Source organism: Vipera berus (genome assembly GCF_964194415.1).
Source record: "Vipera berus genome assembly, chromosome: 2".
In the NCBI taxonomy this organism is placed as follows: domain Eukaryota; kingdom Metazoa; phylum Chordata; class Lepidosauria; order Squamata; family Viperidae; genus Vipera; species Vipera berus.
Genome location: NC_138203.1, coordinates 72,760,006 through 72,832,094, shown reverse-complemented (window position 1 = coordinate 72,832,094; position 72,089 = coordinate 72,760,006). Strand labels below are relative to the sequence as shown.

The window sequence follows — 72,089 nt, the reverse complement described above, 5'->3', positions numbered from 1 at the left end:
TCCAGAAGGTGCTTTTTCACGAGATAACTGGACTTTCTTGGTTTTCTTTGAAGACGTTTCGCTTCTCATCCAAGAAGCGGACAAGAAAGTCCAGTTGCCATGTGATACAGCACTTTTGGGTCACAAGTAACTTTTTTGGGTGTCATTGTAACTTTGAATGGTCACTAAATGAACTGCTGTAAGTTGAGAACTACCTGTACATGCTTATTTTGCTTAATAGTCAACCCAGGGCCGAGCCAGTCTTTAGCCTATGATAAATTGTCTGACATACCTTCACAAAAGTAAAAACCCACAATTCACTGCATATATCTCCTGTAATCCTTTCTGAATGATCTACTGCAGGGGTGTCAAACTCAATTTCATTGAGGGCCGCATCAGCATTGCAGTTGCCCTCAGGGGGCCGGGTGGGTGTGGCCTACTGGGTGGGCATGGCTGGAGTGCATGTGGCCTACTGGGTGGGGGTGGCCAGCTCTACATCGTTCGCATCAAGGGTGCCTATGGGGGCCTGGGCAGGAGTGGGACAGATCTGAGGGTCTCTGGCAGAAGGAGGGTCTCTGGGCCAGGGCCAAGGCAGTGGGGGCCGTTCCCTCACTGTTTCCAGGATGGCTTCACGGGCCGCATGAAACCACTTCGCGGGCCGGATCTGGCCCCCGGGCCTTGTGTTTGACATGTCTGATCTACTGCTTTCCCGGTGAGACTAAACTCTGTTTTTATTGTGTCAAACCGTCGCAGCTACTTGGCCTTTAGGAATCTTGCTGAACATCCTCCCACAGAGGTGATTTGCATGTAGATTTAGGGGGAAATGCAAATAGGGAAAAATCCTTTTAAAAAAAATAAATCTTTGGGATGGTTGCTACGATTGATAACTGAGTATGACTTTTCAGATGCAAAGCCAGGGGGATTTTGCTTGTTGGGTGCACCCGAGAGAAATGTGATTAGTCTGAGGCTCCAATGGAAATTGGCTCACGGGAATTGGATGTAAATGGCAGAGAAATAGCTTTGAAAATAAACAACCAGATGAAAGGGAGAGGCAGTATTGACAATAGCCAGCGGTCACCGAACAGCATTTTTCACTCATGTGATTTCCTGGAGAGCATAGGAAAATAGCTCTGCCCTGTTGTTCTTGTTGTGATTTCATCGTCTTTCATGTTAGGTACAGTTGGGGTAGAAGAATGGATCATCAAGAAAAATGCTGCTCTGAATTATACATGTGATTATATTTGTACGTAGTCTGGGCTGGGAGCTTCTCTCTGTTCCTCAATGCTACGTGCAGGGAAATGCAAGAACAAGGGTGGCCCAATGCCAGTCAGACTAGCTGTTCCAAAGCAGGCTTGAATTGCGCCTTGCAGCAGATCAAAGGCCATTCCTTTTCGAGGAAAGAGGCTCCTCTTTATCCTCTTCCTTTTTCAGGAATTTGGGGAAATTTTAATTTTGATTAGGGATCGTTATCTATGGAGATTCTCAATCATCCAGGTCACGGTTGTCCCAGAGGTGATTTTTCCAAAAGACAGCTGGACATTCTTGGAATTTTGTGGGTTTTTTTTCCTTTGAAAACATTTCGCTTCTCATCCAAGAAGCTTCTTGGATGAGAAGTGAAACATTTTCAAAGGAAAAACCAAGAAAGTCCAGTTACCTTTTGGAAAAAGCACCTTTGAGATTAGAGATAGTCCTCAGCAGTGCTTTTTTTGTAAAAGAAAAAGGTGCCGGAACTCACACATGTCATACAACCCGCCTTGCCTACCCTACAAGGTTCCATCCAAAAAAGGTGCCGGAACTCCATTCTGAGTGTTCTATGAGAAAAAAAGCCCTGGTCCTCGGTGCTACCACAGTTGGTTTAGATTTCTTTATCTGTCTCTCAAGCCTACAGGTTCCTTACCCTCCCATTCTGGGACTGCCCAACTGGAGGTGTTTCCATATCTTTATCTTCCCCTGGCATGAAACTGAAATCCAAGAAGCTCAGGAACCATCAACCAGAATGACGACCATACTCTGAGAAAAGGACCCTGATGCCCTTTAGCCACCTTGCTAATAGCTGACGTAGAGGAACACAATGTAAACATTTCACTTCAGCCCCACTTCTCCTTTGAGAACTAATTTGAACATCCATTTTTCTTCACCTTCAGCTAATGTGAATTGGTAAAGAAAAAAAAAAGCGTGATCATTTTTCTGCACAATATTTTGTTCCTTCTCCTCTCAACCAGCCAGGCACATGTATTGCCCTGTTCACCGCCCTGAGTCCTTCGGGAGAAGGGCGGTATACAAATAAAATTAATAATAATAATAATAATAATAATAATAATAATAATAATAATAATAATAATAATAATAATAATAATAATAATAATAATAATAATAAGTCAGCTGGAATAAAAAAATCTGTGCAATTATTCCTCCATATGTATTTCTGCTCCTTCTGTGCATTGTCCATGGAAGGGAGGTGATACCATGGATGTTGTGACATCATCATTTTAATGACATACGCTATACAATTGGCATCTTCCACATCACAACTGAGCCATTATGTAATTGGAATCATTGATATGATGATTCCACGTCATCATGGCTTATGTCATGGCTTATGGGACCTGTCATGGCTTCCACTTGATGTCTATGAAGCTGTATGGACTTGCATTATAGCAAGGCTGGGAAGCCCGGGGTTTCCAGTTGCTGCTGAAATACCACTGCATAATAATTGGATTTGCTGCAAGTTGTAATTTAGTAGCATGTGGAGACTCACAGGTTCCCTACCTCTGTGTTACAGAGAATGAATCTGTCTGATACTACAGCAATGTTTCTCAACCTTGGTAACCTGAAGATGAGCGGAATTCAACTCTCAAAATTGGCTGGCTGGAACATTCTGGAAGTTGAAGTCCACCCATTTTCAAGTGGCCAAGGTTGAGAAACACTGTACTAGAGGAACATGTGAAAGGAATCATAACATGTATTCAGTTACCTAACATGTCACAACTAGTGTTATCAGGCCTCATTTAAATGAAGCTCAACACAATTGCGTGTTGCGGTCAGGGAAGAATCTTGTCTTCAGCTGCTACACCAGGCAATCTATCAAGATTACTGGAGGAAGAATTGCTTTTATATACCACTCATGTGGAGAATAAGTTATGTTGTAGAGGTATTATTTAACATCACCAGCAAAGTATTGCCATAGAATGGAGCAAAACATATTCATTTTCAGGATTTATTCATGACGATACTTTGTTTTCTGTTAGGTTGGTACCTTAATTCTGGGTGATATTGCTAAGCCAATTATGGTTGATCACAAGCATGTACTCAGCCCACATTCATCTGAGCAAAACATTAACAATAGTGCATACTTGGACTGTTGTCTTCTACCTTGAAAGGGAAAACATTAGTGGAGATATTTTCCAGATGTGTTTTAGCGTGCTATGTATTCCTAAATTGGCTTGACAACTTCTGGAATAGATGCTAAGCCACTCCAAATTTATAATCAGCTTGGATGCATCTGTTTATGGAACCATTTCCTGTTGGACAATATTAGTGTTCCTGAACTTTCTTAAATGGTAGCCTTATTTTTCAATTCAAGGGGTAAATCAAGATAACATAAGGCATTTTTTTTCCTCACTGGAAGCAAATGTAGAAAGCTATATATACCCCAATGAGAACCTATCACATGCGATGCATGCATATTGCACCACATGGAGCCAACATGGGTTTTGTTCCATTCTACGGCAATACTTTGCTGGTGATCTTAAATAATACCTCTACAACATAACTTATTCTCCACATGAGTGGTATATAAAAAGCCAACATTGGATATACGGGAGAATATCCACACACCCAACTCTTGACCTTAAGATGGTAATTCCAGTTTCCATTTTTTATTTAGCCTGGCGACTTAGCAAATAACAGCTGAGAGAAAAGACCATGGAGAAATTTGCAGGACACACCTTTGTCCAGGTGTTGTTTATCCAAGACACTAAATTTATAGGGAATACAATAAATTTTCACCCACCACTACTGGCAGCTTCTATTGTATTTCAGCAATAGGTCTACAAATTATAAATTCCATATCATATTACAATCCAGTGACCCAGCCAGCTTTTCCATTTTGTTATTTTTGGCCATCGTTACTAGCTTAATAAAAAATAAAAAAGAGAACTCATCTCGTGCTCTGGTCTATTGTCAGTTGTTTCAGGAACCTCTTGAAGAACCTCTGTGTCTGTCAGCTGTGATCACCTCTGGCATCTGCCTGTCTCTTGATTTTTCAAAAGGCAGCTTCAACTCTACATGTTTTGTGGGCATCAATCTCACTTATTCTTGGTACATTATTAGGCGAAGCCATCTTTACGGTCTCCATAAATAAGTACTAGCTTTGCTGTCAGTTGGCATATAGAAACCTCTGATTATTATTTTTTTTAAAAAGCATACAGAAACCCCTGCAAAGTTCACCTTTTTCATGCAGTAGCCATGAGGGCTGCAAGAAGACCACCCGTGTGGAACACTGCCACAAAAAAGACATCCAGTTCAAGCCAAGCCTCGCTGATTACAGGCTGATCTACTGAAACAGATGTACTAAAGCTTAAAGTGGGAAGTGGGGTGGCGTGTCTGTGTTTACATCTCCTCTAAAACCAAGGACTCAGAACAGATGTTCAAAATCTGGGCACATCCTGCTCCTTTCATAACAAGCAGCTTTTCTAAATAAAGAGCAAGAAGGGAAGGTCAGGTCACAAAGAGCACAGCAAGTACTTACAGCAGCCCACCACCAGGCCTGAGGAATGCTGGTGAAGTTTGTGCTGACGACATCATGCTCCACAGTGTAGACCATGGCTGAGAAGGCAGAGATGCCCAGGACGATGAAGAGCAGGAGACAACCTACTTGCTGGTAACACTGGCGTAGAGTGAAGCCAAAGGCTCGGAGCCCTGTGGAATGGCGGGCTAGCTTCAGGATGCGAAAAATGCGCATCAGCCGCATGATGCGTAGCACTTGCCCTACTTTGCCCACTCGCCCCACTTTCTCAATGTCATGTTCATGGTGAGACCCATGCCCGCCTGTCTGGGTCTCATTGATAAAAAGCTCTATCAACAGCTGAAGATAGAGGGGCAAGATAGCAATGAGGTCCACAGCATTGAGAGCGCTACTAGCAAAGCGGTGTAAGTCAGGGGTAGAGAGCAGCCGCAGTACGTACTCCAGAGTGAAGAAGGCCACGCAGAAGGTCTCCACATGTTCCAACACTGGCCGTACCTCTCCAGTGGCTTTGTCCTTCTGCTGCATCTCCTCGACTGTGTTGAGAGCAAGGGCCACCACAGATATGAGAACAAAGAAACTGGAGGCAACCCCCATCGCTTTGGCCATGGTGGAAGAGAAGGGCTTCTCCATGAGATTCCAAAGGTGCCACCGTTGCGTGGCGTAGCGCATGTGGCAGAAGAGAGCCTCGCTTTCCTGGACAGCTGCCTGAGCACGGAGCTCCTCCTGCACTTTCAGTTGGTCATTCAGCTCATCACATCTCTCTTCAAAGCAGATACGGCAGCAGCGGGGTGTGTATTTGAGACGGACCCCCCAGTAGCTCAACTCTTCCAAAAAGCTGTGGGGGCACAGCTCGTTTTGTACCTGTAACACCCCGGAAGCGTAGAAGTTGTAGACCAGTTGGAAAACTGCAGGGTCCCGGTCAAAGAAATATTCATCCCCCTGAGCCGCATAGTCATCACAGAGGCCTAGCTGGCAATGGCGATCGGTGGAAGTAACCAAGCGACCGAGGCGCGTGGTGGGATAGGTGGCCACTGCTTGGTATGTGAGATGGTAGGTTCGGCCACCAACATTAATGTTGAGCACCGAGGAGGAAACTAATGTTCTAGAAGCAAAAGCGGGGTCAAATGCAAATATTGAAAGGCGTCTCTTCTGCTCTTCCTCCTCCTCTTCCTCGCCCAAGTACTTCTCAGTTTCCTGGGACAACTGCAATTGATAGGCAGAAGTCGCTTGGGTGTCTATGCGCTCGGCTGCCTTGCATTCTGCAGAAGACACCAGTGGAGTTTCGGGCGCTTTTCCATCCGAGATGGAAAGTTGCTTCTTTTGACTGAAATTTCTCATGGGTGAAACTCTCTAGCCCACCACCCAGGTTTTCAGATGTGTTTCTTGCCACGGCTGTCTTGCTCTGCTTCTTCCTGCTCAAAGCACTCGCGACTAGAGCAGCCAGCCTCACATTTCACTCCAGTCACTCTTCACTCCAGTTGTTGCTAAAACTCAGGATGGGATGCAGGCATGGAAAAGTGGGGCGGGGAAGGAGACGCTGCTGTTGATCACTTTAATCTTGCTGACAGGGAAGAACTGAGTAGTTACAGAAGGGGATTTAAAGGCTATTATCCTATTTTAGCTTCGGCTCCCTTTATCTGTGACGTGAAGGTCTGCAGAGCCAATAATCTTTGGATAATAATTTTTCAAAATGTAATCATATCAAAATCAATATATCACTATTGGGATCTTCTCAGTATGTTTCCAGAATGGAGGAGAGCCTAGGGTTCCTCACATGGCCCAATGCTAATCCCTCCTTTCAGATGTTCTTCTTGCCCTCCGTTGCCCCTGCCCCTCCTGAAAGTGTGATCCATCCATGCTTGCACAGCTGTTCTATTGGCTGGAGCAGATTTTACAGGGAGCCAAGCTAATGCCAATTTTTGTTAATGCTCCAAATAGTCAGTTCAGTGGTAGTGCAGGGATTCAGGCTCACTTAGAGAAGAGTTTCTCAAACTTGGCTAGTTTAAGATGGATGGAGAATTCGGGGAGTTGAAGTTCACCCATCCTAAAGTTGCCAAGTTTGAGAAACCCTGATCCAGAACACAAAAATAACTGTGCCCCATATACCTTAGCACTGGACACAGAGAAAGGGACGCTGGATGCTGTTTTGGTCTGTAAATCTGCCTGGTCAGACCTCAAAAGCTAGAAGTCAAGCTTTCAGTACCCGATTCAATGCAGCAGACTGATTTCTCTGCATAGCTTTTTGCTTATTGCTTTGATTAACAAGGGAAGAACGTGTTAGACAAAACACAATGTTATATGCATGCCAACTTAATTTGTACAATTACTAAACGAGTTCCTTTGGGAACAGAATACTGTATGGAACAGTTTATTGTAGTAAGTAAGATGACCCTGCCATTGGCCTATGACCCCAATTGTTGTCATCTGGTGATCGTTGATGTATTTGCTCAGACAAAATTCAGCTGTCAGAGCAAAATATGTTTCTCACCCCAGTTGCAGTAGACTAATCTTTAATAAAGCAATGCTTTTCACGAATGTTGATGCACCTGCCTTTAGACTTGTAACCACAAACATATTACAGTCCGTTAGTGTTTCAATGCCAGCAAATTGTATCAGTAAAGGAGAAATACCTGTAGCTCTCCAGATGTTAAGTGACTCACCACTGGCCACACCAACTAGCTTGGTAGCAATTGTAGTTCGCCCATACCTAGAACGTCACAAATTCTCCACCTTTGCTTTAAAGCCTCAAGATAGGAATCTTTCTGCTTTTGCTTTTATTTTAAGTAGAGATCCCAGAGACTGAACATCACATACATATGGCATATGGCCATGTGTTTTGCTTTGTCCTTCCTCAAAGAGAAGAAGGCATTTTGTAATAAACTCTTTGTGAATATCATTCTGCTGCTCATGGGGCTTTGTAAGACTGATGTGTGAAAGTGTGTTTTAAGACCCATTGATTTCACTGGCATGTTCTCTAGATAAAGCCCCATATTTGTATATCACATGCAGGTTCTTCTCTTTCCCTCTTCCCCACCCCCACCCCATGCATTTCCACAGCTGCTTGACGGGTATTAGGTTGTCCAACAGCTTAAATCTGACTTACGGGCTGGCGTGAATGTCAAATATGTATTGGCACAAACTCCTGAATACTTGCCATGAATAAACAACAGGGAACTTGATAAGATTTTGATCACCTGACTTTTTGTTTAGTTCCTTTTCCCCCCGTTATGCAGGCTTTGAATTCTGGCTTTCAATTAATTTGTGGAATTTTTCTTTCCTAATCAGATGAAAACTGGGATAATCTTTGCTTTTGGCATGGAGTTGGGATTGGAAGGGGGATTAGTAAATGGATAGCTTCCTTTTGCCATGTTTCTGATGTCTCTGTAATAATTATAATGTATATAGATAAGCAATAGCTGGATAAAGGGGCTAATGCACAATTGCTGATGTTGGGAATAAGGTATTCCAGATGCAACATAATAGGCACAGACAGATGTGCTTTAAGGAGATGGAAATAGGCCATGGATCTTAACAAGCTTTTCAAGGCTCTGAACATCATGAAATGTGGTGTCTCTGTCCTGCAGTTGGTGCCAGAGATTGGCTGCAAATCATATCATTGCCAGTTCCAGGTGACTGCCACTTCACCTGTCATTGTAAAATGACATCAGTGAATGGTGGAAAAGCGTTCTATATTATTTTTTGTGTGTAACTTACAAAATATTAAGGGTGGGGGAAGCTTCTCTGGGGTCTTTTAGGCCAGATAATAGTTTTTTAAAAAATCATGGAGGTATAAAAAGAACAATAGGGATTCAAGAAATCAATCAACCATTTAATGAAATGAATTGATTAAAAAAATATGTCACAATACATACAATTTTGGAACGGGGTATGATTTGCTCTGGTTAGGCCACCTCCCCTTTTGGTCCCACCCATTTTGGTAGGGTAATTCTCAGCAGGTCACACACCACCATCCACAAAACTCTGTCCAAACAAAGTCTACCTATGCTGGCTTAAAATGAACGAAAATCCAGTACAGGTAGCCCTCGACTTACAATAGTTCATTTAGTGACCATTCAAAGTTACGGCACAGAAAAAAGTGACTTATGACTTTTTTTCACAGTTACGATCTTTGCAGGTTGTAACATCTCCATGATCCTGTGATCAAAATTCGGATGCTTGGCAACTGGCTCATATTTATGACCGTTGCTGTGTCCCAAAGTCATGTGATCATCTCTTGCAAGTCCATGGGGAAGCCAGGCTCAATTAACAGTCGGGTTACTAACTTGTCAACTGCAGTGATTCACTTAACAACTGTGGCAAAAAAGTCATACAACTGTCTCACTGAACAACAGAAATTTTGGTCGTAAGTCGAGGACTACATGTACCACTGGAGTAATTTGGCAATAACAATAGATTTGTTATTTTGGCAAGAGTTTAACAAAACCTTTCAGTGCAGCCAAAAAAAAATATTTAAAAATGGAATACAATGGTGACCATATCAGTTTCACCCTTATGAGAGGAGAAAAGATTTGCAGAAATTAGTCCTTTACTTGCTATGCAAAGCCCAGTCCTGAAGAGGAAGGCTGCCCATTTCTCCAGACACAATGCCACTTAATTACCTCTGTAATAATTTCCCTCCATTATTTTCAAATATTCTATTTTGAAACGGTGCAGGTATTTCTGTAGACGTAACCAGCCAATGCCCTGTGAAGGATGTTTGTGTCTTAAATGAACCTTGTCAGGAAGCCTGTAATCTATCATTCACTGCATGAGAGGTCCCCAAGAATGGTGGCTGTCTGCATGATGACGCAAAAAAATGGCCAACGAATCAGAAGAAAGAGCCAACGACCCCTTGGGAGAAAGCAAGGAAGAAATTTGTGGTTCTTTCTAAATTAAGGCGGAGAGTTAATGGGACATTCCAGGGTTGCCAGTCAGCTGAAAATTACAGAATGTTGTTATCAGGGGAGGATTAACTACTAAATCCACAAATGCCAATAAAGGTTTCTGAATGTACATTTCTGGGTTTAAAATAGGATCATTTGAAAATGTCAGGTAAATGCAAACATGGAGATGCAGAAAGACCAACTGAGTAAGAACTTAATTTTTAAAAGTCAAGTCAGGAAAGTGCATATATCTGCGTAATAGACAGGTTGAAGACAGTTCTTTATTTGAGGTCCAGAAAACTTGGGGTGGTTGTATCGAATAAACAATAAGGACTCTGGGTTCACATTTTGATCGAGATACAGGATCAGCCAAGATCAGCTTAAAAGTCCAGGTCTTGAGTCTTAAATTACATCACTTCCAATGGCAAAAAAAATCCCCAAGTGGCTTACAATTCTAATAATCAGAATATTTTCATTCATTCACTCATTCATGCATGCATTTGCATTTATACCCTCTCGGGAGAAGGTATTAGGTTCAGATGAAATCCACAAAACCCACACCAAGTTCCATGGTTGAATCTGGACCTGCATTTGGATCTCCCTAATCCAGTAACTAATATATGTCACCAAAGCATAAGACAAATATTATGATATGAAGCAGACCAACCTTAGAAAAGCTTTAAAAAGCCCCCCCAAAAGTCATATATTTTTTTATTCCTGATGATGAAAGAAAACAATGCTCTCTTTAATTTCAGGCTATTTTTTAAAAAAATAAGTGTTTTATTCGTTTATTAGTTTCAAAGCAATTCTGTGTAGTATGGTACTTATGACTAATATTCAGACCAATATAGATATTATCAGCTTTGTGGTCACAGATTTCCTAAGAAAACAACATACAGATATGTCATTAGAAGATTTGGGCAACAGAGAAAAATGTGCTGGTTTCTTGCTCTCTCATGAATATCATACCACGGAAAAAGACTTCTTAACATTTCTACATGGGGTGTATGAATCAGTGGGGTAGGGTCTAGAGACTGAAATAAGATGTATCAAAGATGCTTTGGTATCAAGCTACATACAGTTTCTAGGCAAGTGAACACTGTGAATGGCACTTGGAAGCCTCTTGGTAACCAACATAGAGTCTACCTTGATTTTACAAAAAAAGGAGATAATTAGCACCTTAACCTTTTTATTATTGTAGAAGCATATCAAAATTTCATGGGACTAGAACTATTTTTCATTTCTTTAATAGATATAATGATGATGATGTTATCCATTCATTCGATTCTATGGGCCAGGTCTCTCCACATCTTCCAATCTTGCACTCCTTCTTTGAAATTGTTCTACGCTCTGGTTGGTGTCAGTTTTGATGGTGTCCAGCCAGCATGTTCACTGATGGTCTGGTTTCCTTTTACTGCTAACTCTTCCAAACATAATTGCTTTCTGTAGTGAATTCCCTCGCATGACATGAGCAAAATAAGTGAGACGTAGTTTCGCGATTTTCCCTTCTAGTGACATGTCTGATTTAATAGATAATTGGATAGGAATAACTGTAGAAGGGGGATGCCAAAAAGGAGAATAAAAATAGTTGAGGTGGCAATCATGACAAGACAATCGAAACTTCAGCCACTTTTAATATGTAGCATGACATATAGAGTATTTATGCCACCTTTTGACCGATATCAGAAAGTTAAGCAGGTTTGGATGTGGTTAGGAGACTATTGAGAACTATAACAGGGTTGTGGGCTAATCCTGGACCAAACAAGCTAAAGGGACATGCCTGTGAAATCACCAAGTATAATGCTCAATCTGAAGTTTTTGCTGTTGTGTCCCAGCCTATGTGAGTCCTTGTTAACTCACAAGGACAAACCCCTGTTTTAACAAATAGGCTGGAAATGCAGGAAAAACAAACCCCTTTTATTATTATTTACAGACCTGCAAAATGTCCCAAAAGCAAACAGAGCACGATCCAAATGGAGAATTGTTCACAGGCAAGGCAAATAGAACATGATTCCATGAAACTTGAGTCCTTTGCAAGCGGTTGCCTTCAGCAACCAGCACCGCCCACACCTTCCCTTTTTATTATGCAGCCCCAAGGTGTGACTTCTCAATGCCTTTTCCTCCTCCCTTGGAGCCGCCCCATTGCCTTCCTCTGTCCTGCTCTTGTTGCCTGTGTTTGTGATTGTGTATGATGTCTTCCAGCTGTGAGTCCTCAGAGTCTGACTCAGCTTCCCAGCACAGCTGGGTCTCAGCCTGAGCACGAGTGGAGGGGCCAGGCTCTTCATCAGATTGTAAGTCCTGGAGCTCATCAGAACCCTCCTCCACCTCTGATGGCTCTCTAGACCCCTCCTCCTCCTCCTCTGATTCCCCGGACTCAGCTGCCAGGTCCACTGGCTGGCACGGAATCACAACATTTGCTTCATGAAAAGACGCGTCTGACTTTTTCCCTGATGGGCTTCAAAGCAAATGCTTTGTGCAGTTATTTCATGTGCTTCTACCTCAGCTTTCTTTCAGTAGTTGAAGATACAAAACATTTTCCTCTCCTCTTCATCACAACCCTTAGAGAAGAGTGGGCAACTATGGCAACTATGTGACCTGTGGACTTCATGATGTCATGCTGGCTTGGGAATTCAGGCTAGCTTAAACACTATCAAATAGGCCAAGGTCATCTAGGTAGGCCTGCAGAATAGTGAAATTTCAAGCTTGCTAGTCAAACAAATTAACTACTACCCCATGTTGGCCTTGGATTAACTCTTTTCCAATTCAAGCTTTAATCAACCAATGCACCAAAGACTTGATATGCAGGGGATGTTCTACACTTCATCTTCCCTTTTATTAACATGTGGGTGTCTGTGTGATACCTGAATAAGCAGAAAGAGTAAAGCATTCTATCGGGGTATAAACAACCTTAATTCTTAACAGAACTGCAAGCTATATTTTGAAGCTGAGCTTGTTGCTTCAGTGTAAGGAAAATAAGGTGTCTAAAGAGAGATATCAGGCAGCTGTGGGTCGATAGAAAATATGCTGGCCAAATTCCATTAAGGTAGGAATATTGGTATGAAGGGACAGGGTTCCAGGAGAAAAGAAGCCAGCATCACTTCAGAAGGCAAGAAAGAAAAGTGAATGCATGCGAGATAAAGATGGGCTGATTGGAAATACCTCCCTAGTATTAAAGAATAGGAAGATGGTACAGGTAGTCCTTGACTTACAACCACAGTTGAGCTCCAAATTTTGGTCATTAGTCACTTTTTTAGTGCCATCAAATTGCCATTAAATGAATGGTTGTAAGCCATGGACTACCTGTAAATAAGAATAGAATAGAATAGAATAGAATAGAATAGAATAGAATAGAATAGAATAGAATAGAATAGAATAGAATAGAATAGAATAGAATAGAATAGAGAATGGGAATGGGAACAGGAACAGGAACAGGAACAGGAACAGGAATAGGAACAGGAATAGAGTTAGAAGGGACCTTGTAGGTCTTGTAGTCCAGCCCCCTGCTCAAGCAGGAGAACCTATACCATTTCAGACAAGTGACTGTCTAGTCTTTTCTTAAAAATCTCTAGTGACAGAACTTTTGGAGGCAAGCTGTTTCACTGGTCAATTGTCCTCACTGTTAGGAAGTTTCTCCTTAATTCTAGGTTGCTTCTCTCTTTGGTCAGTTTCTAACCATTGTTTAGAAATATAGAATAACAGAGCTAGAAGTGATTTTGGATGTCTTCTAGTCCAGGGCTTTTCAACCTTTTCACCCATTGTACCACTTTTAGGATATGGCAACATCCGAGTACCACCAGTCACCTAGCAAGGTGTCAAAAACTTGATGGCCCCCCCCAAAAAGGAAAAAAGTGATGAAGTACAGGTAGTCCTTGACTTACAACAGTTCGCTTAGTGTCTGTTTGAAGTTACAATGGCACTGAAAAAAGTGCCCCCCAAGCCACAGCCGAGCAAGACACCTGCCTGCCCCCCTGGTGGTGCTCTTCCTCCTGTCTGAGTTTTTCATTGTTGTGAGCATTTCTGTTGAGGATTGGCAGCAGGGGTGGGGTGGGGTGTGTTTGGTTTTTATTCCCCCTGTCTGCTGGGTGGTTGCAGCAGGTTTTGGTCACTTCACATGACCCCGGGACACTGCAACCATCATAAATATGGATCAGTTGCCAAGCATCTGAATGTAAATCACAAGACCCTGGAGATGCTGCAACATTCCAGCTAATCGGTGCTTCTTCAGGGCTCAGCAGAAGCACTGGGATCAGTGCCGAGCTCCAGCTGGAGCCTGGCGCTGATCCTGATGCTTCCACTGAGCCCTGACAGCCCCAAAGAAGCACTAATCCTGACGCTTCCACTGAGCCCTGACAGCCCTGCAGCTCCAGCCGTCTCTCACTCAGGCTTGTGCGGTGCTGCCACTGGTTCAGCTCATTCCCCTCCCACACTACCACTTTTCTAGGATGGTCGCGTACCACCTGCCAGATGCCAATGTACCACAGGTGGTACCCGTACCACTGGTTGAAAAGCCCTGTTCTAGTCCAACCCCCTGCTCAAGCAGAAGACCCTGTAGCTTTGGAAAAGCTGGTGGGAGAGTATTGTATAACTGCGTTCCCACAGCTGTAGGCAAAAAGAAATGGTTTGAATTAGGCAGTTTTCCTGTGCTTGGAATTGGCAAGCTCTCTTAGAGAGATATGAAGTGGAAAAGCAGAAGTGGAAAACTTATCCAGGGAAATGTCCTCAAGAAGACAAGCACAATTAAGACAGAAAGGCAACGGTACACCAATGGCAAAACGGAAGGTGAAAGATTGCATGAAACAATATCAAGAGTTGCTCCTAAAATTTACACATAAGAATCAGAAGCTGTACTGATCAATGGGGAGTCCAATAAGTGTACAACAGACTGTGTGGTTCAATTTTCACATGATAGGTCCTGGCCCTTGGTGCTATAAACTCTTGACTGTATTTCACCAAGTAGGTTGGTTAGCAAAGCTAATGAGCATAATTTACCCTGCAACCCTATACGCACTTACCTAGTAGTAAGTTATTAATAATCATACATCCTTGGCCTAAGACACCTCCTTATAAAGTTAGAAAGGCATTCATTGAAGTCCTCTTTTTGGCTCAGTTATAGCTTCAGGAATCCTTCTAAAAACTCTAAAAATGTATAAGCAATGTTTGGTGGCCAGCACATTCAACCAGAATGGAGTCATCCTCTGAGATAATTAGCTCAAAACACTTTTCTGCAGCACTGTTCATATTCAATTTATTAGGAAACTTTTGATCACCATACCAGTCCCCCGTCCCCCAGACAGATCAAATCATCTGATAAGTTTCAAAACAACTGAGCCCCAAACGCACAGAAGCACATCTACAAAGGCTTTCCGTCTGAGAGGGTGCAAGAAAAGACAGCAAATTTTTGCTGGCAAAAATAATTTGATTCAAAGCTCTCCTGGTTAAGAATGGCTTAAGGGCTGCAATTCTGTGCTCATTTACGTCAACTTCCCTCCGTCCAGTGCGCTCCCACAGAGAGGGCCTCCTCAGGGTGCCGCCGATCAAAGAATGCCGATTGGTGGCCCCCAGGGGGAGAGCGTTCTCTGTGGGTGCGCCAGACCTTTGGAACCGCTTACCGGTCGAGCTCCGGATGGCCCCCAACCTTCGCTCCTTCCGGCGCAATCTCAAAACCTTCTTTTTCGAACAAACTGGCCTGGTCTGACGGGATGGGGTTGGGTTTTTATAAATAGTTTTAATTTTAATATGTATTAATTATTACGGGCATAATGGTTTAATCACTTTTTAATTTTTGTATTCTGTTTTTTATTATGTATTGCCCTGTTCACTGCCCTGAGTCCTTCGGGAGAAGGGCGGTATACAAATTAAATTATTAAATATTAAATTATTATTAAATAAGACCTTCTTAAAATCAATAGAACTTTCTTAAAGTCACATGTATTGATTGAACCATAGTACAGAAATCAATTTGTATGGAAGCTATTTTTTTTATCAACTAAAAATCGATTCTCCTGTCCCTTTACCCTACAATATCCTTGATATCCAGTACAGGAAATACTTTTACAGCAATATTCAATGAGAATAAGCAGGATTTGGGATGTGGGAAGTCCTGGTGATATTCTACAGCAGGGAGACCTACTGTACATTGCTCGTTGCAAGAATTCATGTGGCCTTCAGTTTTATCTCCAAGGTCCTCTGGCAAGGGAACTAGCAAGGATGACTGACCGGAAGAAACGAGTGGCAAAGAGTGAGTACATGAAGACTCCTAGAAAAAGCAAAATGTTCTCCTGATAATAGAATAACAGAGTTAGAAGGCACCATCTAGTCCAATCTCCTGCTCAAGCAGGAGACTGTCATTCCGAACAAATGTCTATATAGTCTCTTCTTAAAAACCTCCAATGATGGAGCACCCATAATGTCTGGAGGCAAGCTGTTCCACTGGTTAATTGTTCTAACAGTCAGGAAATCTCTCCTTAGTTCTAGGTTGGTTCTCTCCTTGATTAGTTTCCATCCGTTGTTTCTTGTCCTTCCTTCAGATGCTTTGGAGAATAGGTTGACCCTCCCCCTTCTTTGTGGCAGCCCCTGAGATATTGGAACACTATCATGTCACCCCTAGTCCTTTTCACTAGACATACCCAATTCCAGCAATCATTCTTCCCAGTGCTTTTTTTGTAAAAGAAAAAGGTGCCGGAACTCACACATGTCATACAACCCGCCTTGCCTATGCTACAAGGTTCCATCCAAAAAAGGTGCCGGAACTCCATTCTGAGCGTTCTATGACAAAAAAGCCCTGGTTCTTCCTATGTTTTAGCCTCCAGTCCCCTAATCATCTTGGTTGCTCTTCTCTGCACTCTTTCTAGAGTCTCAACATCTTTTTTATATTGTGGTGACTAAAACTGGATGTAATATTCCCAGCATGGTCTTACCAAAGGGGGCTGGTATGGTGATCAAATGTTTCCTAATAAATTGAATATGAACAGTGCTGATCTATTGAATAAAATTGGAAAGTCAAGAAAGATTGTCCTTTCCTATCATTATATTTTTTTAATTAATGGTATTTATAGGCCACAGCAATTGTACAGAATGATCTCCAAAATATCTCCAGCCACACTCTACACTTTCATACACTTCAAGAGAGTTTCATAGGTATGCTGGCCAGGCTCTATGTATTAATCTAGAAACTGCCCCTCAACTGATAAACAATTCTGGAGGAATTTGGTAGCACTTTTCCAGTTCACTTAATCAGATCATCTAGTAAAAAGCTTATGCTTTGTAATAAAATGCATTAATTGCAAAAGTTGCCACCAGATTCGTCCTGATAATTTTGCCACTAACATGGCTCCCTTCTTCTGATAACACCCTCATCTGACACTTTCCCTTTTTGTTATTAATCCAAACAACCAGCTTAATTCTCTAAGAAGACATTATCCAGATAGCCTACTAACTCTTCCTTGACCTGACTGATTTCCTAACACAAGTCTCACCTTCAAAACAATGTACCTGGGAAGACATAAAATAACCCTAAGAGAAAATAAATCTACCAGTAGCTTTAACCCTAAGAGAAGCAAGTGATCAAGATATACTGTTACGCTTATCTGAAGTGTCGGGTAAAAATGCAGCATTACTCCATTTCAGAAGGAAGATCCACCTTGTGTTTAGGAGTATTTATGCCTTTGCTAATGAACTGCAAAAAAAAAAGTTGTTATGTGGTGGGTTGCTTCTCTCTCTTAATTTGTTGTGCTGACTGTAAAATTCAATTACATTAACAGTTTGCTGTGTTTCTGAGATCTGAAGTACTCCAGCTAATTAATCACGCTAGAATTATATTGTACACTGTGCAATGAAACACTTAATGTGCTGATGAGACCCAACAGCTTTTTTTCTCACCCAGGTTGACTGAGTAAATGTGGTGAGAGGAATTAATAGGGTGGGGAATTGAAATGTTCCCAATTTTGAGGGGTAGAATGGAAGGTGAGTGGGGAAACTCTACTTCAAAATACGAGTTGCGCTTTAGAATGTTCAAGGCTTTGGAGTTGTAAAACCTTTACAGTGAATCAGTACAGGCCATCTCCAACTTACAACCATTTGCATTATTGTCATAGCTGATTTCTGTTATAGCTGATCCAAAGTTACAATGGCAATGACAAAATGACTTATGACTATTTTTCATACTTAAGACCATTGCAGCAACCCCATGGTTACATGATCAGAATTTGAATGTTTGGCAACTGGCATGTATTTATCATGGCTGCAGTGTCCCGGGATCATATGATCCCCTTTTGCGACCTTCTGACAAGCAAAGTCAATGGAAAAGCCAGATTCCCTTAACAACTGTGTTACGAACTTGACAATTGCAGTGATTCACTAACAACTGTGGCAAAAAAAGATTGTGAAATGGGGGAAAATTCACTTAACAACTGTCTCACTTAGCCAGAGAAATGTTGGGTTCAATTATGGTCATAAGTCAAGGACTACCTGTAAATCAGCATTATTGTCATAGCTGATTTCTGTTATAGCTGATTTTTTTCTTGTTTCCTTCTGCTTGCTTTCTCTTCTTCCTCTTTTACAAATTAACAAATACATTTCAAAATAAATTATTATCATAGCCATATTCTGAGGACACCGCCACAATGTCTTAATCAATGACCAATGGCTTACCAAACATCATTTGAAGAGCAATTCTCTCTGTTTTCCTGGCTCTGTTAATGTTATTTGAGCCCAGTGAATGGCCCAATTTTCAGCACCAGAACCACACCTACTTTGAAGCAAGGCTACCCCCACCACAAGCCCTGCAAGAAAGAATGGAGAGAAAAATCACAAATGAGAATATTTGTGGATTTATACAGACTTGAGGTAAATGAAAGTAGGTCCTGCATCCTCACGATTCATTTTTTTTAGGGGTGGAGGAATATTTTAGAATTTTATACCTTGGGAAATGTTAAATGCTTTCCTTGAATTTCCAACCTAAATCAATGTATGGTGTCATCCCTCTTGTTGTTGTTAGTTGCGAAGTCGTGTCTGACCCATCGCGACCCCATGGACAACATTCCTCCAGGCCTTCCTGTCCTCTACCATCTTCTGGAGTCCATTTAGGCTCACGCCTACTTCTTCAGTGACTCCATCCAGCCACCTCATTCTCTGTCATCCCCTTCTTCTCTTGCCCTCAACCTTTCCCAGCATTAGACTCTTCTCCAGTGAGTCCTTCCTTCTCATTAGGTAGCCACAGTATTTGAGTTTCAACTTCAGGGTCTAGCCTTCTAAAGAGCAGTCAGGGTTGATCTCCTCTAGGACTGATCAGTTTGATCATCTTGCAGTCCAAGGGACTCGTAGGAGTCTTCTCCAGCACCATAGTTCAAAGGCTTCAATTCTTTGGTGCTCAGCCTTTCTTATGGTCCAACTTTCACAGCCATATATTGCAACTGGAAAGACCATAGCCTTCACTATACGCACTTTCATTGGTAGGGTGATGTCTCTGCTTTTTAGTGTGCTGTCTAGATTTGCCATGGCGTTCCTCCCCAGGAGCAAGCGTCTTTTAATTTCTTGGCTGCAGTCCCCATCTGCAGTGATCTTGGAGCCCAGGAAAATAAAATCTGTCACTACCTCCATTTCTTCCCCATCTATTTGCCAGGAATTGAGAGGGCCGGATGCCATGATCTTGGTTTTCTTAATGTTTAGTTTCAACTCATCCCTCTACTTATATGGTTCTAGCATACAGAAGCTATCAGATTCAGCCCTACCTTCTCTAGGTGGATCAGAAACCCTAAAGCAAAGGTGGGCAACTATGGCAATTTTATGACCTGTGGACTTCAACTCCCAGAATTCTTAAGCCAGCATGGGTGGGTCAGGAATTCTTGGAATTGAAGTCCAAAGGTCGTAAATTTGCCATAGTTGCCCACTCCTACCCTAGAGTCAATGTTACTCTTCTGGAGTCAGATTGGCCCATGACCTGGCTTAGCATAAGGCATTTTCTGATGGGCCTACTTGTCATAAGCCTTTTGTTCTCACTGATTTTTCAGAATTACAAACTGGTTCCAGTCTGCTGTTTATCTAAAGGTAAGTAGCCAAGCCACTGAAGTCTAAGCATCCCCAACCTATTTTCCATTTGATCATTATTTAAATTGGTTGTAACTGAGGAATCCATTTCTACAGAATCGTGAAATATTTGCTACAACAAACAAAGCTGCTGAATGTGGAACAGGAAACAGATATAATCTAAAGCCAGATGGCGTAGACATGCTACAGCAACTTCTGAGGAACATTTGAAGAAAATGGGATTTGTTCTGCATCCCTTAGGATACTGTGACAAATGGCACAGTCATCTTTGAATTGCAGCATTCTGCATTCAATTCGGCAGAGGCAAATTCTCAGGATCTACACCTCATTCCACATGTCAAAATACCAGTTAGTTAATCTAACGCCTCTGTGGAAGTTTGTAACTGCTCAATTCTTTATTGCTTTAGAAACTGAATTATGCCTTTCAGATCAAAAGGATGCCCCACTTTCTGGAAGCATTGAAGAATTGACTCCCAAATGAAATGCTTTCCCGGCACACCCCCTGTTGAGAAACACCAAATTAATGCATGCTCTCGTGGCTATAACACTGAGATGGTTAGAATTTAATGAAGTGGAGAGGTTTATACAAAGAGAAGGGAAGAAGCTCAGCAAATGAGCCTTGGTGGAGCAGTGGGCTAATGCCTCCTTAAGTAACACCAGCTGCCTGCAATTAGTGCAGGTTCGCATCCCACCAGGCTCAAGGTTGACTCAGCCTTCCATCCTTCCGAGGTAGGTAAAATGAGGACCCAGATTGTTGGGGGCAATTAAGCTGACTTTGTAATAATGCTGCTTGGGGTGTGTGTGTGAAAGCCCTAATAAGCAGGCATATACATAGAATGAAGGCTACTGCTAAGCTTGTAAGCCGCCCTGAGTCTTCGGAGAAGGGCGGGATATAAATGGAATTAAAATAAAAATAAAAATAATAAATAAATGCTCCTTTTAAGTGAAGGGTATAAAAAAATACCCAAAGAACAATGTTACATATGCAATATAGTTTGGTGGGACTGCATTGTTCAGTTTATTTATATATATAAGTTACCGCAAACATCCCCACCAGGCACCCTCCCAGCTATTTAGTGCTTCCATAGGGCACCAGATTGTAAAAGGCCAAACCTGGGTTAGAAAAGAGGTAAAATTGTGACTGACACTAAATTATTCAGGATGGCTGATGAAACTTAGTGAGCTAATGACTCCAAGAGGGTTTATCTGAATGAAGTGATCCTTCCACACAGGATTTTCACACTTCTTCAGACTTAGATCCACATCTGTATGATCTCCTATCCTGCTCTGGGGTTTACCAGCTCAGCCAATTTATTTCAAGCGCAGCTGCCAGATGTTTGAAAATAGAACAAAATGAATAGTTTCTTTGAAATGCTAAAGTTCTGTGGACCTTTTGAGTATTTGTCAGGATTCTAGTTCTCTCTCTCTCTCTCTCTCTCTCTTTCTCTCCTTCCTTCTCCTTTCTCCCCCTCCCTCCTTCCCTCAAACACAATAGTATTATTTCAACTGCCTAGGAGCTCTCTTAAGAAAGTGACTTAGGAAGATATGACTTCATAGATGGGTATTTTTTAAAATGGCTAGACAAATATATGAAGCAAAAGCGTGGATGGTACATGTATAAGCAATTTATTTTATGTCCCTTTGTGTGAGATGGCGATGGGGGATTCTCATTACTCTAATATCCCTAGCAGCTTAGAGAAAGGCAGTGATGAAATGATGTTTCTTGCATCTTATGCTCAATGCTGATGTCTTTAATATTACCTAAGTATAATGGCAACTTACAGTGTACAGTTTAAGCTATCCCTAATTGGGGGTAAAAAAAAGAAATATTTAGAATTCCCTGGGAATCCAGGGAAGGAAACTTGGAGTAGAGATGGACAAATGCAAGATCATCTCCCTATGCCACAGGTCTGCAACCCGCAGCTCCGGAGCCGCATGCGGCTCTTTCAGCTGTCTCCTGCGGCTCACGGTCTTCTGCCATGTGCAGTCAAAAAAAAAAAAGTGGGACTAAAAAGTTCAACCAATCAATTCAAATATGCAGGGTAGGTGCATACCTCGCCTTGGCTCCACTCTTCAGTCAAACCCTGTTCTGCGCATGTGCACATGTAAGCGCATGCACACATATTTTTTGCGGCTCCCAGTTTTTCCTTTTGTGAGGGAACCGGTTCCGAGTGGCTCTTTCACTGTTTCAGGTTGCTGACCCCTGGTCTAGACTATCCATACCAAATTCCTGTAACTGTTCCTTAAATGTTTAGTTTCCAGCCCTTTAATCATCTTAGTTGCTGTTCTCTGAACTTTTTCCAATTTAGTCCAGCAGGTTGGTCATGTTATGGGTCCCATAAGCCATGGAGTGTTGGCAGGCAGGGACCAGAAGATGTGCCTTCTCTGTCCTCTAGAACACTCTTGCCTCAGAATCCAGGTTGACCCTAACACTGTTGGCTTCTTATAAGGCCTTGAAGACTTGGCTTTTTGCCCAGGCCTAGGCAAAAGGCCTGTGTGAAGGGCCCCATCTCATGGCTACATTGACAACTGTGATGACATTTTTTTCACGGCTGCCTTATATATTTAATTTTGTACTATGTTGTAACTATTTTTAATTACTTCATAATTGCTGTCCAACCAGAGTCACTTCTTTGAGATTGGTGGCTGTAGAAATTGAATAAATTGAATAAATAAATCTATAATTTCTCTGCATTTCCCTTCCAGACACAGAAGAGAGAATTCAGAATCCAACACTGGATCCCTGTTTTCTGACCTCTGATGGCATCTCAGTTGGACTCCTTTAAAATCAGGATATTCTGAAGGTAACCAAATGGACCAAGCAGGGGCTTAGGCAAGAATTCAAGGAGGATCCTAAAGCTTTTTATTCTTTGCCAAATCATATTATGAGAAGACATATATGCCTGGTTTAAATTTTCTCCCACTTGAATTGACAGAAGGTATTTGTTGTTACAGTAAAATTAGTATGGACAGCAAACACTGTTCCTGAAGCCAGCTAGACTTTAGTATTCATCTGAATGCTCAAACTTGGGACATTCAAATGAATAAATAGGATTGTTTTGCTTACTGAACAGTTTTAAGGTTAATCTTTTGCTAATATTTATTATTTTATTTCCAAACTGGGTCAAAACTGGCTTCTATTCCTTGTAATATAACATAAAGAAAAAAGTGAGAAATAAAGTACAAATTATAGGTTTGCATCACAGCAAATCTCAGAATTCAGTGACAGTTCTTTCATGTGTTGATTTGAAGAACTATTTCCCGATCCTTTCGTTAAATTGGACCTCAGCAAACTCTCAGGCCGCATCAGATTTAAAAATTGAGGTTTAAGAAATCCATATTTTTATTTTTATTTATTTTAATTCCATTTATATCCCGCCCTTCTCCTAAGACTCAGGGCGGCTTACAAACTTAGCAGTAGCCTTCATTCTATGTATATGCCTGCTTATTAGGGCTTTCACACACACCCCAAGCGGCATTATTACAAAGTCAGCTTAATTGCCCCCAACAATCTGGGTCCTCATTTTACCTACCTCGGAAGGATGGAAGGCTGAGTCAACCTTGAGCTTGGTGGGATGCGAACCTGCACTAATTGCAGGCAGCTGGTGTTACTTAAGGAGGCATCAGCCCACTGCTCCACCAAGGATACAATATAAAAATTTCCTGAAGACTTAGCAGTGATCAGATAAAACAAACCAGGTTGTGCCATCTAGTGATGAGGTACAGTCAAGATTTGGAGAAACAAATGTATGAAGAGCTCAAATAGTGTAGGAGTTATGGCATACACATACATTGCAGAATGTTTGCCAATTTTGTGCCACAGTATTTTTGTAGTTTATGCAAAATCCACACGATCCAAACTTTATTAGAAAGTAAAAAATAGTTGTTGTTTTTTTAAAGCCAGTTTGATCTAGTGGTTAAGGCACTGGGGTAGAAACTGGAAGATTGTGAATTTTAGTCCTGCCTTAAGCATGAAAGCTGGCTGGGTGACTTTGGGTCAGTCAATCCCCCTCAGCCCAGCCCACCTCACAGGGATGTTGTGGAGAAAACAGGAAGAAGAAGAATTAGGTATGTGGGGTACTTGGTGCTCTCTGACTTGGCTTGTTTTCTTGCAGATGTTTCATTACCCAACTAGATAACATAATCAGTGCTAGGAGGAAGTGGAGTTGCTCTCTGTTTATATACTAGATATAGCCTTAGATATGCTCGCCGCTTTGAATTACTTATAAAATAATAAAGGTGAGTTAAAAAAATTCTTTAAAAACAGTTTAAATCTTTGATATTTAGAGTTGAGATCCTGTGGTCGTATTAACCATTCTTCTTTTTCCTTCTCTGGCAACAATATATTTGTGGAATGAAGGGACCTTGCCCCGAAGATCATCACAGCAGAGAGCAGAATCTAGACAAAGGAAGAAGCTCAGCAGATCCAGATTTGATTAATGCTTGGATGGGAGGCTACCAGAAATTCCAGAGTTATAGGCTAAACTGCAAAGTCAGAAGGCAATGGTCCCCACACCTTAACTGTAGCTTAATAGATCATAGATAGATGATAGATAGCTAGATACAGTAGTGGGATTCAGCACTACTTCGGCAGAACCGGTAGCTAATTTTTTGTTGTCCAGGCCCAAAATGGACTTCCGGAAACAGCATCCACACAGAGAAGCGGGTCCACCACTGGATAGATAGATGATAGATAGATAGATAGATAGATAGATAGATAGATAGATAGATAGATAGATAGATAGATAGAACAAACGAACTGTGTGACAAAGAGGATAGCAATGGAGCTTTACTAGATAGGCCCTCTATCAAAGCCATTGACTCTGCTTGTCAGAAATTTGCAAAAGGTGATCACATGATCCTGGGACATTGCAGCTGTTGTAAATACATGCCAGTTGCCAAGCATCTGAATTTTGATCATGTGTCCATGGGGATGCTGCAACGGCCATAAGTGAGAAAAACGATCATTTGTCATCCCAAAGATGCTTTTTCAAAAGGCAAGTGGACTTTTTTTGTTTCTGCTTGGAGATGTTTCGCTTCTCATCCAAGAAGCTTCTTCAGTTCTTCAGCAGAACTGAAGCAAAACTGAAGCTTGGATGAGAAGCGAAATGTCTTCAAGCAGAAACAAAGAAAGTCCACTTGCCATTTGAAAAAGCACCTTTGGGACAACCATGGATGGCTAAGAATCTCCACGGACAGATCATTTGTCACTTTTTTCTGTGCAGTTGTAACTTCAGTCACTAAATGAATGGTTGTAAGTCAAAGACTATGTGTATGCCCCCTCAGCACCTGTTATGAAATACTCCATCCAAACACAAGAGCATCAACAGGTTAACAAATCTAGGAGGGTGCTAGCCTGCGTAGGCCTAGCTAGATAGAAGGGAGAGAGGCAGGGAATTATTATAAACTTCTCTACGTCAATTATTTTAATCACTGGATTGTGAACAAGCAACAGTAACAAATGTCGGTGTCTCTTAGTGATTATATCAAGCCTCTGACAAGTTATTCTGATGTTGTTTAATTGTACTTCCTCCACCCAAACATTGCACAATTTGCATGTTATATAGAGATGATAGATATAGATACAGTCATCCTGTTCAATTAGGTCACAGGCAGAAGGAGGAGGATCTGATACTTCTTACTGAATTGCCTATTATTGTGTCCTAAAGTTTTTGTAAACAATGAGGGAGCTATACTATAGAAAGAAGAATAAAATCAGCTAAAGCTGATTATCTACATTTTGACCAGACTCTGGGTACAACCTCTGGCTCCTAGATTGTTTTGACCAATCAGCATCGTTTGTCTCTCCCAAACGATATTTTGACACACAGCCAGATTTTTAGGCTGGGCCTTCTCCCCTTCCAGCTACCTCAACTCGATTTCATCCATGTTATTTACGATTTCCCCCTCCTTTTCTAACATCTGAGCAGCGCTTTTATCTTAGTCTGAAATGTTATAGGATTTCCTGCCTGAGCGGGGAGTGGGGGGGTTGTACTAGAAGACCTCCAAGGTCCCTTCCAACTCCATTATTTTGCTATTCTGTTATTCCGTTTATCTCTTCTGCACATTTTGTTCAACGCATGAAGCATATTCCCTGGGAAGGCAGATCACTAGAGAGAGAAAGGGGGAAAAAAAGAAATCTCTGTTTTGGTATTTCAAAGAGTTATTTTGTGGGCCAAAGTTCACAATGCTGACTCAAGCTTGAGCAATCTCAAACTGACCTCATGTGGCTTCTGCTGCGAGCAAACACACCAAGCGGGTAAAGGACACCCCAGAATGAAATGGCTATAAGAACAGGTGCCATTGTGGGAGTCCGCAGAAAAATACCTGAGTAGTTTTTGGCTACAGCACTTTCTTTGGCATCTGTAGGACTCTTGAAGGGAAGAACCCCAGTTGTGAAAATGATCGATGCTGAGAATTTTGTGAGAAGAGTTAACGGTTGACGGTTTGGGTTTAGTCTGGGAAAAGTGATGTTTATGTTGCCCCCAAGAACACCTGGATCGGAGTCGGGCTGGATATAAACTTTCCCCTTGAGTGGATCCTGTTCACCTGACATATCCCAGAAATTTGCCAGAAATTTCTCTCTGCAATCAACTCCCAGAAGAATACAAGTAGGTGTGGGGGGGGGGGGGTTAAAGGAAGGAGAAAGATGGTATGTAGAACCTTCAAGTCAATGGGAAGGTTGCTGTATTTGCTAAACAAATTGCTCCATTTGATGGCTAGCAAGGAGGTGGAAATTTACATTTACAAGAAATGTGTTGCTATTGTTAGGTGGCTAACCCTATAGATGCCAATAATGTAGGAAAACATACTGAGTTTGCGAATCTTTATTATTTGTTTATTAAATCTTTATGCTGCTCATCTCCCCTATGTCTCTGGACCTTAATAATTAAAATATGAATGATTAAAAGGCAAATTAAAAATGTAAAGCTATACAAAACACCAAGACTAAGTAAGAGACAGATGGCAGGGGGATGAGGTTTTCTTACCCTATAAACCAGGGGTCCCCAATCTTGGCCACTTTATGACTTGCTGGCTGAGGAATTCTTGGAGTTGAAGTCCACAAGTCATAAAATGGCCAAGGTTGGGGACCCCTGCTATAAACCACCAGCAGCGATAAGCATACCCCTTGAGACCCCAAGACAACAGGCAAAGCCAAATTTTAATGCCCTTCCTGAAGGCCCAAAAAGTGGGAGCATTCCTCATTTCCAGTGGTAGAGGGTTGCACAAGGATGGGACCACAGCGGAAAGGGCTCTTCTCCTTGAAAAATGGGTATAGAATGGCAGTTGAACTGGGTGAGCTTTAGAAAATGATGGAGAACTGAGAGCTACATTCAAAAATATATTTAGGGATGCTTCTTATCCTCCAATGGATATAAATGGATTGCAGTGATTTCCCAAGCACCATTTTTGCAATATTCTAAGAGTTATCATTCTAGTCCAGTAATACCGTAGCCATTCTTAACCTTTTCATTATTTGCTGCTCAAATTTATTCATTTGTTGTTCCCTTATCTTTGCTTTTACTTTACATCTTTCATTATATCACTGATGTGGATGTTTACTAGGCTGATGCTGCTCTGTCAGCAGTGAAGGTTTGCCCCAGAAATCTTCCAACTTGCTCCCCCCACCCCCCCAAAAAAGAAACACTGAGTATGTGCTATGTGTCTTTAGCAAAAAGAGACTGCTGGAAAAATTCCTATTTTTTATATATACATACACATACACATGCACATACACACACACACACACAGGTAGTCCTTGACTTATGACACAATCAAAACCCCAAATTTGATGCTAAGCAAGACAGTTGTTAAGTAAATTTTGCCCCATATTATGATCTTTCTTGCCACAATTGTTAAGTGAATCACTGAAGGTGTTACTAACACAATTGTAAAGTGAATCTGTCTTCCTTATAGATGTTACTTGTCAGAAGGTCGCAAGTGTGAAAAACAGTCATACTTTTTTCAGTGTAACTTTGAATAGTCACTAAACAAACTGCTGCAACTCAAAGACTACCTGTGTGTGTGTGTGTGTGTGAGCACGCACGCACGCACACACACACACATCTTTACACCATTTCAGGAAATGGAGCAATAGCCTAATGTTCATTAGCTTATCCTGAAATGGTGTAAAAATGTGTTGATATACGGGAAAGATAAAAACACTGCCCAGATTGCATTTTATCTATATCTTTATGATTTTACAATGCATTATTGGCATGTAATCAGGCTCTGATTATGCAAGAAAAAAGATTAACTTAATTACTGGCTGGAGTACCAGTGTCAGAGATTTAGTTGTTATATTCCTCTTGGTGATTAGTTGGTTTTTTAAAATAATTTTTATTATCGATATATACTAAATAAATAAAAATATATCAGTGACTGTACAGTAAAGTAACCATACTTCACATTAATGGAAGAAAATAGAAAGGGAGAGAAAAAAAGAAAGAAGGAAAAATAGGAAAATAAAGCCTATGTAATGTCAATACAGGATAAAATCCTAAAATATATTATTAAATCTGCAATATACAGAAAGAGATTAGGTTTTTGAGATGTGTTTCTGGAATATGTATATTGGTCTTGTAAATACTGTACAGTATGTCATGATGAATGCTGATTTCATTGCTTTTATGTGCTTTTAACCATTCTCTGGTTATTATTATTTTTAATTAATATTATTAATATTTTTATTGGGGATGGATTGTGTCCTGGCTGGAGGCGCAATATCAATAAATAATTTTTGTTTGTTATGCAAAGGGCTGTAGACATCCCAGATAATTATTCATCATCCAAGGTTGCATGAGGCAAGATGGTCAGAAGGATTCTTTATCATTAAATAAGACAGAAAGCTTGTGCTGTAAAACTGAACTGACATTTTAACAACTGACTTTATAATCCAAGGGGATGTGCTGTCCATGAGGATCTTATTTGCATAATATATCTCTTGTAGAAATTTATACTCACAAGGTTTTAGGTCATCTGGGATACCATTATTCTAAAAGGCACACAGTTTCAGAAAGAAACTTGACAAAATTGATTCAAATTGAATTGTTTAAATGTCACTATTCTGGAGATCACAACCAACGTTGTTGAAAAAAAGGAAGATATATATATATACATGCCATGGCATGCACTGTATATCTATGACAGCAGCAAATAATGAATGACATGCTGATAGTCATGAAGTTAACCATGTAGGCTTGCAAGAGATCAAGACAGTGTCTCAGCTCCAGAAACACAAGGGTGTGTCTCCATCAAGGATATTGACATTAAGATCTAAAACAGGAAATGGACACAGGCAAAGCTTCCAGGTGAGAAGGGAAACACTCAGGGAGATTAAGGCAACAACTTTTAATATTACATAGCACATATCTTCCTGGTAAATACATTGTGAAACTCCAAACCTACAGATAAAGCTGAGTAACCTCTCCTATTCCAGATGTTGCTAGTTCCAATGACCAATTGCCAGACTGCTTTGTGGTCATGCAGATGGAATTTGAGCATATCTCTACATATGCTGGCCTCCTGTACTGGCAGTATCTATCTATCTATCTATCTATCTATCTATCTATCTATCTATCTATCTATCTATCTATCTATCTATCTATCATCTATCTATCTATCTATCTATCTATCTATCTATCTATCTATCTATCTCTGTCTGTCTGTATCAATCTCTCTTTCATCTATCTCTCATCTCTCTGGGTTCTGGGGGGAGGGGGTCAACAAAAGATGATGATATTGCAAAAGGGGAGGGAGGCAACTTTTGCCAAATTTTCTTCATCCTACAATCCTAACCAAACTGTGCCCTTCTTCAATCTTCCAGCTCTCCAGAAAAGATGTCAAAAAGAAGAACACTGGGATTTAGAGAAATGGATGAGTCACTCTAAGTTAATGGTAGAGTATACCCATTTGCTTGAAATACTTGAAAATTTCTTCCTTCCTTGTCTAGGGGAGACTTAAGGAAAAATAAGCAGCTCTTCAGGGACCTGATAAAATATTGAGCAGATTCATATTGTTATCACAGGGCTGATCATGGCCTAGATTGAGAATGCAAATGTTCTACAAATATAAAAGGAATCTAAACGATTGTTGTTCCTTAAGGGCTAAATCTTTAGTCCATCTAGACTAGTCCTTTGTACTGGAAATGCTGTTCCCTTACTGACACTATTCAACTGCTAGATGAAATTTCTTGAATTAGGGTTTAGACAAGGAACCTTTAATATTTGAGTTAACTAGCCATCCCACCCTTGCTAAGCCTCCAAGTGGGGTCCTTGGTGCTCTCTTAGTTTTTCTTATAGACATTTCATTACCAAACTAGGCAAACCAAATCTGTTGATGGTTGAATTTGTCTAAATTTGTGAAAAATTTCACAAATGGACGTGGCAATCTCAACCATAGTTTCACCTTGTGAATATTCTAGAACAGACGTGTCAAACTCGTGACGTCACATGATATCGCGCAATGTATCGGGACAGTTTTGCCATTGCCGGCAATGGGGTGGGCGCAGCTTCTGGATGATGCGTCCAGCCTGCGGGCTGGCAGTTTGACACCCCTGTTCTAGATCAAGCCAAGTCCAAAAAGCCAAAAAATTCCTGGAGGCTTGGGACTCAGACAAATTGACCATCAATAGGCACATAGAGATAAACAACATCTACATACCACTCAAAAGAAACAATTAGAAAGTCCAAAAGGAATCAAAAAACCTGAAACACATCCTCACGAGCAATCAACACCCATATGAGCAGAACAAGATTAACAAGAAATCAAGTAAACAAATACCCCAGTGAAGAAACTACTAATGTAGACAAACGAACAGTCAACAACTGCCTAATCAAGGAACCACCAAGAAACACTTCCACCAACACTGGCAGGACTAGCCACTAAAATATAAAAATAAGAGCAAACCCCACTACTTTCTAGCACTGATGTTGTTATCTAGTTTGTTAATGAAATGTCTGCAAGCAAATATTCAAGCTCAGACAGTTCAACCCTGAGATACAAATATTCTTTTCCATTGAATTCTATAAGTAATATGCCATTGAGGAAATACATTAAAATGTTTTATATCAAAAATGTGACATAATTTAATTGAAATAATAATAGTGGTCAATATATTATCTTGAATCTTGAAGTGAGGCCTTGAATTAGCCCTAAATATACTACTGCAATTATGATGTAATCTATAGCTATATAGCAGTCATGTTAAGTTCCAAACTGAGTGAATGATAAATTGCATCTAATGATACCGTCTGTTGATTATTAAAACAATGACTACAAAAACAACACTTAATATAATATAGTATTATCCTGTAAAGCATTCTAAACCAAGATTTCTTTATAATGGTTGTTTACAAATGTTATTTATCAAAGGTCTCTTGCATTTCTAATTAGTAGCTTCCTACTTAAAGATTTTGCCTCTTTATTGTTTCCTGTTAAGACAACTGAGCTTAATCATCATTACATCATCCTTAAGCAGTTTTCATTGCCGTACAGAATTTAATTACTTTTAATCTTCTCCTTTTTATATTATAACAAAATAGTACCTTTTTGCTGTAAAGAGACTATAAAGAAAAGCAGTAACTAAACCATTCAATACTTTCATTATTGATTTTCTTTCTCAGGAACAATAGACTTTGAGTAAAGGCAATGTAAAAGCAGTAAAAGAGCTCTACTGATGAAAAAGCGGTGAATATGACAAAAGGAAGCTTTCAACTAATTAAATAAAAATACTCCTTTACTCGGCCTTTAAAAACATCAACAAATTCTGATGCTGAAATTAATTAATTCGAAACGGAATCAAAGGAGAACTTTAAAAAATCTGCAATACAACAAAAGAACCAAATTATTCAACATTCTCCATGAATGATATTGGGGATTCTAATACAGAAGCATACTTTTTCTCATGCAGCTGTATCTAGAACAGGGGTGTCAAACATGACGTGTCGCGACATATTGCGCCTTTTTCCCCATTGCCGGAGCTGGGGTGGGGGCGGTTTTGGCATGACGCATCCGGCCCATGGGTTGGTAGTTTGACACTCCTGATCTAGAATTACAGCTTTAAAACAATAAACCTAAACATGTGGGTCCATGTAGTTATGAGCTATAGGTTGTAGAAATATAGAACATCCTATACCCATGGTGGTTTAGATTTTTGCAGCCTAGTTCTGACAGCCTTAGGTTCAAAATGCAGTTGAAATGCCCACAGATTAAAAAATATCCAAATATCCAATGTGGCATTTCTTCAAAACACTTACAAGATCATCCTTAAACATTTTACTTGATTGAAAGCCTGAGAATAAACAGAAGAGACCTTACAGCAGCAGATCATACCAAAATCTGAATTTATAAACCACAGAAGTAGAAAAAAATAAGATGTGGCAATGAAAAACTGTTCTTCTGTCAGTGTTAACCACAAGAAAGGGAGTTACTGTTTTTGCATTTAGTTCCAGATAAATTGTGGTGTTGTAAAAATTGAGTGTGAGTGAACAGAAAACTCCTATGGAGGGGAAGGTTATACAGAAGAAACCAACTGTATACATTAAAATGCTTTTCCTCCAACTCTTGTGTACTTTAAAATGCTCTCTATTGGAGCACACTTGTAGTTTTATACTGGAATTCTTGATATTCAACCCCAATAGTCATTTCATTGGAATTCACAATCAAAAATGCATTGACATGAGTGTCTTCCTGACCTTCCTTTGCATCACTACTTTGCTGAAATGGTCTCAGCCACAAACTTACAAATGAGTTACTTTAGATATTTCGGGGCACACCGCTGACTGATAGTACTAGTGACAATCATAAACAGATGGCGAGAAAGATGAAAATCCATTTATCCTGCTACACCACGCAGCAACACTGTGGTTTTACGTTAATGTTAAGTCAATGATCTGGCTCCCAGCTTTTTAATCTCATGCTAAATCCAAAATAATCTTAAATCTCAGGCAGATGTATCTTACTCTCTCCAGTGGCCTTTGTTTTATTCTATGTACCCCTGCCTGTGGCTGGGTGGTGTGAAACCTTAGAGGGCACAGAGTTGAACAAACATCTGTTGGATTTCCAGTGTTGGTTCTGTACCCTGCGAGCTCATTTTCCTTTGGAACGACCAATGAAACTATCCACCTAGAACGTGCCATCTGGAACATTCTGTGACGAGAAATGAATTTGCTGCAGGCATCTGTTCACACCGGGAGGAGCTGAATGGCATCCTCCAGCAGGTGTCTTGCCTCTTGTTCCTATTTAACTTAGACTCAAGGCGGCTAACAGTAAGCGATAAAGCTTAGACAGTCAAGATCTGATTAAACCCAGTTAACACAATCATTGATGTAAGCTAAAAAAAAACCCAGTTAAAGAGGAAGGCCTGGGCTCTGTTCATGAAAAGGAGAGAATGAGACCTGAGCACTCCAGAGGGAGCACATTCCGTAACTCTTATTTGTAAAGCTAGCAAATATATCCCCCTTGTCCCAACACACAACCATCACAGTCGTTGACTGCTTTGCAGGGTGCCTCATCTATTTGCGAGGTCACAGCTGAATGCTGGGAACAGGTAGTTGCTTCTGCATTGCTCTTAGCAAGAGGGGAGTTCTAGTCCCACCTTAGGCACGAAAGCTAGTCACTCACTCTCAGCCCAACCCACCTCACAGGGTTGCTGTTGTAGGGAAAATAGGAGGAGGAAGGAGCATTTCTACTAATGCTCCTTCCTCCTCCTATTTTCCCTACAACAGCAAAAAATAGTAAAGGTGGGATTAAAAAATATATAAACAAATAAATAAAACATATTGACCAGGAGTGCTGGTGGGGACAAAATAAAAGACTTGCTCAATTCCAGCAATCTCTAAGCAGGGCTGGAGAAGAGGATTGTGAATGTGTACATTGTGATGACTCTATCTGCCATTCCTTTGGAGAAGAGAAGCCACGGGATTCATTATCTACTTCTGTACGAAGAGGATGCAGAATTAAGAATTGCCATTTCGTGGGCTTCTCCAGTGCAATACACATTTTAATTCCAGCTTCTGATGATATTCATTTGCTTCCCACTCTTCCATTCCCGAAATCTAACTCAAGCAGTGAGAGAAAGATTCCTGATTTTTCAGGAATGGTTATCCTGGTGCAAAAAAAAATAATCCTGAATTCTTCCAACAATCGTTAGTTGTGATTTTAATGTAAAGATGACTATTTAAATATATGGGGTTTAAATTTTACATGAACTATATGTAAATTACTTTGTTCCAGACCTGCCTACTTTATATAGCAAGAAGCCCATCACTGTTTCCTAAAAGTCCAATGCAGTTTTCTCTCCCAAAAGGTATTGCATCCTTACTTATTATTGTATTTGAAAGCACAAAGCACGTAAGTCACACCTCATGAACTTTGGAGACATGTTTCATCCTGCAGCGTTTCAGGTTGGCTCAAAGGTGTGTCTTTTCTAACTCTGGCACACAGCTTGTTTCTAGGAATATAAATTAGAAGGAATCTGTCGATAAAAACACTATAAACCATCCCGTTTTAAAAGCAAGTAATACGATCCGGTAAGGCCAAAGAAATTCAGTGTAATGCTTAAATGTAGAATACTTCCACTATTTTATTTATTTATTTATTTATTTATTTTGGCCAACTGATGCAGTAGTGAATACTTGGATGGGAGAATGTAGACTAGATTGGGAGTTGAACAAAAATATTGGGAAAGAAGCAATATACTTGTACTGTTGCCAAAGTCCATGCAGTCAAAGGAGTTAAACGGGATTTGAGGGAGACTTTGCTTTGATATTGCTTGCCATTTCAGCAGCTCAAATACCAGTATAAAGTGACTGAAAGCTAACACCACGGTGTTCTTATTTCTTGACAGATTAAGAAATTGGGCTATGAATAGATGGCAGGAGAGTTTTGAAGGCTAGGAGTCTTGTGTTTACCAACCATGATAAAAATATACATCTGTAACACAGATCATTCCTTTTGGGGGGCTAATTAGCAAATTTTAAAATCCATTTCTAAAGGGAGGCTTTTGTAGACTCCAAGTTGTAGCCTTATGGTTAGGCAAATATGACAATAGCCATTCTGTGGGTTGTATAAATGCTTCATTCACAAAGGAATTAGCAGGGTGCCTGATTTTTAAAAGCCAGAAGGAAATCAGTGTGCGGTACAAAAGAATCCTTGAGAATGCCTGCTTATGTTCTCAATGCTCCTTTTTTTTATTCACATATAGCCACTTTAATATCTGAACTCAACCAAGGAGAAAAACACAAGTGGTGGAAAAATGAGTCATCCGCAACCATTCAGCTGTCTTGTATTCTTAGAATTAGCATGGTTGTCTGGGGAATTCTGGGAGTTGAAGTCCATAAGTCTTAAAGTTGCCAACATGCTGGGGAAGATGGCCTGATTTCCCTCTTGCACCTGTGTTAATGGCACACAGTATTGAGGAAGAGAATTCAGGCTAGAGAAGGTCAGGCAGAGAGCATCTGATTTGCAATCCTGGAATGTCTTGTCCTGTCTAAACACTTTTCTGATATTTTGTAGTGTTGACTGAATACATTCTCTCTCTCCTTTCAGTTACAAACCTAAAACAAATACCAGAGATTTCATTGGAAATGAAACACTGCAGTTCACCAAGGCAGGCTTCACAATAGAATGGCATTTTCTATTTATGCATACTATTTTGAGAATAACTACTGAATATTTTTGTGAACTAGGGATGCACATTACCTACTCTATTAATAAAAGGTTAAATATCCATTAATTGGCTCAAAAGTCACCCCATTATTTAAGGGAAAGATTCAATATAATTGGAAAAGACTCAATATAATCAAAGAATTCCACAGGTACAGCATTTTCCAGTGTAAGTTTTATAAAAGAAAAACGCTCAATTAAACAAAATTTGGTAAGAAACTGGGAGCCCAGGGCAGAGACTTGCAACCTGAATTCCAAGCTATACATTTTTGGAGTTGAAGTCCATGTCTTGAAATTGCCAAGGTTGGACACCCCTAGGTTACATGCTGGGGGAGGATAGCCTGACTAACGGTAGAAATTCTTTTTTTTTTTTTTACCAAATTATAAATTTAAATGCAGCTGAAAAACATTAAATGCATGACTGGAGAACAATGAGATTGCCCATTTTAAATTTTAATTAAATGTGAAAGGAAAAAATCAATTTTTTTCCTCCTGCGTTAGGGTTAGATTTTGAATTGCTGCTCTACAACAGGGATGTCAAACTGCCGGATGCGTCACGTGGAAGCCGCACCCAGCCCATTGCCGGCAATGGCAAAACTGTCCCGATATGTTGCGCGACGTCACGTGACGTTGCACGTTTGACATGTTTGCTCTACAATATACCATCAAAGATGAAAGAAAAGGCCCTAAAAAAAGGATATGCAGACCTGGCTTAGATTATTTGGGTACCAGCAATTGACTCCAGAAAAGCAAACTCTTCAATTGTCTCTCTACTGGCCACTTAGATGGGTCTGCTGGCAAATGTCCTTCTGCAGCACCCATTGAGCAAGTTCCCCATTCTGATGTCCTGATCAGATGCAGTTTCCAACAGTGGTCAGCATGGGATTGTTAGGAACCTTAGTGATCTCTGCCTGGTTGTTTTCTTGCAGACATATATCATTACCCGACTAGGTAACAACAGTGCTAAGGGACCGTTAGTCAGAATGGCTGAAAATCTAGAAAGCATCGAGTTTGAGAAAATTACAGCTTTGAGCGTTTGATGACGCCTTTTCTCTCCCCATACTTAAACCAATTTATATACGCATCTGCTTATATGCATGCACAATGTCCCAGGATTAACCCCACATTAATTTGGCTAGAAAATATTTACACAACCCCAGGGAAAATAGAGAGATTTCTACCTCTTTTTTACTATCAAGTACCTTAACTTTTCACCTGTTCCGTGCATGATAAATGTGTTTATACTGCAGTACTTTATTACAGGAGCTGTTTGCTCAGCTATGCTCTTTGTAACTTTGTGCAAAAACATTTAACTGAGCTCAAGCAGCACTCAATGTTCAGTTTTTGTTTGTTTGTTTGCCTGCCTTCTGGAAACATTGTACGTTTCCTGCTATGGTTTTTCACAAGACAAAATCCTGTACGTGGGTTGACCTGTCAAAAAGGTTAGCAGGCAGATAACACATACACTAAAAGTCTCTGCACCCTCTAAACAGCGGAACATCTTAATATTTGAAGTCAAAGGCAACAGTAGGCAATTCCTTATGTGCACCTTGATAGCTGTGAGATTACTGAAGTTAAGATTTCAGGTGCCTTTTCTCCTTACCATGGTACCTTGTTAATTGGTTCCAGGAGGTGCAATGAGTACCAAGGGAAAGAGTGCCAAATTTTTCCCATAAGGAATAATGTAGCGAATCACAAGGCATCCAACACTCTAGCTTGTGCGTTGAGCACCGAACAAATGATGAGTATCAGGACAAAATGTTTGCATCAAAATGCACTGAGTATCAAATTGGATGAGTTTCAAAGCAGCCGAGCCCCACCGCACAAGGTACCACAGTATAAGTAAGGTTTGGTGACTGATACACTGGATTAGTGATATGGAGGCCATTTATGTGAGAATTTAGATATACAGTCATGGCCGAAATTGTTGGCACCCTAGAATTTTTTCAAGAAAATCAAGTATTTCTCATAGAAAAGTATTGCAGGAACACATGTTTTGCTATACACAGGTTTATTCCCTTTGTGTGTATTGGAACACAACAAAAAAAGGGAGGAAAAAAAGCAAATTGGACATAATGTCAAACAAAACTCCAAAAATGGGCCGGACAAAATTATTGGCACCCTTAACTTAATATTTGGTTGCACACCCTTTGGAAAAAATAACTGAAATCAGTCGCTTCCTATAACCATCAATAAGCTTCTTACACCTCTCACCCAGAATTTTGGACCACTCTTCCTTTGCAAACTGCTCTAGGTCTCTCTTATTGGAAGGGCGCCTTTTCCCAACAGCAATTTTAAGATCTCTCCACAGGTGTTCAATGGGATTCAGATCTGGACTCATTGCTGGCCACTTCAGAACTCTCCAGCGCCTTCTTGCCATCCATTTCTGGGTGCTTTTTGACGTATGTTTGGGGTCATTGTCCTGCTGGAAGACCCAAGATCTCGGACGCAAACCCAGCTTTCTGACACTGGGCTCTACAGTGCGACCCAAAATCCTTTGGTAATCCTCAGATTTCATGATGCCTTGCACACATTCAAGGCACCCAGTGCCAGAGGCAGCAAAATAACCCCAAAACATCATTGAACCTCCACCACATTTCACTGTAGGTACTGTGTTCTTTTCTTTGTAGGCCTCATTTCGTTTTTGGTAAACAGTAGAATGATGAGCTTTACCAAAAAGCTCTATCTTGGACTCATCTGTCCACAAGACGTTTTCCCAGAAGGACTTTGGCTTACTCAAGTACACTTTGGCAAACTGTAATCTTGCTTTTTTATGTCTCTGTGTCAGCAGTGGGGTCCTCCTGGGTCTCCTGCCATAGCGTTTCATTTCATTTAAATGTTGACGGATAGTTTGCGCTGACACTGATGCTCCATGAGCCTGCAGGACAGCTTGCATTCCTTTGGAACTTGTTTGGGGCTGCTTATCCACCTTCCGGACTATCCTGCGTTGCAACCTTTCATCAATTTTTCTCTTCTGTCCACGACCAGGGAGATTCACTACAGTGCCATGGGTTGCAAACTTCTTGATAATGTTGTGCACTGTGGACAAAGGCAAATCTAGATCTCTGGAGATGGACTTGTAACCTTGAGATTGTTGATATTTGTCCACAATTTTGGTCCTCAAAATCCTCAGACAGTTCTCTTCCCCTCTTTCTGTTGTCCATGCTTTGTGTGGCACACACAGACACACAATGCAAAGACTAAGTGAACTTCTCTCCTTTTTATCTGCTTTCAGGTGTGATTTTTATATTGCCCACACCTTTTACTTGCCCCAGGTGAGTTTAAAGGAGCATCACATGCTTGAAACAATCTTATTTATCCACAATTTTGAAAGGGTGCCAATAATTTTGTCCAGCCCATTTTTGGAGTTTTGTTTGACATTATGTCCAATTTGCTTTTTTTCCTCCCTTTTTTTGTTGTGTTCCAATACACACAAAGGGAATAAACCTGTGTATAGCAAAACCTGTGTTCCTGCAATACTTTTCTATGAGAAACACTTGATTTTCTGGAAGAATTTCTGGGGTGCCAACAATTTCGGCCATGACTGTATCTACTACTTTTAAGTACCATATCTGATCCCTCTATGGGAATGGAATTTAATTCTGCTTTGTTGCTTAGGTCAGCTCAACTGAAGTTCCATCCAGGTTACCAAGTAATCTGAAGAAGAATGAGTCAAGTCATGTACAGAGTTTTGCCTCTTTCATTTCGTGTTGAAATTTACAGTGATTTCTGATACAGAGCAGTTGTCCTCTGCACACCCCTGTAGGTGGTTCAGGGAGGACAAATTCACAATTCATACAAAAGTTAGTTTACAAATTTTTGGCAATTAATCTTGAGTAACCCGTTTTCTCCTATTGCCATTTTCCAAACATTGAAAAAATTATACAATAATTTACATTGAAATGTTACTCCAAAGTGCTTAATAAACTATCCCCTCCCCAGATGATTTACAATTGGGCCTGTACAATTATTTACAGCTAGTACTTCTGAAACACTTACTATAATATGGCTTCTTGAAAAGTGCTTTATACATAGCCAGTGGTGGGAATACTTAGTTTATTCAAGGGTTACAGGTTAAGTAAGAACCATCAAAAGTTGATAGTGAACACAGATCTTTGAAACTTTGTATGAAAGTGTTTTTTTGTGTGAACTTGTTCCACCTGTGCCTTTGTCCATCAAGGATCTCTCCAGCCACTATCTGGCTATCATGCAAAAGTGTAGAATGCAAGTGTAGACTAGATTCATGATAAATCATCCTCTGTGCTTACAACTGATATCTGTGGAGGAAAAAAAATGTTATATTAATGCACCTGTATTTCAGACAGGTACAATCTAACTTTAGGAATCAGCTGTTTGTTGGTGAGGGTAACCCGAACCCTTTAAGCTTTCCATTACATTTCAGTAATGTACCATCCCTTCACTTGAAGACAAAAGCACTTAGAAACTGCATTCTAAATGCAATTGTAGCTTAATAAAGTGAACATACCATCCAGTGCTGCAACATATTCACAGGAAAAGAAAACCATTCCCTATCCAGAACAGCACATTCTGCTCACTTTCTTCCAAATGTGACATGTGGCCCATGCCACCAGCAATCTCTCCTCTACCCCACCCAACTATATGAACACAAACTTGTCTATGCCATCAGTCCTCGCTGACACACCCCATATATCCTTTTAACCAAGGAGTGGAGCTGAGGAAATAGCTATTGAAGCTGGAGTCTGATAAGTTTTACATCAAGTTGCCATGGTTAAGCTTCAGACATGTAAATGAAACATGCCGATTAGGTGACCTAAAGTCTTCAATTGAAAAGTAATTCTTTGCAGAAACTGGTTGGGATTTTGAAACTTATTGACTGATTATAGGCCATCAAGTCAGAGTTCACTCTTAGTGAACATACAGGTAGATCTTCTCCATGACAATCTATCCCAAGCTTCAGGACTTACTTGAGATTTAACCAGGTGGATTAATCTTTAAAGATTTATATCCTGGAATAAATACAGACTACAACAGTTGTTGGAATCCCAATCGGATGCCATAGGAGCTATGAAAAGCTTTTCATGATTTTCCAAAAAACATTATGTTTTGGGTACCAAGTAGAATCACCTGTTTTAATTCTATCAGTGACTTTTGGAGAGAAGTAGGAGTTCACTTACTGCTGGATACGTGTGCCCAACTGTGCTGCTGTGTCTTCCAATATCTATAGAGAGATCTTCCTCTGTGGTTTTCAGGTACACTGGGTTGTCAAAGTTCATGCTTTTCATGTTCTTCTGTTGCCAGTTGCGCCACATGAAGTAGCCTCCTGCCGCGGCTGTGACTAATAGTACTATGAGAAATGGTGAGATTTTTAAAATTCAGCTGGAATGCCTGTTCTGTTTTAAGCAAGACTTAAAGACTAAGACTTCATAACTTATATTAGGCCTTTTCCTCAAGAATCTCATGTTGGCCTCTCCTTCCATTTTGTTTCTTCACAATAGCCATGTGAAGCAAATTAGGCTGAGAAAGGCAGATGAGGGGGAAACTATCTATTGGGCATTACTACCAAGTCAGAATCTAGATCTGCTTTTTTCCAATGCTGTTCAGGCTCTCTGAGTGCTATGCCCTTCCTGCTACCTCTAAATATAGCTTTTTTCCAAAATAATTTTATATCCCAAAGGAGAACGTGGTGGAGGTATAAAATAAACCATGCGGAAAACGTTGTCTTCTCCTGATTCCGGGGTACCAGCTCATACTTACAGATAGGAAGAATAGCCCATGCTGCTGACGTACTTCTGGAGGCGGCCAGCTCTTGTGATACTGGACTGCTCTGATTTTGACCTAAGGAAAGAAAACAATTACAATATGTTTACAACGTACGATTTACAATATATTTATCTTTATGGATCGTCTGATCAAGTTTGCTATCTAGAACACAGCATTGCCCAGTAAAGAAACTACACAATTCAGGAAATGGCCTTGATTTATACCAGCTGTATATCAACAGATTCTGCTCAGTTCACAATCACTCCATTATCTGTTCCAAAATATTTCATCACTCTTCTGACATGACCATCTTCTTGCTATAACAAGAATAGATTGGACAACAGACCAACAGAGATGAGCGGACATTGCAAGACAGCTAAGATCCACCCAATGAGCATCCACAAATACTGTTAAAAGAACTGAAAACCCAGCCCAGATGATCGGATTCTAGTCTCAGCAGTAAGTAATGAGCCTCTGACATGGCTGAAGGATCATTTAAGTTTGCACCCTGGAATTATTTTTGGACACTGGTTCATTTTTGGATTATCATAAACTAGAGTGCCCACATAGCTATTAGATGACTTGCAAAATTCTAGCAGCTCTACCTGAACTAAATACAGGTTAATTCATCAGCTTCATTACTCATTTGTTTCAGAGTTTAAGTTGGGTTTTGCTTTTAAATCTGAAGGATTGAATACTTAGAACCATAAAGCTACTCAAGATCCTACAAAGATCTAGCCAAACACTGCTCCACATCCCATGGCTGCAGAAAGTCTAACTAGATGTGACGTCGATTCCAAGATATTTGAACTCCCTACTTAAGTTGGTCTGCTTTAGTTAAGATTGTTGGTTCTAACTCGGGGCCTTTTTCTGCAGGAGTCTGGAACTTAATTTTTTCTACTTTTTGATCCTTTTGGATTGCTAAAATGGCTTCATTTAACTAGCGGCTTTGAATGTTTTACCTAGGCAGTGGAGAATGCTGCAAACAAGACATAAGGTACAACTTTACCAAAAGTTGGCTAGGCATTCTTTAAGAACTTAAAAGGTTTGCCAAATCAAGCCAAGTCAGTCTAGCTCCACATTCCTCGAAAGAATCCCAGCAAGACCAACAGCTGCTCATTCCTGCGTCCGAGGTCAAAGTTTTGGCTTAATTTATCCTGCTTTACCACCACCGTTTTTTTGAGCTGCCTTGGATCAGGACCAATACCTCCAGAAAGTGGTCCAGGTGGTTTGTCTGTTCTGCTGCTCTCTTTTGTCTCAGTGAAAGCCACAGCAGTTCCTGTACCTGAAATTACAGATCAGTAACTTTGAAGCTCTGCATTGGCTTTTTTCTTCTTTTTTTTCTTTTAGGGGTGGAAGTAGAATACCCACAGCAGATGAGTATGGTCATGCAGGCTTAGTTTATCTGCCCCTGGAAGGTGTTAGATTTATTGTGCTATGAAGATGTAGCCAACAGGCAAGGATATTATATTAGGTATCATAATGTTAGGAATCCCTTCTTAGCCAGCTCAGTAAGCAGAATCATAATGAAAAACAAGGCAAGGATTGCAGTTTAAATTCAACAGTATGGAAAGCAGGACTCAATCAAGGGTTACCATAAGTTTGTTTGAACGAAACAGCAAATCTATCACCACCAGCACACAAAACACAGTATCCTTTAGTGTTCCATAGCTGACTCACATATTATTGTGCTTTTATATTCAAATCAAAATGCCATTTGCAATTATGCAATCCAAGGCCCTGGATTAGTATTTACATAGAATTTGATTATTCAAAGCACCTTGCCTCTTTATAGATTAGAATTATACAACTGCCAATCGGAGTTTGAAGCAAGGCGTTTGGGAGCCCCTGGCAGAGAAGCAGCTTTTTATGGCTTGTATCCAGGAACATCATGGCTGATAATTAAATCAGGCTGATGTTCAGATTTAATGTTCTACACAGCATGCAGTATCCATGAAAATGAAGAAGCCAGGCAGTCGGGATGCTGTTTAATGGCCAAACTTAATACATTAGCAAGAGTTGTATGCATGAGATGGCAGGACAGAAGCGCTTCCAGCACAACGACAAAGAGTCACAGGCTGTACCTTTGCATTTCAAGCCATTGTCTTGCAGGGCATCTCCATCGGGACACGTGCAAGTATACTTTGAAGAACGACTGTTTATCTGGGGTGCAGGTAGGCAAAGGTATTCACAGTTTCCATTTGTCATGTTCTCGTCTTCGCACCAATTTTTCCCTGTGGGTGGAAGTGTTTTCAAAAATAGGTCACCTAGGACTGAAGACTACAATTTCTAATAAAGCAGTAAAGGCTGCGGCCTACTTGCTATTTGAAACAATTACAATGTCTTACTTGGCCTTCCACTTCAGATCAGGTTACGAAGGCATTACAAGAATGCCGTACCCCCAGTGCTCAAGAAGAGTTACCCCATCTTTATGTTATAAAGCAGGAGTGGGCAACTATGGCAAATTTATGACCTATGGACCATGTTGCCATAGTTGCCCGCTTAAAGGCACTATTTCTCTTTTCAAGACTACATGGCATTTGCAAGGCACTTTGAAATGACGACACCAAGTCAAAAAGAATTGACAGATTGAAATCATCTGAACGTTTTGCTCCTCTGGGAGGCTTGAACAATAAAGGCAGTCCTTGACTTATAACTGGTTGCTTAGCAACCAAAGTTACAACGGATCTCCCACTTATGATCTGGATTTGAACTTCCAATGGCCACCCTCAGTCATATGATCACATTTATGGCTGTTTGCAGCATCCTGTAGTCATGTGACCTTGATTTATTTATTCATTTTTTGTCGGAAACCAGTGTTTACGTCTGGTTTCTATGAAAAAACACCAGGTATAATGGATTCGCTTAATAACTGTGGCATTCGCTTTATGACCACCCTTAAAACATCGTAAAATCAGGAGCACTCACACGGTGACCCACCTAACAACAGACATGATTTACAACTGTAATTCCAGGGTCAGTTATGGTCGTAAGTGGAGGACTATCTGTACTGTGTTTTCCTCTCTCCTGTTCTTGAGAACTCAAAGAGTTTTTGCTTGGAATCTTAACTCCTGTGCCCCTGCTATATTACCTGACTGCTGAACAAGTTCATGATACACAATGATGTCTCGAGCATCATAGAGATTGTTTACTACTGTTTGCAGTTCAGACCCTGTAAATTTGTTGGCACTGTATACAGCTTCGTTTTCCCAGTCTGTCCAGTAAACAGTGTCCTAGGAAGAAAAGAGTGATTAATTATGTCAAACTGAAGGATTACTTCTTAACTTCTTCATATTTGAGTAGTGGAATGTACTCTAAAGAGCATGCATTTCATCACTACAACTTATAGGTTAAAAGAAACCTCTTCCAGATGAGCTCATCTTTCTTCCTCCACCAGCTTATACATTTGCTACCTTTTTGTGACCAGGGACATACTATGTCTCCCATACTTTGCTTCCTGCCCCAGTCAGTCCGACCCTAAGAGTTGCAGGAAATACAGCAGTAATATCATAAAAGGAGACAGGACAGAAGGCTATTTTTTTAAAAGAAAAACAGCTATACTAATTCTAGCTTCTCCAACTTCTTTTCCTTGAAATTTTGTGAAAAAAAAGTAAGGGTTTTGCATGTGTCTATTAAATTTTAGCAATGCAATCTCCCCATCCCTCAAAAAAACTAGAGGCAGCTGACTGGTAAGTCACCCCTGCCATATGATCCTGCAACCTCTCCACATATGTCTGCAAACTTTGATTCTTACCTCAAATATTGTCAGACTAAGAGGATGAGCAAGAAATTCGTGGGACATAAATATAATCCTGCGGTCTTGCCCATTCATATCCACACTGGAAAGCTTATGCAGTTTGGAGTCAACCCAGTAAATACGATTTTTTACACGATCTAAACAAAAACACACTTCAGTACTTAGGCCAGAAGAACCATGATTTAACAAGAACTTCCTTACTTACTTGAACTCTCTTTAAACCTAGATATCTAGGGAAGCTATGAAGTAGCATCCTTGACTACACAATGGGTAAATAAAAGCCATGGCAAACAATGATTGAAAGAATTCTTATCACAACCAGAAGCTGATGGCCATGGCCATTCAGAAGCCAAGATACAGGTAGGTCAGTACCACCAAGCTAGGTATTAGTGATATTTTGGGCATTAAGGAAAGATAACATTTTAACATGGTATTTCATTACAGAAGGTCACTTGCCTTCAACCCTTAATATACTAGTCTAATTTAACCAGTAACTCCAAGAATTCCTTAAGAAAGGGATTCCAATGTGGTATGAATAACATTAATATACCTAGTGCAATCCCATTGGGCCTTTCAATATCTGTTGTCACAAGTTGCTGCCTGTCAAGTCCATTCATCCCTGCTTTCTCAATTTTGGCTGGTTCACCCCAATCAGACCAATACATGAAGCTGTAAGAGAAACCAGGTAAGAGCCGTCATAAGTCTACTTTTCTGAGACAGTTATTTTATTTCTACCGTCTCCTTTCAAACATGTTTCTTCTTCAGCTGAACCTTAACCTTTGACCTTAAATTTGGGCTGCCTTGCCAGAATATTGGACCTCCCCCTCCAATATATCCTTACGGCTCAAATATCACTTACAGAATCTGAATGGCAAAGTTCACTTCTCTTAGGACTTTCTATCGTGTTAGTACATTGTTCTCTGTTCTGAGGAAACACTCTGCTTTCTCAACAGCTATGAATAGAGACACTCAAGTACGATGTGTAGACCTCACTGGCAAGTATCTAATATTACAAACTAACAATTCTTGCTATTCCGTCTCCTGCTATTTCTTTGTCAACATTGCTGCTGGTGTTAGCACAGCTGTGAAAGAGATTCCAAAGTGAAATTACAATCACTTTAGGATTTATTCTGAGCTAGTATCACTCCTCAAATTAATGTGATTTAAGGCTCGCAGGAATCCAGGAGTGATTTAATTTCAGGAGGATGCAGGACAATCCTAGTAGAGAGGCTTACAAATTCTCAGAATTAATGCTCAGATACTTCCATATCAAGTATGTAGATATGGGCTTACCCAGAAAGCGGATCCACAGCCACACATGCTGGCTCTCTTAAGTTAGTGTTAAATAAGATTTTCCTTTTAATACCATCAAGGCTAGCCACTGAAATGGACTTCATGGAGGAATCAGACCAATAGATGTTCTTGTAAATCCAGTCAACAGCGATTCCTCCAGGACTTGGTACATTGTCTACAATCCGGCGATGTCGCACTGGTTTGTTACTAGAAGTAATTGAGGCACTAGGGAGAAACATTTCATTAAATACAGTCACCAGGAAATACAACATCCTATATTTAAGCCTATGGCAAAGGTACAAAGAACAGGTCACGTCTGGTTCTAAGTTAATCCTAGATCTGACTTGCCTGGAAGTTTAGCTTCAGCCACTGTTCAATTTTTTCCTACCTTTTTTATTTTTTTGCCACCAAAACTGCAGATAGTTGTGTTCAACAAGGCTTTTTAGGATAAAATCTGTCAGGAATATAGTTGGTGTAGAGCAGGGGTAGGCAACCTCGGCTCTTTTATGACTCATGGACTTCAACTCCCAGAATTCCTGAGTCAGCTCTAGAGCAGGGTAGGCAACCTCGGCTCTTTTATGACTCATGGACTTCAAATCCAGCTGACTCAGGAATTCTGGGAGTTGAAGTCCATGAGTCATAAAAGAGCCGAGGTTGCCTACCCCTGCTCTAGAGCTTCTATGGTGCTTTCAAAGTTTACCTAGATAAATTATTAGAGCTAGAGTTCTCCTAGATCAGCGTAAAGAGCTCATCAAACATAACAGCAGTTGAAACACGGCATATAATGCTCTTTTTAATGTTTATTTTAGTGATGGCTGGTTAATGTAACAGCCATTTAGAAGCTGGGCACAAAGCAAGATTTTAAGAGAAAGCAAGGAGAACATTGCAGGTGTTTCTATTTAGATCAGGTGTGTCCAACCTCCGGACCATGGGTTGCATGTAGCCCCAGACAGCAACTAATATGGCCCCACAATAACTTTAAACATTATTTTGTGCATTTACATCCATTCATTATATTACATATTTTATATGCGGCCCAAAACAATTCCTATTCACTCAGTGCAGTCCAGGCAAGCCAAAAGGGTGGAGATGCCCGATTTAGATCAACCCAGACTGCTAGCAGCTAAGAGCCAAGCATGTCATTTTCCACAGAGCTATTTAGATCCTGTCCCTCCAGTAGCAGCTGCCTTCACTCTAATGCCAAGAAGAAAGCAAAACGTTACTCTCTCAGCTTGGAACTATAAAAACTAGAGCTATAAATGAGCTACATAGCCCACTTCAGACCACTGACCAGAGCTAGGCGCAGATCAGATGTTCTGCAGTGTCTTTAAGCAAAGTCATAAACTTTTCCGAGTGGCAGGAAGTCCTTCTCATGTAGAGACTGAATTAAGAAAGGTATTCCAAGGCGAAGCAGTGAGGGTGGAAGGGTCAATTTCTTTAGTCTTTTTTAAATTGGGAGGGGAGCTTTGACTTCCTCCCTCTGCTCAAAATAGGTGCTTTAAGCCAGTGTTTTTCAACCTTTTTTGGGCAAAGGCATACTTGTTTCATGAAAAAAATCACGAGGCACTCCACCATTAGAAAATGTTAAAAAATTTAACTCTGTGCCTATATTGACTATATATAAAGTAATTCTCTTGAATAGGAATCAAATAAACACAAAGAAAGTATTTTATAATTACTTTTCAATTTTTCCCACGGCACACCAGGCAACATCTCGCGGCACACTAGTGTGCCGCGGAACAGTGGTTGAAAAACACTGCTTTAAGCTATTGGAAGTTTAACATGCTTACTTTTTATGTACATTATTCCCTTTTAAAAAGAACAGTTGTGCTACAAAGATTGAAAACATGTTTCTAAATTTCAGTGGCATGATCTTGGGGAAGTCCAAGGGTTACAAGGGAAGCAGGAAGGTTGTATGTTAACCATGAATTAGAAGCACTTTTATCATAAAGAACTGACACCCACAGTTTGGTTTTTAACATAGGGCAGATATGTTAAGCTTTTACCCGCACAGAGAAACAGCTTGCACAGTCGGTTTACCTGAGGATTGCATTTGGTCCAACGTCAGCCCAAAAGATTCTGTGCTCAGCCATGTCAGCATCCAGAGCGACCACATTTCTTAGGTCTCCTATGAGCTGGGTGTAGTCCTGCCTTTCAAGAGCAAATTGCCTGATGTTCCAACGATTTGTAAAAAGCAGACTTGGTTCTCCTCCTGCAAGAGTAAATTTGTGTAAAGCTAGGCATAAACACCTACAGCCAGTTGCTGAAGAAAGAGCTCTTCCCATAAGCTCTTGAAAGAAAGTTGCAAGCCTTATGCAGGGGTCAGCTTAACCATCCATGTATTCAGCCACCTCAACTGGAACTGCACATTCAAGAGTCCAAATGCTTGCTGATCACGCTCCAGAGACAGTCAGCAATGCAAAATTAACACATCTGACCATGATTAGCTGGCAGTTCTGGAGATGTAATTTCAATAGATCTGGATTGGGCCAACTGACCTATTTGATCAACAGATCAACAGTTATCGGTCTAAGAACTATTAGCCACGCCTTTCTAAGACCCAATGAGAGAATTTGAATTGGGTATTTGTTTCAAGCTACTTACCAATTGCTTTGCAAACTCCTGTTTGTGGATCCATTCGGTAGCCCCGGCTACATTCACATTTATAGCCCAGTTTGGTATTGACACAAATCTGACTGCAGATACCTGGATTCTGGCATTCATCAATGTCTAGGGGGGGAAAAGATACTCACAGCTGCAACATAATATGCACAAAGGGTAACTTCAGAAATGTTTTCTTTTTCAGGATCTTTACCTCCACATGTTTTTCTATCTATCAACTCGAAGCCTGCTGGGCAATCACATTCGTAATTTAAAACCAGATCTCTGCAGATATGAGAGCAGCCTCCGTTGTTCACCAAACATTCATTTACATCTGGAAAGGATAAGAACTAGTAACCATTCAAGTCGTCATTTATTTGGAAGCATCAGTGATGCAAATTTTTTCAAAGAGGGAAAACTGTACAACTGTTTGCAACTATAGTGTTTCTGGAATGGAATGTGGCCTATTACAATAGGTGTTGCATTATTCCTTGAGATGAGAAATCGTTTCATTAGAATCAAATGAAAACATTTTTACTTAGTTGGCTTTCTTAACTACAACTTACTGCATTCGCTGAGAGGCTCATCACTCCAGTCCCTGCAGTCCTGTTTCTGGTTGCACACTTTGTTGAAATCTATGCACTCACCAGTACCACACAAGAATTTTCCAGGTCCAGTGCACTGATTAACTGGAGGATGGAAAGAAAAGCCACAAATAAATAGATCTCTGCCCAACTTAGTGCCTCCTTGTGGCCTAACTCAATTACTTATCAGTTTCAAGGAATCAATACTAATTTATGATGAGGAAAGTTGTTAACACTGAACAGCAGTAATGTAAAAGTCTCAAAGGGCATGATCCACGGAGCGAATATCATCAACTGAAGAAATCTCTAATGGAAATTACCATGAGATTCCCTAGGACACAGCATAAGGAACATGGCTCCTACATATCCAGGTCGCATGCTGACATCTGCAAACTCTTAAAATTCTTGTTGCTTACCAACATGACAGTTCACTTCATCAGTCCCATCTATGCAGTCTCTTACACCATTACACTGTCTGGTTCCATGAATACAGTTGCCATCCTCACATCTGAATTGGTCAGGTCTGCAGGTCCGAGAAGCTGAACGGAGGAGATACCGTTTAAGGACCACACTTCTATCGAACAAGTATTAATGATCAGCTATTCATGCCAATAGTTTTAACTGATACAATTTATTCATTGGAAAATTAAATGTCTTCTATGTGCTAATATGGCATTCCTTAGGATTAGAGTGGCATTTATATCTGACAGTTAAGAATTGATATCTGTTATTTCAAGTACACATTTAAAAGTGTTCCATCATTCTGCAGAACCTTGGAAATGGTGTAAACACCAATTCCTGGCTTTTTATCTTCTTTTCCCAGGATTTGAATATTGAGTACAAGGATATTTACTAAGGGAACAGAATTAATTTTATGGAATTAGAGACTGGACAATAAATGAAAACCTACTAAATATATTTTGCAAAAATAATGATTATCAATACCAACTGAATTCCAAATAAGCCAGGTTCAGTCATCCCTTCATAAAATATCTATGTGTCATCAATTCAAATCATTAAGAAAATTTGAATAATTTACTTCTACTTCATTTACTTCTTTTTTTCTTAAAGAAGAGCAAAATATTAAAAAATACATTCTTTTAGTTATCCTCACACAGAGAGATATAACCATAATTGTTTAACTGATAAACAGTAAAATTCTGAAACTTTACAATATAATTCAACATTATAAAACATGTTTAAATATACTTATATAAATTAAAATATACATATACATTAAAGCAAAGGAATCTTTTCACCATGATAGAACACTTTTATACAGTACTTGAAAGTTAAAACATTCTTGGAAGATGATTTGGATTTGAACGTGATGAATCTCACTGGAACTCTATGGCACAATTCATTTTAAATGTCTTATGATAATCAGAACTAATTATGGAGCTTTTTGATTGGTAACACCACTCCTATAATTACACAACATACGGTAAATTGTATTATTCCAGATAGTATTAACTAATGACAAGAAAATTATCATACTTTGCTACCTTTAATAATAATGCCAAATTAGCCAAGTCTTTTTATTTTTTTAATTGGGAAAACCAACCACCAATAATGATTCGTGCTGCTTATAAACTGTACTTCCTCAATGATATAAATTGATTTTACATATAAACTTACTCAATTCCTTGTATTAGCTACTAGGTTTATTATCACAAAATTCTGGAAAATTAAAATACAGTCAGTGATATTTACAAAGACTTCTGAAAACTACAAAGAATAAATTCATCCAAGCATAACTACTTGTAGATGCATTGAAATGTTTTTCCCCCAATAGGTTATTTAGGTTTTCTGTAGTCATCCATTCTATACCAAAACAATGAAGAGAAATGTTTTAAATGTTTGTACTTCTCAAGATCAATGTATAAAAGCAATAACACTTATCTTCAGGGCCTTATAATTCTGTCACTATTTTTTTTGTTTAAATTCTGTTTTAGGGTGAAAATAGTGAGTACTGCCTAAGATGTGGATTTGGCTGGGAAGTCCTTAGTTATAGCTCTGCCTCCATAAAAATTTGTAAGGAAACTTTAGACAAATTACTGTCTACTCTAGCCCAACTGATCTCATAACATTGTTGTGGGGCAAAAGGCTATGTAAGCTTCTGAAGGAAAAGCGGGATACAAGTCTAATTAAAAAAAACCCACTCATTGTTCTGTACCAGCCTGCTACCGGCCTTGCAGAAAGGCAACCCCTGTACAAACGGCAGAGGCTGGAAAACGTCTGCCAAATTTATTAAACAAACAACAAAACATGAAACAAGATACCGGAGCTTTGATCCTCTATCGGAGCGGTTGCTTTCAGCAAACCAGCCCTCCCCCAAACACTCCCTTTATAAGAGTTCAGGGCGTGGCCTCTCTTTGCCTCCTTCCGAGAAGTCCCACAGCCTTCTCTGCTTGCTCCTACTTGACTGCCTCCTGCGTCGGGCGTCCTTGAACAGGGCCAGCTGTGGGTCATCTTCATCCACACTGTCGGGCTCACACAGCTGGGTCTCCACCAAGTAAGAGGGGCCTGGCTGGGGGCTCTGCGGAGCCTCCAAGCCATCATCAGCAAGTTCGTCTTCAACACCCCCCTCCTCCCCCTCGTCTGAGTCATCCGAGTCATCCGACCCAACTGCCGAACCCACAGGCTGACCCTGAATCACAACACTCATTTCCAATAAAACCTACGCTGCCAAGTGACAGCTTTTTACTTACGGCAGTTGACTTCATCGCTTCCGTCTTTACAGTCTGTATCGCCATCGCAGCGCCATTTCTTGTGAAAACATTCATCTCCCGAATCACAAAGCATTTCGCTCTCCCCACACTTCGCAGTTTGGACAGGCTGGTGGCCACACTGTTCCGGAGATTCGTCGGATCTGTCGGTGCAGTCGGCTTCCCCATCGCACACCCAGTTAATTGGGATGCAGATGTCGCGTTCACTGGTGCACTGGAAGTCTCCTGCTCCACAGGTAGGAGCGGCGCAGCCCTCCTCATCGCTTCCATCACTGCAGTCCTCATGCCCGTTGCAGGCAAAGTCTTTTGAGATGCACTGCCCATTAGCACATGTGAATTCTTCGGGGTTGCATGTTATGTTGGCTAAGGAACAGTTGAAATAATTTGATTTACCAAACAGTGCTGCTTCTTGGGAAGCCAGTAAGAGATGTAAAGAGAATATTGTTATTCTGGTGAGATTAATTTCTAGGTCTGTGCCTAAACTGCCATTTAATCTAGCATTCTGCCATTTCAGCAAGTGGGGCCTAGCAAAGTTCAAGCTAAAAGTTACTGGAAGAGCTGTGCGTAAGACAGAAACTGCACGACTGATGAAACTGCCTAATTTATGTTCTATCTGTCCTATACAGTGAAAATGTAGGACAGCTTAACCTACTATATTGTAAAATGGCATTTTGAAAGAAGAACTATTTCTAATGGATATAGCATTGTATTTTACTTTTCTTTCAAGCGGTTTAGGCCTCATACTGAAGGCCCTTTTAATGTAATATTTAAGCTAACATCTTAGGCACTGATCTTTAAAATTAATGTCATATCGCCTAAAGATGTCACAGTCCCTCAAAACATTAATGGGAATTTGGCAAGCCCTAGTTACATTCATAGCTAGTTTAGTGTAGTGGTTAAGGTATGAGGCTAAAAACTGACAGACTGAGTTCTAGTCCCACTGCCTTAAGCACAGAACCAGCTGGCTCACTTTGAGCCAGTCACTCTCTTTCAGCCCTAAGGAGGCGGCAGTGACAAACCACTTCTGTAATCTTGCCAAGTAAACTGCAGGGACTACTTCAAGAATTATCAGTGACTCAAGGGAACAAAGGCAACATTTACTTTTAGGAGTTACAGGAACTAAAGAAAGGGGAATAATATCTCTGTTCAGGATCTAATAGTATAACTAAACACTTTGTAATTTTCATGGGGAAATTATGGCACAGACTAGTTAGCTAAGCCAGCCCCCTCATCCCCAGTAACTATGGCTTACCACAGCCTTCTTCATCTGCACCATCACCGCAGTCATTTTCTCCATCACATTTCCAGGATACAGGGATGCACTGAGTTGATAGAGGACCACAGCTGATTTCACCTATCGTACATTTTCTTCTATCTATTGAAAAGTGATTAAGAGTTTGCTTAGGTGCTTTTTGAAGACAATTAAGTCTGAAGACTCGGGGCACTTGTTCAAATCAAGGGTGACCTATATGAAGAGCTACAAGCCCTTTTCTCAAATTTCCTAGAAACCCATTTGCCACAACTGTTTGAAAATTGCAGCAGCATCTCACAATTCTGGGGCCAAACGTACCCCTAAAATATACCTAAAATATTTAGGAGAATCGCCAAGCTTACCCAAAACACTGTATATTCCAGCCCCACACATTTTGTCCTATTATTCTACCTCCAAAGTATTAAATGTTACCTTCAATCAGCAAAAGATTTCCATTCCTTCATTTAGATGATGGCGTTTGTAACTTCTTTACAGTTTTAAACATGAAAGCAAAGCTATACAATACTGTACTAATTATCTGCTACAGAATTGTAGGAATTGCCCATCCAGAGGCAAATAAGCCATGTGGCATTTTACTATTTCAGGATACTCTGGGATAATTTCGATGGTGAGAACACTGTATCTTCATTTACTACAGTATTCTATAGATCTATTTGAAATGTGTGATACTCTATAGACATTTAAAATAATAAGCTATCAGAACTAATTATACCAAGCAGAGATTCTCTTCAGGATCTGTCAGTTGTTTCTGTTAGGTTATTAAGACTTATATATAATCATAATTAGCAGTTGTTTTTTCTCTATCATAAAACAAATTATAATACTATGGTCTCTCCCATTAAGTCCAAAGTTCTCAAATACTATTTTCAGCTTGGTCCCTTCCAATTCTGTGAATGAGATGGGCAGGTAAACAGATGACAGATAAACAAAATTTACATAACCTAGTAATCTGAAGAACATTAGAACGTTAAAGCTGTACTATCAGTCGAAAGAAGATATTTTGGTTGAATAATGCCATAGCCGCTTGAAACTGAAATTATGCCCGCCCTACCTATCTTTTGTCTGTGGAACAGCCCAATCTGAAGAATATTATAGGGTTGGAAAATTTTAAAGGAGGGTGTGTTTGAATTTCTGAAGGAAAGGAGGGACATAAATCTGACAACAGTAGATCTTTACTGACGGTCTACTTTTTACAGATGAATTATGTACTGAGGCATAGGCAGTTTAGTTCCGTCTTTAAAAGGGAAGATGGTGCAGTCAACCTGCTGCATAGATGTCAGCCTACTTACAGCAAATTTCAGAACCTTCGTCGGAGCTGTCTTCACAGTCGGGATCTCCATCGCACTGCCACCTGTTTGGTATACACTGCCCATTCTGGCAAACAAAGTCTGTGGCAGAACATGTCTTCTTCACTGTATAAAAGTAATGTGTTGTTAAATTTGCCTGTGTAAAACTGCTACACAATTTCAAGTGTTCTGCTTAAAAGTGATTTGGTTTTTTTCCTTCCAGAACTAGTCAAGCCTCATATCTGTTTGATAGCATAGCAGACCAGGAGTCTGAAAACAAGCAAGACTCGGAATTTTATTTTATTTTATTTCATTTTATTTTATTTTGGTATTAATTGCTGGGACAGCTTCATTTCTCAGAAAGTCACATAGCCATATCCTAGTTACTCCACAGGAGTCTGGTAGCATTTTTTTTTTACTAACAGATATTATTAAAAGGCATAAGCTTTCATGAGCTAAAACTTACATCATCAGATTTACAGAACGACTAAACTGATGTAGGCCTTAAATTGAGGTGAGATATGGAGCACAGATTACATATGAGAGCCAGTTTGGTCTAGTGGTAAGGCACCAAGTTAGACACTGGGAGATCGTGAGTTTTAGTCTTGCCTTAGCAAAAAAACCAGCTGGGTGACTTTGGGCCAGCCACTCTGTCTCAGCCCAACTCACCTCACAGGGTTGTTGTTGTGGGAAAAATAGGAAGGTGTGTTGGATAGTTTCATTGCCTTAAGTTACCGGTATTTGTAAAAAACAATAAAGGGAGGGTAAAAATAAATAAATGCAAGACTGTAAGTGCCTATTTGGTTAACAATTGTAATCAAAACCCATTGTGTTTGTTGAGACCTTTAGCAATAGCTTGAAACCATTTGATGCCTATGAGCACAGCAAATTCTCACTCAATATTGCTGTTAAATTCTTTTTAATCACACAAAACAGCTTATTAAAAGTTACACCTTTAAATATTACTTGTTAGTTGGGAAAGGCAACTGTAGTTTTTGGCTCCTATAGACTAACATAACTATCTTCCTACAATACTTAGATAACACAGGTACAGTTTTGTATGCTAGTTATCAGGTTATAACAAGAAAGACAGGATATTATGACTTTAACAGCATTGTGGGAAAGCAAACGTGTGGAATAGGAACATCTACTGTATGAGCCTTTTATTTTAAAGGAGACACTTGTTCAATTCTTCTATCTCCATGTACAATGAGAAGGAAATCATACACTTTCAATATCCTGGATTTCCAGACACATCCTGGGGAATGGTAAGGGCAGAACCAAGTTAGTTGGGTTTTTTTGGGTCTGAGATCTGAGAAGCAAAGACTGAGGTTTTTGTAGCAACTATGAATAGGTTTCTAAAGATGTCTGCTCTTTCTGCCTAACTCAGGTCAAAGAAATGGTATTGCAAGAAGCCCAGTTCTGCTCAAGGTCACTATGAAAAACGATATACTGTAACTAGCAGTCCTATCCTAAAATAATCAGATTATGGCTACTATTCCATAGTTGCTTTACATGGTTAAATGCTTTGATAACTCTTCTTAAAGCTTGAAATACTATTGTAATTGTTGTTCTTTCTGGCTGGCTGTCAGAGCCATGCCAACTTATTTATAAGAATATCCTACTAGTAGGATTGAGCCAGTTTAGTGTAGTGATTAAGGCATCAGGCTAGAAACTGGTAGACTGTGAGTCACAGTCCCACCTCAGGCACAAAGTCAGCTGAGTGACCTTGGGTCAGTCTCTCTCTCTCAGCCCTAGGAAGGAGGAAATGGCAAACCATTTCTGAAAAACCTTGTCAAGAAAACTGCAGGGACTTGTCCAGGAAGTCACCAAAGTCAAGATAATTCACAAGACATATAAAAAAACCAAACCCTACTACTAAGAGACTGGGTCAGTGGCCATGTTAAACCTTACCGCATGCTAGTTCATCACTGCCATCAGAGCAGTCTTCATCCCCATCACATCGCCACACCAGAGTTATGCAGCGGCCATTGTGACATTGAAATTGTGATTCATCACATGTTACCCTTGTCCCTTGAATTGAGAAATAAATTACAATTAGAGCCAATAGACTTTAAAGAAGCAGAACATGTCAGAGTTTAAGAGTGATAATTCCAGTCACCTAGGAACTAAACCAGACATAGGCTTTTCAAGTGATTATGAAGCGATTGCTCCTAAAATGCAATTCTTCATACATCTCAGTTAATACTGCAGTTTTGAAAAAGGAGCAGCTTTGATATATTATTACTATTATTTGTTAGACTTGATTTAGTCTAAGATTGACATAGCTATTTCTAAAAGTAGAATCACTAGGTTGACCCAGCGCAGATCCCGGTGGGCTCCATGGTTTTCTATGGAGCTCCGGGAGATGAAGCGTAGGAGACGGGGTCTAGAGAGCTGTTGGAGATCCAGCCGATCCGAATCTGACCGATTGCAGTTAAGAATCTTTATAAGGTCTTATCTTGCAGCGATGAGGACGGCAAAGGCTAATTACTTTGCTGACCTCATCGCGTCCGCAGATAATCGCCCGGCCGCCCTGTTTAGGGTGACTCGCTCCCTTCTCAAGCGGGAGGTGAGGGAGGATCCCTTACAGGGGCAGGCTGAGGAGTTTAGTCATCATCTGACGGACAAAATCGCTCAGATCTGGACCAGTTTGGACTCTGACTGGGCAGTGTCTGATGTGGAGGAATCGGACGGTCTTGAGCGTGTTATCTGGACTGAGTTCGATCCTGTTTCCCCTGATGATGTGGACAGGATGATGAGGCTGAGCTCCACCACCTGTTTGTTGGACCCGTGCCCCTCCTGGCTGGTTTATGCGGCTCGGGAGGAGACACGAGGCTGGTTCCAGGCAGTAATAACTGCTTCCTTGAAGGAGGGTATCTTCCCCGCCGCCCTGAAGGAGGCGGTGGTGAGACCCCTCCTCAAGAAGCCTGCCCTGGACCCGGCTGTTTTAAATAACTATTGTCCGGTCTCCAACCTTCGCTTCTTGGCGAAGGTTGTTGAGAATGTGGTGGCGCATCAGCTTCCTCTGTTCCTGGATGAAGCTGATTATCTGGACCAGTACCAATCGGGTTTCAGGCCCGGGCACAGCACGGAGACGGCATTGGTCGCACTGGTGAATGATCTCTGGCGGGCTCGGGACAGGGGTTGTTCCTCTGTCCTAGTCCTATTAGATCTCTCAGCGGCTTTCGATACCATCGACCATGGTATCCTACTACGGCGTCTCAGGGGGTTGGGAGTGGGAGGCACTGTTTTGCAGTGGTTCTCCTCCTATCTCCTGGCCCGCTCGCAGTCGGTGTTGACGGGAGGGCAGAGGTCCGCCCCGAGGCCTCTCGCTTGTGGAGTTCCTCAGGGGTCGGTTCTCTCTCCCCTCCTGTTCAACATCTATATGAAGCCGCTGGGCGAGATCATTCGTGGTTTCGGGGTGGGGTATCATCAGTATGCTGATACCCAACTTTTTTTCTCCACCCCAAACCAACCCAGTGATGCCCTCGCCGTGATGTCCCGTTGCCTGGAGGCGGTCCAGGTCTGGATGGGGAGAAACAGGCTTCGTCTCAATCCTGCCAAGACTGAGTGGCTGTGCATACCAGCATCTCGGGTCACCCAGACTATTCCATCTTTAACGATGGGGGGTGAGGTGTTACCCCCCGTTGATAGGGCTCGCAACTTGGGTGTCCTCCTGGACTCACGGCTCAATTTTGAAGACCACATAGGAGCCGTGACCAGGGGGGCTTTTGCCCAGGTTCACCTGGTGTGCCAGTTGCGACCCTATCTGGACCAAGATGCCCTACGCACAGTCACTCATGCGCTCGTGACCTCCCGTTTAGACTACTGCAATGCTCTCTACATGGGGCTGCCCTTGAGGACCACTCAGAGGCTTCAACTGGTGCAGAATGCGGCCGCGCGAGTTGTGATGGGGGCTTCCCGATACTCCCATGTAACACCTCTACTCCGCGAGCTGCATTGGCTTCCGGTTGCCCTTCGGGTGAGATTCAAGGTGCTGGTGATGACCTATAAAGCCCTAAATGGCTTGGGTCCGGGTTATCTGAGGGAACACCTGCTGCCGGCATCAAGCTCCCTTCGTCCCGTGCGCTCCCACAGGGAGGGCCTTCTCAGGATACCGCCGGTTAAGGAATGCCGGCGGGTTATTCCCAGGGGAAGAGCGTTCTCTGTGGGCGCGCTGGCCCTATGGAACCAACTCCCCATGGAACTTAGGACTGCCCCCGACCTTCGCTCATTCCACAGGGACCTGAAAACTTGGCTCTTTGAGCTGTCTGGCCCAGGCTGTGGGGTTTTAATTTTTATTGGGTTTTAGTTTTAAATTTCGGGGACTTCATTTAATTAATTGTCTTAATCTGATTTTAATTTTTGTATGTTTGTTTTAATCCTCCCTGTACACCACCCTGAATCCTCCGGGAATAGGGCGGTATATAAATTTAATAAAATTAAATAAATAAATAAATGTGAGATAATATAAGGACATTTGGACAGACTACTTTTTAAAGCATTTTTATAAAACATTTCATCACATATGCATGGAGGCATATGTACATACTTCTATTTACCTATACAGCAATTCTAGATCGCCCCACTTCCAAATATACCTAAACGCTTAAAAAATGAGTTAGGTGAGGTATCAATCTATTAAGGAATCTTACATGCAACATTGGGGGAAAAAAATCTATGGATTATTAGGACCCAGAAGACTAAGCTTTTTCCAAGTCACCACAAACAAATACAATTTCCTTTCTAAACTCTAAACTTGTATATACAGTACAAGGAATGCTCAAAATGTGATAAAACACCCAGAGCTGAGACAGTGACATGTCATTTAAGAAGAAAGGTTTTAGTTACTTTGGAGAAACTTTGTAAAGTATAGTTGTATTTTGGCTGATCATTGACCAAATAAACATTACAATTACGTATTTGTAAAAAAAAAATGCAGAGAATATTTGGAAATACTGCAAATGACATTCAGGTAAGAGAAGAAAATTAGAGTTAATTATGAACGAATCATTAGACTTCTGTAAATCAAGCAAAATCTGATTCAAATAATCTTTTCAATTTGGACAATTGATCTTATTCAGAAAATCATTCTTATTCAGATATTCAAGTTAAATCATTCATTTCCACATCAATCGAGAAAAAGCTATTTCAGAACATTAACAGAAGCATCATCCAAAGAATAAATAGCAAATCTAAATATAGCTTCTGTCTACTCCTAGGTTGTAAGAAGATTTATATTCTATAAAGCATATTCATCCTGGAATAAAGTTAAGAAATTAATGAAGGTTTAAAAAAGCTATTTTTTTCTTTCCTCAGAAATGGGAAGAAAATTGAGCCAAGTCAGAAATCTAGTAACATAATTTGTCAGTGACTGGTACAAAAATGGAGAACCTCTTTTACAAAATTGTACTTCTAACTGGAAGTACTAAAAACTAAGAGGTCATTTTGAAAGATAAAACAGAAAAGTGTTTTAAGAACTTATCTTTTGATGCTAAAATCAAACTGCACCCGAGGAAAAAAATACAGCTGCAAAACTGCTGTGCAAATATAAATTGGATATCAAATATATTGTCTTGGTACATTTAGGAACATATTGTCCTTTGATCTGGCAAGAGGTGCTTTCCCTCTTTTTTCAGATTTAAATTACAGGAGATATCCACAGACTATATGATTTAGACCTAAAAATTCATAAAAATTCAAAAGAAACAAATGCATTCTCCATATACAGTATGTCTAGACTCTAGAACATAGCACTTACAATAGGTACCAACAACTTGCTTATTCCTGTATTATGTTTTGGGGTTGATAACACAGTATTTGACAAACTGGTTATTAAAAACTTTGCTTTACTGTAAGAACTACTAGCTCCTCCCTTTCCCCCATCTCCCCCAAAAACCCCTCGGATACAAACTCATGGGGAATCTGAACAAAATCTAACTTCATATTATCACCATAAAACTAACAAAATCAGATGTGGGTATAACCACTTTCTAGGAAAACAGGGGCTGTGCTGTAGAAGGATATGGAAGGGGGCCATAATAGGAAGCATAGGGTATTATGATAAAAATCATCTTATCAGGGAGATGGATGGCGTATAAATTTAATATATACATACACATATATATTACTGTAAAAGGAAAAAGAACCAACTCTTATGATCAACTATTATAAGACTATGACAGAATAATAAAAGAACTAGAAAAGGGTGTAATTCCCATCTTCAAAAAAAATGGATCCAGGAAACTACAGACCTATTAGTCTGACACCAATACCTGGGAAGATTCTGAAAAAGATAATCAAGAAACGAATCTGCGAACACCTAGAGGCAAATAAAGTCATAATAAGAAGCCAACATAGATTTATCAAAAACAGAACACACCAGACAAAACTTATTGCATTCTTTGACAAAGTGACAAAATTAGTGGACCAAAGGAATGCTGTGGATATTATTTACTTGGACTTCAGTAAAACATTTGATAAAGTAGACCACAACCTACTACTTGATAAGATAGAAAAATATAGGCTAGACAGCATCACCACCAGATGGATTCGTAACTGGCTAACCAACTGCACTCAATGTGTAGTCCTTAATGGAACTGTATCTAATACGGTGGGGTATCCCAAGGCTCTGCCTTAGGCCCAGTACTCTCCAATATCTTCATCAATGATTTAGATAAGGGGCTAGAAGGGGAATTCATCAAATCCACAGATGACATCAAGCTGGCAGGAATAGCCAACACTTCAGAAGATAGGCTTAAGATACAGGAGGATCTTGACAGACATGAACACTGAGTCCTATCTAACAAAATGAAATTCAATGGTGACAAAGTAAAGTTCTACATTTAGGCAAGAAAAGCCAAATACAGAGTACCTGGCTCAATAGCAGTAACTGCGAGAAGGATCTTAGAGTCCTAGTGGACAATCCCTTAAATATGAGCCAGCAGTATGCTGCAGCTGCCAAAAAAGCCAATGCAATCCTAGGCTGCATTAACAGAGGGACAAAATCAAGTTCATGTGAAGTGTTACTACCATTTTAGAATGCCTTGGTAAAACCACAATTGGAATATTGCATCCAGTTTGATCACCATGATTAAAAAAGATGGTGAGACTCTAGAAATAGTGCAAAGAAAAGCAACCAAAATGCCACATGAGAGTTGTAGCAGAGCTGGGGGTGGGACTCTTAACTAGAGCTTATTTTTGGGGTGGGGCTTATTTTCAGGGAAACATGGTACGAAGAAGAGTTGCAGCAATTGGGTATGTCTACGTAGTTTAATGAAAAGGACTGGGATGACATCATAGCAGTGTTCTAATATCTGCCACAAAGAAGATGGTGGTTAACCTATTCTCCAAAGCACCCAAAGGCAGGACAAGAAGCAAAGGATGGAAACCAAGGAGCAAACCAACCCAGAACTAAGGAGAAATTTCCTGACAGAACAATTAAATCAGTGGAATGATTTGCCTCCAGAAGTTGTGGGTGCTCCAACACTGGAGGATTTTAAGAAAAGATTGGACAACTGTTTGTCTGAAATGATATAGGGTTTCCTGCCTGAGCAGGGGATTAGACTACTAGAAGATCACCAAGGTCCCTTCCAACTCTGTTATTCTGCTAATAAGAGCAATAAATTTATCAATTCCATATCACCTTCCTTGGGGTGGAAGAACTACTGCTTGCTCATATCTGACCCATACAACACAGGCAGAAAAAGAGCTGCCTAGTGTGTAATCCATAAAAAGTGAAATAAAAATACCACCTTGGGGAGCCCTCGATAGGTGGATAAAAATGCCACTCTAAACATCTGGCTGACTGTGCAACAAACAATATTAAAATTCAAATGGATAACCACCTGCCACATACCCCAAACGTAACAACTGTCAATAAAAAAGACAACATAATCTGGATAGTGGACACGGCAGTACTTGAAGACTGCAGAAGAGAAGAGGAAGAAACTAGAGAAATTCACAAAACACAAAAACCTGCAAACAGAAATAGAACAACTATGGCAGAAGAAAGCAAAGATAGTACTAATGGTAACAGGCGCCTTGGGTGCAATATCTCAAAATATCTGGAGCATGACTTGAACACCACTAATATTGACAAAATCACCATCAATTGCAAAAGGTAGCTTTATTTGGAGCGACATACATCCTGCAACAATATCTGTAACACCATCAAACATTAACATCTGCCTATTTCAAGTCCTTGGAAAGAATAAAAATGCCAAATCCAGTCTAAACATCTGGCTCAGTGAGCAAGTAACCATTAATAAAAAAAAGCATTGTCTTTAATAGAGTGAAACTTAGGACAGATTTGGGCTTGGGCTTTCTATACCGGGGGCATAATTAAGAACCATTGTACCGTACCTGATTCCCTATAAAGATGATCTGAATGAAATATAGTACGGATGATTTTCAGTCAAGCTTAACTGTCTGAACCTCCCTGAAACTTAATATTTTAGAGGCCAAGAAAATATAGCATGATGCAAGTCTTTCCTAATTTGTTGCATCATGTAGATATTTACCTTTCTCACCTGAAAGTTAACAAGACTGAATTTATTTTTAGCTCTCACAAAAACAGCTAGTTGTCTTTAAGATGATTTCTGCCAAGGTCCAACTTAAGATTCTACTTTTATTGCACACCGAGTACTTAGGAAAAGGTTGTGGCTAGAAATCAACATACATTGTACAGGCAGTCCTCTATTTGTGACCATAATTGGGACCAGAACTTCCATTGTTAATGTAGTTGAGTTGTGTCCAATTTTGTGACCTTTTTTGCCATAGCTGATAAACGAATCACTGAGGTTCTTAAATGAATCACACAGTCCTTAAGCAAATCCAGCTTTTTCCACTGATGTTCCTTGTCCAAAGCCTTGCATCATGCTATATTTTCTTGGCCTCTAAAATATTAAATTTCAGGGAGGTTCAGACAGATAAGCTTGACTGAAAATCATCCGTATTGTATTCCAAAGCCAACTGGAAATGTTGCAAATGGCAATCATGTGATCCTGGGATGCTGTAGCCATCATAAGTACATGCCCATTGTCAAGTGTCCATAGTCTGATCACACGGCCATGGGGATACTGTTTGTGTCGTAAGTGTGAGGACTAGTCAAAATAATTTTCAGCACCATTCAGAATTGAGGGATGGAGATCTGGGAAAGGTTACAATGGACAAATCCCACCTCATGAGGCCCCAAAGATTAGGGAGTTTTTAGAGTTTTAAAACATTAGAAGTTAAGACTTTTTAAACATTGACAACTTCTCCCTTGAGGATAGCATTAGATAGATGCAGTTAAAATTCAAGTTAGAGCATTCACACAAGCATAGACATCATTTGTCATAATACATAAGCTTGTTTCAAAATTGATTATTATTAAAGCGGTGAGCTAGATCTCTGCTTCTCCCTCAATAGAAAACAATGAATGCATTAATCTCCGCAATTTGAACAGCTTTTCTTAAATGCCACTCTTGTGGAATGTGCTTGTCAAAACCAAATTTAAATTACAAAAACTGCTAGAAGAAAGTCAATAAGTGTTTATATCTGCTGAGCAGCACATATAAGGGCCTAGTCTTGGTCTTCCTTCCCCTGATGTGTAAAGCTCTGAATGTGTAATTAATTGGAATAATCCCAACAAGTAGACAAGAGTTTTGCTAAGTGCACAATCCTCACATTAACTTCTTCACTTGTGTCAGAGTACAGTGCTATGAATAAATACATTTTGCAATGCGATATGAAAACTATCTGGTGGCTTTAATTTCTTCCTCTGAAAATCTCCTGTCAAACTTGGTGTTTGACAAGAAAAAGGAAGTGAACAATTACCAGTACAATGGTAGAAATGCAAGGGAAATGGATGAATTTGTATACCTTTAGAGAATAAGGGAGTGATTCTAAAGCAGTGCTTTTCAACTTCCCAGAATTCCCCAACCAGCATGCTGAGCAATTCTCCCTGGAGAATTCTGGGAGTTGAAGCGCACATAACTTAAAGTTGTCAAGTTTGAAAACCAGTGTTCTAAAGCCTGAAAACATCTAGTAAAAAAGTACTGGTAATATAATAATAATAATAATAATAATAATAATAATAATAATAATAATAATAATAATAATAATAATAATAATAATAAGAAGAAGAAGAAGAAGAAGAAGAAGAAGAAGAAGAAGAAGAAGTAATAATAATAACAACATCAACAACAACTATTATTATTATTATTATTATTATTATTTTATTTGTATACCGCCCTTCTCCCGAAGGACTCAGGGCGGTGAACAGGGCAAACATACAAAAATACAAGAATACAAAAATTAAGAGAGATTAAACAGGGTGCCCAAAAGCTTACAGCAGTAAGTTAAAATACATTAAAACAATAATAAAACCCAAGCAATATATGATTTATTGTGAGGAATGAATTAAACCTGAAAGAACTGAAAATATGTAGCCATATATGAGAACGACTTTATGTCCACCTTGTTATATGAAATATTCTATATATACCTCTAGAGTATATTGATGTTAAGGATTAAATTGTATAAAAATACATGAAGGAAAATGGCTTGAAAAGAAAGGAAAAACCAAGAAAGTCATGACTGGATAAAGTAGATGATTTTTTTTAAAAAAAGAAAAGCCTAAAGAACAGAAAATAATGAATTAGTATATGGGCATAGTGGAAGCAAGAATTGTCATACACGGCAAGATAAAAAGAATGGAATTGGTATAAACTTAGTTTAGTAAGATTTTATTTTTTTCTTCTTTAGTTTATTTTGCTTACTAGCCACTCTCTCAGTACTTTTTATTGTATCATTTACTTTGTAAGGAAATAACAGGGCAAACATAGAACATGTAATGAAAGGTTTCTGCAGGTTTTGGACATCACAAAAATTAAAGATAGCCAATATGCAATGCAAAGGTTTATGCTAAATGTAATGCCCAGACTGAGACTTTAGCTCATGATATTAAATGCTTCAAAGGGTAATCAACTCTTGTATTCAAAATTTAATCCATAAGCAGGGCAGTTATTTAAATATGTTTTTACCTACTTGCTATATTTCATTAGTTTACTGTGATTGATGGTAGGTATGGTCAAAATGGCTGCGCTGAAATTATCAAAGAGTGCCAAAACTATCTTGATTCCAAGTTTAAAATGCCCCGTTTGAGGTCTTGAACATTTCCAGTACATGTAGTCCTTAACTTACCCAACACAGCCCAAAATTTACATTGCTAAGCAAGGCAGTTGAGTTTTACAACCTTTCTTTGCCAAAGTTAAGTAAATCACGTATTTGTTAAAGCTTCTTCCCCCATTGACTGGAAGCAGGTGGAAGCTGGATCGGAAGGTTACAAATGGTGATCACATGACCAGGGACAGTGCAACTGCCATAAATACATGCCAGTTGCCAAGTGCCCTAATTGTGATCATGTGACCACAGGGATGCTGCAATTGTCACAAATGTGAAAACTGGTCATAAGTCACTTTTTTCAGTGCTGTTGTAACTTTGGTCACTAAACAGATCGTTGCAAGTCAAGGATTACCTCTATGGTTGAAATACCACCACAACAATTGTGGTTAACAATTGGAGTACCCATTTTGAACAGAGTTTTGCCTACCCCTAACCAGGATTCTTTCACATCCAATATTTTTCTTTTACATTAACAAATAGGACAGGAAGGCCTGCAGGAACGTTGTCCATAGGGTCGCGATGGGTCGGACACGACTTTGCAGCTAACAACAACTAAAAACAAAGGTGAAGAACTGAAATTCCTGTGATCTTCTGATCACTATCTATACTTACTGGAATCCTGTGGATTTTCTACTTTAGAGCTAGAACTACATTAAAACTGCATATCCTTTCCAACATGACACTGATGGCAATGCAGCACATATGGACACCTACTCTAATGATACATGTGTAACTTGGTATTGGTACTACTTAGCCTTGAAACTTAAGTTTCTTGGCCTAATTACTAATGCTTGAAAAAGAAGAAAGTTCTTAAGTGGCATGGTGGGGAAAGCTTGCTTCAGCAGGAACTGTACTGAAGATATTTAAAAACCAACAAAGGAAACTTATCAATGTTTATTTGAAACCTTTCAGGCCTTAAATAATGATTTCCAGTGAAGCAGGTATTAAGAAAAAACAGGGAAAGAAATACAATGTAAGAATTCCATTCCTTTCTATATCTGATGAAAGTAAGACTATAATCTAGAAAAAGACCACAGCCAAGTATTGTAAGTTTTAGCAAAGCATGTTTACAATAGACTAGACTATTTGGCAGGGAAGGAGGATTACCGTTTTGGTGGATTGTCATTTCTCAAGTGCTAAAGTTAAAAGGTTATTCAAGTTAGACTTATAGGGGGGGGGGGAAGCAAACCAGTGATGTGGCTATGAACTTCAAATCCATCTGCAATAATATTAGTCATAATGTAATTGAGCCCAAAGAATTTGTTCTAATAAAGACAGAGATCTCACCTACATGTTCCTATTAAGACGCCCTGGAATTTTAGCTTGGCTTTAAATGGCCTCCCCAGCCATATTTGCCACCAACTATTCCAAGTCACCATCCTACAGCACTTGCAGTACGGTCCTGTTTGTGATAACTGTCTTGCACAGACTTACAAGTACTAGGAACTAGCAGAACCATGAAGGATGAGAAGTACTTAATTGTGTGGTGAACTGTGGAGTTTCCCCCAGTTTTTATCTTCTCCAGCGGCACAGTTCAGGAAAGTTAGTCAAGCAGAGAAAAGCAGACCAGGTTTTATTATTTAAGGGAGTAGCCGTTTCATGATTAAATCACTCAAACACTTGCATCTTAAAGCATTAACTAAAAACATCGCTGGCCTTCAAAACCAGCTCCATATGCCAAGTAAAATACTGCTGAGAACAATGGGCTGTGTGTCTCTGCTTCCTGCGGGCCATGTAACGTTGCCCAAACTATGTTCCCCAGATCTATCACTAGGATCTACTACATGCATTTTTCATTTGGAGTAGCTCCCTCGTCTCTCTTGAGGAACAGTATTCTCAGCATCTACTGCTACCGGGCACTCCTCCTCTGGGTTAACTCCTCCACCGACTCCACTCACTTGGAGCCAATGCTATCCTCCCCCAGGTGTATAAATGCCATTAAGCCACAGTCACCGTTGCCGAACAGATCGAGAGAAGAGGGAGCACATAAACATTTGCGCTATATTGTCCCAAGATCCCCCCCCCCAACAATACGGTCTTGCAGCCACACAGAACTCTTCAGGGACCAGCCCTCCCCTCAGAGGCAGATGGAATAAGTTCTGCGACCAACACTGAGGAGGCTCCCTTCAGACGTACCAAACCGCGGGAAAGGGGGGAGGGGGGAGGAGAGCGAGCGAGCGAGCGAGCAGGGGAGCCCACGAACAGCTTCCCTGTGAGCGAAAGGCTCAACTTCAGGGTCAAGGCTACGGGGGGGGGAGCCCACAACAGCTGTCAGAACAAAGAAAGGCCGGGACACCCACCCCCCCGCAGGAGGCCAGGTTGGTCCTCTCACCACGCACTCGCTTCGGCAGCGGCCAGGCTCGCCTCGACTGCCACCCAAGACCAAATGGAAAGCGGCACGCGCACACACACCCGCCGCCTTTCTACCCGGCGTCTCGGCAAGGCGGACGGCAAGGGGGGAAGGGGAGGGATTGACTACGGGCGCCAGAGCACGTAGCCTTCCGTTGGGTGGGCGAGAGAAAATTCCTGCTCCTCGAGGGGGGGTGGGGGGGTTATTTCTGGAGAAACGAGCGAGTCCGCCGCTCCCGCCCCCCCCCCTCCGAAGGCAAAGCCACCGCGCCGGCTCGCTAGCTCGCGTCCTGCCGCCTACCCGGTTGCCAGGCGTCCCCAGGGGGAGAGCTGGGGGGAGTCGCGGCAGCTTCCGAGCTAACGGAGCGGCCCCTCCCCCACTTACTCACCACGCGCTCCTCGCAGGCAAGCCAACGACAGCAGTAGTAGCAGCAGCAGCAGCAGCCGCCCCAGCCCCAGCCGCCGGAACGGGTCCATCGTGCAGCGCCCGCGGCGCCTCCTCAACGCAAGTTCGGGCAGAAGGAGGACGCGCAGGCGGCGGGGAGGGGGAGGGGGGAGAGACTCCTTCCTCGCTGCCCCCCCTTCTAAGAAAGGTGAAGAGCCTCCGCTGGAGCGGGGCGGGGGGGGGAAGGCTCCAGGTAGGGCGGCGAGCAGCAGACAATGCAGCGGCGATGCGAGGAGGCAATTCCAGTCCGAGGCAAAAGCGCGCGCGGCTGAGGGGTGGGGGGAGTGGGGGGGGGAAGGTGCGGGTGGTGGGGGCGGCGGCGGGGCTAGAAATCCAGGAGGTGCCGGGCAGGGCGGCGCGCGTGCACCGGCGCACGCACACACCGGTCGTGCCGGTGAGGAAGAGGCGAAGAACGTACACAAAAGGGGAGGGCAGCTCGGCGGCGCTCTTATACCAGCCTCCCCGCGCCGCTCGCCTCGCGCGCCGCTGCCGCCGGTGACTCACGGACGCCTGGGCGGCCTCTGGTTGGCTCGCCGGCGCCTCCAATCCCAACCGGCTGCCCTAATTTCCTGATCCACGCAACCTGCAGCCGCAGCTGGGAACGTTTCGCCCGGCAACTACTAGACGGTGCGTTGCTGCCTGCGCTCGCTCGCTCCCTCGGCCGAACCAGCGCCGCCGCCGCCGCCCCTCCGGACCAGCTGATGAGGAGGAGGAGGAAGAGGCACGCAGGTGAGGTCTTTGATCTACCGCCTCGCCAGCGCGCTGTTTGAGGCTCACGGCTGTTTCTGGGGCTGTGCACGATGACACTCAGGACGTGATCTTACTGTCAAGTTTCCGACGTTATTGCTTGACGCTTGCTATATACACGCCGCTGGTATTAATGTTGGCAGAGGTGCCAATGCTGGAGGATCCAAAGCGGGTTTCCAAGGAAGCGATTTCCAACCCGTCTTGTTTTACTTCCTGGTAAGTATTGCCCAGGATTGCTCCTACGCAAGAGCCGCGATGCCGCGGGGCATTTTCTCCGAAGAGAAAGAACCGCCGGGCCTAATCCCTCTTATAAAATGCGATGGCGACCTTATTGCAGATCTTGGGTTTTCTTACTTAGAAGTGGTCTACTTAAAAAGTCATTGTCAGCAATTGGATCGTTAAAATGAAAAGGCGGCTTCTGTTGCTAGTAAATCTCTTGAATTCAGCTTAGATCTGGAAAACAAAAGACCTTCATAGGATTGTTCTATTTTGGATAAGTTCCGGCATTCACAACTCCGGAGTAAGATTCTGGAGATGTCTAGACAATCAATGATAAGCCACTGATTGTCACCTATAGATTTCAGCAATTCAGGTCCTTATGGATTAAACATGGACCTCAAATTCAGGAGAAAAATGCTGTGATGGAAAATGGCAAATATTTCCCCTCCTTTTGGTGGAATTTTGCAGCTGCTTCCTTGCAAACAGAATGGCAGGCACTTATCCTGTACTCCACTAGCTGAGTAATATGCTATGCCAAATTGTGGTTTACAGAGTAACAGTTGGAAGGGACCTTGGAGGTCTTCTAGTCCAAACCCCTGCTTAAGCAGTAGACCTATAGTACTATTCGAGACAAGTGGCTGTCCAATCTCTTAAAAATTCCCAGTGGTGGAACACACAGAAGTTCTGGAGACAAGTCATTCCACTGGTTAATTGTTCTCTAAGATTTGTCAATCAGCAAATTGTTATGAACCCAGCCATTGCCTGAAAACCATGGATTGCTCTACAGGTAGTGCACTGTGTGAATTTAATTGTGGCTCATGTAGTGAACCATGGCTAGTCAAACTGTAGTTTAGTATATCATTTAAACACAACCACTGTATTTTTTGTTGGTAAATTTAGAACTTGTTGAAAGGTTGAAAAATATAAAAAGAATGTTCCTTACCACTGAATTGTTAGTGTCTTACTTCTAAGGCATATAATAGGAGAATCATTGGGTTTTATTAAGGCACATTGAAAAGGACAAAATTAAAATTTGAAGTGATTCTGACCTTTGCATATTAGGTGGAATTAAATTCCGCTATACTCTCTATTAGAAGTGCATTATACTTTCACACATATTTTATGCTAGAGCTACAGGGCCAGTGTACTTCAATAAACCTGTAATATGTGAAAGACAGAGCTAAAAATCTTCAAAGATTCAAGAATAACCAGTCACCACCTCTGCTGTGTCTTGATTGTATGTTTATAGATAACATTATACTTCCTTGTTTATAGCCAGTAATTAGATGTGATCAGTAAAGCAGTTATTGGCATATCAATGCCTAAAGTGCAAAATTCTTTTTAATTGAATCCCCCCCCCCAATGGCATCTGGTGGTACAATAAACACAACTAATAAAAACCAAGTTGCATGCACAGCATACTTATAGAATAGATCAGGGGTAGGCAACCTCGGCTCCTTTCTGACTCGTGGACTTCAACTCCCAGAATTCCTGAGTCAGCTGACTCAGGAATTCTGGGAGTTGAAGTCCATGAGTCATAAAGGAGCCGAGGTTGCCTACCCCTGGAATAGATAATTTCTAAAATGGCTTGAGAATTTATAAGCATCCTGAGGTCAGGATTAGCAATATTTGCTTTCCTATTTATGTTGCTTCATTAACTTGCTAACTTCTGTACTGTATGTAAAAGTAATTTGGGTAAAAACAGAAAAAAACTTGACCAAATTGTAAGAGTAATAAAAGAAACATTGGGGAAGGAGGGCCTGGGGGCTAGTCAACAAAATATAAACTCTGGCCTTTGATATTGGTAAAGGAGAATATTTACAGCTCACTGTTGAAACGAGGTGTCATTGGTGCTCTCAGTTTGGTTGTTTTCTTGAAGACATTTCATTACCTAAACTAGATTCAGCGCTCTGATGTTGTTGCCTAGATTGGGTAATGAAATTTCTGCAAGAAAATAACCAAACTCAGAGAGCAGCAAGGACCCATCTGGCCTTTGAATTTGCATGTAACCTTAGCAGTAGCTAACTCAGATTCAGAGAAGGCACTTCAAGAGTGCGACTCACTTATTGCTGAGACATTTTCCCCCCCACTTTGCTTAAAGTTAACACTCTTATGTAGGAATGTTGTTGTTGTACCATCCCATGAAACGTAAAAGCCTGCTGGCAGTTTTTTCAGTCCAGACTTTTACGTTTCATAGGATGGTACTGCAACAACAACATTCCTACATAAGAGTACATGATGTGGAGAGGGGCAGGAAACGGTGTTAACTTGTGGCTTGTTTAGACTTTTGTTCCAACTCTATGAAGACACAAATTCTCTTGGGGGACAATATAGAGAAAATAATATAAAAGTTTTCCATTTGCAGAATAATGCTAGCAATTAGATGCTAGCATTAAACGCAGAGCCAGTTTGGTGTAGCTAACAATTAGATGTATAAACAAAATATTTTCTTAATGAACATAATACAGGCATGGCAATGCAGTTGGGGCATTGCCAAGAACAGTGCACGATTCATAAGTTTCAATTGAGCTTTCTAAGCCCTTCATGTCTTGGGGCCAGGTTACCTAAGGGAC

The 72,089-nt window shown here is 40.8% G+C and overlaps 2 protein-coding genes across 4 annotated transcripts in view; both read right to left on the bottom strand.

Moving 5' to 3' along the window:
• KCNV2 (potassium voltage-gated channel modifier subfamily V member 2) overlaps positions 1 to 6,064 on the bottom strand; it is a gene marked incomplete at both ends in the record, with an annotated part of 7,679 nt that extends 1,615 nt beyond the window's left edge. The window contains one exon of the mRNA XM_081318881.1: positions 4,730 to 6,064. Coding sequence (XP_081175007.1) covers positions 4,730 to 6,064 — 1,335 coding nt within the window. The remainder of the gene's footprint in view (positions 1 to 4,729) is intronic.
• Positions 6,065 to 39,020: 32,956 nt separating this feature from the next.
• VLDLR (very low density lipoprotein receptor) lies at positions 39,021 to 69,451 on the bottom strand. Of its 3 annotated transcripts, XM_081317137.1 has the most exons (19): positions 68,495 to 69,451; positions 56,499 to 56,618; positions 54,588 to 54,710; positions 53,278 to 53,400; positions 52,008 to 52,388; positions 49,713 to 49,835; positions 49,279 to 49,401; positions 48,927 to 49,046; positions 48,716 to 48,841; positions 48,152 to 48,323; positions 46,112 to 46,336; positions 45,369 to 45,487; positions 44,816 to 44,955; positions 44,153 to 44,294; positions 43,146 to 43,295; positions 42,269 to 42,346; positions 41,056 to 41,136; positions 40,476 to 40,645; positions 39,021 to 39,596 (listed from the first exon to the last, which is right to left on the bottom strand). In XM_081317137.1, exons 1-19 carry the CDS (start codon positions 68,580 to 68,582, stop codon positions 39,561 to 39,563), a joined length of 2,640 nt encoding a protein of 879 aa, XP_081173263.1. In that variant the 5' UTR covers positions 68,583 to 69,451; the 3' UTR covers positions 39,021 to 39,560. The 3 variants fall into 3 exon arrangements, with proteins under 3 accessions (XP_081173263.1, XP_081173264.1, XP_081173265.1); XM_081317138.1 differs by lacking the exon at positions 42,269 to 42,346; XM_081317139.1 differs by lacking the exons at positions 39,021 to 39,596; positions 40,476 to 40,645; positions 41,056 to 41,136 and adding an exon at positions 41,314 to 41,378.
• Positions 69,452 to 72,089: the final 2,638 nt, after the last annotated feature.

What these genes read in the sequence shown, in the direction of transcription:
- VLDLR (XM_081317137.1), bottom strand. Translation starts at nt 68,582, where the DNA reads ATGGACCCGTTCCGGCGGCTGGGGCTGGGGCGGCTGCTGCTGCTGCTG. An exon ending in TTAGTCTGACAATATTTGAG is followed by an intron (nt 44,295 to 44,815) that starts GTAAGAATCAAA and finishes TTTTCTTCCTAG; the next exon opens with GACACTGTTTACTGGACAGA. An exon ending in TTGGGCACACGTATCCAGCA is followed by an intron (nt 39,597 to 40,475) that starts GTAAGTGAACTC and finishes TTTCCTCCACAG; the next exon opens with ATATCAGTTGTAAGCACAGA.